This window comes from Schistocerca americana, chromosome 1 (genome assembly GCF_021461395.2).
Source record: "Schistocerca americana isolate TAMUIC-IGC-003095 chromosome 1, iqSchAmer2.1, whole genome shotgun sequence".
NCBI lineage: Eukaryota > Metazoa > Arthropoda > Insecta > Orthoptera > Acrididae > Schistocerca > Schistocerca americana.
In genome coordinates this window covers 1,148,894,065-1,148,966,153 of record NC_060119.1, presented here as the reverse complement: position 1 = coordinate 1,148,966,153, position 72,089 = coordinate 1,148,894,065, and the positions used below count along the sequence as shown (strand labels likewise).

Genomic DNA, 72,089 nt, shown 5'->3' with positions numbered 1-72,089 from the left:
AAGATATTCTAGCATTTGTAACGTTCAAAGCGTCTTTTCTACGCAGCTTTGACTTCCGGATCCTTAGCACACTTGGTATTGAACTCCAATCCCCCAGTTGAAGTTATTTTAAACTTGTGATTAATACAAAATGAAAATGAGCGTAATTTTTATCTTTTTACTTGTTAAAACTTTTCTCGGAGTCGATTTAGAAAAGTGCATGCTCATTTCGACCGCTTACTTTGACAGAAAACTGCAAAGACAGACTATACTTTCCGGTTTTTCTTGTATATTTGGATTCGATAGATGCTTGTTTAAAAGTACCAGCTGTGTCTATTCAAAAGTTGCACAAGTTTCAGACTGTAGCAGCAGCAGAATAGCGATTAATATTTCATTATTAAAGTAGAAACTAAAACATACCACAAACACACAGCATGAGAGTGCGGCTCACAAGTTAAAATAGTGTTATTACCGTGGCAGACGCTGTTCTTTAGTGACGTCACGGCGTCAATCATTAACAGCACATGACGCTGACCTGTATTACCCATCCTAATTTTTCTACGGGCCTTGAACCTATTTAGCCACTGCAAATAAGACGCGATTCTGACTTCTATACATGCCAGTAAAGTTGGGAATAATATCTAAAAGAGAAACCAAAAACTAAACATTTAACCACACGAGGAAGTCTGATAAAGTAACTACGTATAAACAGGATCAGTATGAAAAGGGACGAATAATTTCAAGCAGTTTTGAGTATTGTCGAAAATGAGTGTTATGTTACATCAGAACGCACTTCTATCTCATAGGATTGAGGTTACAATGAAACAGCTTTTCTCAGAGCCATGGAATTAACGTAACAACACCTATGTGTCGTCTGTTGCATTAGTCTGTGTTGTTTGTTGATGATTACGTGTTATAGGCTTTTCACTGTCGCGAAGGCGTTTTCACGGAAACAAATGCAGGTGCCAAAACTCATAATTACATTACGCTACTACCCTGTAACAAACTAGCAGAGACTACGAGTCCCTTGTACCAAAATACTCATAAAGGAAACTCCCCGTCGCAACTCTCTCAGATTTACCGGTAAAATGGCTCAGCTGATAACCAGTCAAAAACTGAACACAGATCAACCATAAAAACAAGAATAAGGTGTATCGAACTGTGGAAAAAGAAGCAAACTAGAAACAGTCAACGCACCAAGTTTAACATGTGCAACATCGAGTGTATTTCAAAAAGTACAGGAGCGTGGTTGTGTGCTCAAGGTGTTGGACACGCAAGCGGGAGATCTTTGTTCAAAACTGCCTCGTGCTCCATTTTTTTTCCACAAATTTATGAATTGTCCGTCCGGTCTTTGGCGTGTCTGTTCTTCTGTTGTCTTGGTAACTGTCATAGTATAAGCTGGTTACAGAACATGAATCATGAGGTAAGAAAATACTATCGTCGTAAGTAAATGTGATGAATAGTGAGCGCAGGCGAGATGCCGTATAGACGTCTCACATAAATGAACTGTTTTACAACAAAGGAATTCAAGAGCCAAAACTTCCAAAACGGAACGCAAGAGTCATACCCTGTAGTACTTGTGTAGAACAAGTAGGAGATACTTACGTCTGGAAGTCCTTTCGCTACACCTCGCCATTGCAAACGGACGTTACACCCCGACACAGACACAAATTTAAATACAGCGAACAGACACGTCAATGATCGGACGGCCAGTTCATAATTCTGTGAAAAAATAGGGGAGCCAGGAAGTTTTGAACATGAATCTCTCCTTTGACAGTCCAACACTGTAACCATATAACCAGACGCCGTGGCTAGCCAGATTCGGACAATGTTGCACATTTTCAGCATGGACCATTCACTTTTTCTATTTTTCTTCTTTTTTCGTACTTCAGTACACCTTCTTTCTGTTTTCATGCTTGATCTGTGTTCGGTTTTTGTCGGGCTATCAACTGCGCCATCTTTGCCACCAAATCTGAAGGAGATGCGATGGGCAGTTTCCGTTGTCAGTACGTATTCCCGAACAACCGCCGAGATTTGACGGTGGACTTCGCGTTGACTCTGTATTTATGCATGGGTCCAATTGTCACCATACAGCGCAGAGAAGCAGTCCGTTCAGTGCTCTTGTGAACGGAGCTCATGTACTTTCTGTCCATAAAGTCTCCAATATGTGTTGCAACATCAGAAAACTAAGTTTCACAAGCATGGGTACAGCGACCATCAGATAAGACGCACTATCCGGCGTTGCCCGCGGCTGCATACAGATGAATCAACATACAGTCGTACGAGACGGCATTCCTACCGTGCGCTGGTTCTACATACAGAAGAACTGACCACATTTTAGAAAGGAAGTATGTCAGTTGTACCTACCACCTCAACAAAAACACAAGCGATCCTCGGCATAGTTAAAGGCAGTCCAAAATACCGAGAACCAAGTGTACATTACATACTTTACGACAGTGAAAACCAACACACCAGACAGGCTATTAGAACCGTAATAATACTGTACCAACAGCCGTTATTTTGATACTGTTTTATTAGGCAACCAGTCTGACATCCGGTCACGTCTCTTCAGACCTGTCGCATGAATGACACCAAGTACCACCGTGCATGTACATGAAAAGGCACCAATATTTGTATCTCAAAATATCCACGGGTGTGCTGCCGGTCAATAGTGTTCAACGGGCACAATATTTCGGCGATCATACATGTCGCCATCATCAGGTGCCCGTTGGACACTATTGACCGGCAGCACACCCGTGGATATTTGTATCTGGTTCCGTAGATATCTGGATTTCATAAGCTGTCCTCTTCACACGTGTGACGGTATGAGTTGCTGTCACATTTGTGAAGAGTACACATGCTCATGAACTTCGTATATTATGGACCCAGATACAACAAATATTGATACCTGGTCTTATACATACATGAGTGGTACTTGATGTCATTCATGCGACAGGCGCGAAGATGATGTGACTAGAACGTCGAAACTGATTGCCTAATGAAACAATACCTAAATAACAGCTATTAGTACATTATTACTCTGCTGGCCATTAAAATTGCTACACCACGAAGATGACGTGCTACAGGTGCGAAATTTAACCGACAGGAAGAAGATGCCGTGGCAAGCAAATGATAAGCTTTTCAAAGCATTCACACAAGGTTGGCGCAGGTGGCGACACCTACAACGTGCTGGCATGAGGAAAGTTTCCAACCGATTTCTCATACACAAACAGCAGTTGACCGGCATTGTCTGGTGAAACGTTGTTGTGATGCCTCGTGTAAGGAGGAGAAATGCGTACCATCACGTTTCCAACTTTGATAAAGGTCGGATTGTAGCCTATCGTGATTGCGGTTTAAGGTATCGCGACATTGCTGCTCGCGTTGGTCGAGATCCAATGACTGTTAGCAGAATATGGAATCGGTGGGTTCAGGAAGGTAATACGGAACGCCGTGCTGGATCCCGACGGCCTCGTATCATCACTAGCAGTCGAGATGACAGGCATCTTATCCACACGGCTGTAACGGCTCGTGCAGCCACGTCTCGATCCCCGAGTCAGCAGATGGGGACGTTTGCAAGACAACAACCATCTGCACGAACAGTTCGACGACGTTTGCAGCAGCATGCACTATCGGCTCGGAGACCATGGCTGCGGTTACCCTTAATGCTGCATCACAAACGGGATCGCCTGCGATGGTGTACTCAACGACGAACCTGGGTCCACGATTGGCAAAACGTCATTTTTTCGGATGAATCCAGGCTCTGTTTACAGCATCATGATGGTCGCATCCGTATTTGGCGACATCGCGGTGAACGCACATTGGAAGCGTGTATTCGTCATCCCCATACTGGCATATCACCCAGCGTGATGGTATGGGGTGCCATTGGTTACACGTCTCAGTCACCTCTTGTTCGCATTGACGCCAATTTGAACAGTGGACGTTACATTTCAGATGTGTTACGACCCGTGGCTCTACCCTTCATTCGATCCCTGCGAAACCCTACATTTCAGCAGGATAATGCACGACCGCATGTAGCAGGTCCTGTAAGGGCCTTTCTGGCTACAGAAAATGTTCGACTGCTGCCCTGTCCGGCACATTCTCCAGATCTCTCACCAATTGAAAACGTCTGGTCAATGGTGGCCGAGCAACTGGCTCGTCACAATACGCCAGTCGCTACTCTTGATGAACTGTGGTATCGTGTTAAAGCTGCATGGGCAGCTGTACCTGTACACACCATCCAAGCTCTGTTTGACTCAATGCCCAGGCGTATCAAGGCCGTTATTATGGACAGAGGTGGTTGTTCTGGGTACTGACTTCTCAGGATTTATGCACCCAAATTGCGTGAAAATGTAATCACATGTCAGTTCTAGTATATTTGTCCAATGAATACCCGTTTATCATCTGCATTTCTTCTTGGTGTAGCAATTTTAATGTCCAGTAGTGTATTACATTTCATCGACCAGCCACTAATCCACGCTCCTGAGTTAGCACACTGGACTTGCATTCGGAAGGATGACGATTCAATCCCGCGTCCGCCCATCCTGAATTAGGTTTTCCGTTATCTCCCTAAAATCGCTCCAGGCAAATGCTGGGATGGTTCCTTTGAAAGGGCACGGCCGACTTCCTTCCCCATCCTTCCCTAATCCAATGAGACCGATGACCTCGCTGTCTGGTCTCCTCCCACAAACAATCCAACCACGCTCCTGAGCCCAACGAGGAATTACATTCACTGACTATAAGAACGATGGAGGAGAGACTGGATGAACAGTGAACACATGTGCCACACGAATCCGCTCCAGCTCAGGAAACCAACCATCGCTGAACACATACTCGCTTGTAAACACGGTGTACAGTATGAATAAACAAAAAAATAGTTCACAGGGCTCCTCGTATTGGGACAGCGTCTTCAACCAGACCTCGGTAATAGGTGAAGTGTGAGATTCTGCATAGCTGTCGTCATTCACTTTGCACCTGCGTCCTTCCTCCAGCTGGACACCGACAGATGCGGGGAATGTACATATCTTTGGACACACGCAGGCATGCGTGGGAGGGGGGGCACCATCGCCCATGACGTGTACCAGGAATGTAGGTACTAGAAACATAGGAGAGGTAGTCATAAGGTTTTAATTACCCCTACGAAAACCCAAAGTTGCGATCATCAAGTTTGGTGCTTTATTTATTTATTGCCCGTGGATTCTAAGTGGCAATTCTCAGCAGAGAGTGCAGAGTGCGTCATAGAATTTTATATGTACAATAAACATACAGGAGAAAGAAAACCGGCCTACAATTTACAGGCACATATGACGTTATTACATATTTTCTGTATAACAGATGATTTCATACTCGCTCATAGGAACGCTAATCGAATGGTAGTAGAGAATTTTCTAAATCCTATTAAGGAACAAGAGTTGTAGTATGTTTATAGTGCTGATAACATGGACGACAAATATAATGCTTTCCTTTACACATTTCTCACGCTCTTTGAAAGCTGCTTTCCATTAGAATGTTCTAAACAGGTCAGTAGCAGTAAAAGGCAGCCTGGGTGGCTGACTAGTGAGATAAGGGCATCATGTAGAAGAAAGTAGGGATTATATCAAGATGTTATAAATAGTCATAATCGAGCTACAGCAGCCCATTACAAACAGTAATGCAAGGTAGTTGAAAACGTTATGAGGAAGGCAAAGAGTATGAGATAAGCAAATAGAATAGCTAATTCACAGGATAAAATTAAAACCATAAGGTCAGTCATGAAAGAAGTGTTTTGCCAGCAGCACAGGGTCGAGGATATAAAGTCAGTGCATAGTAAAAACGTTTCTGTTACTGATAACTCATATATTTATGCAGTATTTAACAGTCACTTTCTGAATATAGCTGGTGAATTAAATTAAAACTTAGTTTCTATAGGGAATCCATATAACTCTTTTGGAAAATGCCTTTCCGAGGCTGATATCAGAAATACTTCTCTGTGATACTGACAAGGCGGAGATTGAGTCAGTAATTAAATCACTGAAGACTAACGATTCTCACTGATCTCATGGAGTATGTAGCAAAACACTAAAGTACACTGTTGCACATGTTAGCTCTGCACTTATGCATATTTTTAATTTTTCCTTAGGAATGGTATGTTTCCTGAACGATTAAAGTACTCAGTAGTAAAACCGATTTATAAAAATGGAGAAAAGGATAATGTAGACAATTTTAGACCTGTTTGTATGCTATCAGTGTTTGCAAAAGTTATTGAAAAGACTGTGTACATAAATATAATTGATCATTTAATTTCACATAATTTGCTGTCAAATGTACAGTTTGGTTCTAGAAGTGGTTTAATAACTGAAAATGCTATATTCGCTATTCTCTGTGGGGTATTAGGTGGATTAGCAAAAGGTTTCGAACACTAGGCAGCTTTTTTTATTTAATTAAGGCATTTGATTGTGTTGATCATCAAATATTGCTCCAGAAGTTGGGCCATTATGTAATATCAAGAGTAGCTCACTGTTGGTTCACCTCTTATTGTAAGAACAACCAGCAAAAGGTCATTCTCCACAGTATTGAGCATGGCTATAATGTGGGATCTGAGCAGGCCACAGTGAGATGGGAGAGTGCCCCAGGAATTAGTGCTGGGTCACTCCTGTTCCTTGTTATATAAATGATATGCCTTCCAGTATTACAGGTGATTCTAAAATAGTTCTGTTTGCTGATGACAATAGCTTGGTAGTAAAGGTTGTTGTGTGCACCATTGGCACTGTCTCAAATAGTGCTGTTCAAGACATAAGTTAATAGCTTGCAGAAAATAAATTAACACTAAATCACTGTAAGATTCAGTTCTGCAGTTTCTAACACACAATTCAACAAAACCTGAAGTTTTAATTAAACAGAAATGGGAATATGATTAGTGAGACTGAACAGCTCAAATTTCTAGGTGTTCAGATAGATAGTAAACTGTCACGGAAAGACCATATTCAGGATCTTGTTCAAGGATTTAATGCTGCCATTTTAACTATTAAACCGCAACTGAAGTAAGCGATAGTTCGACATCGACTTTACCCATTTTCATTTGCTTATGACTATGATTTTATATTTTTGGGTAACTCTTTGCATTCTCAAAGAGTATTTTTGGCTCAGAGATGGGCGGTTTAGATAATAAGTGGTGTAAGTTGGCTTCTCAATATATATATATATTCTGTACTGTCGTTCGTTATTAACAGTATCAGCTTATTCCCTAGAATTAGCAGGTTTCACTTACTTAATACTAGAGAGAAATCCAGTCTGCATAGCCGGAATTCCTCGAAAAATTAAGCTGATTTCTGTGTTGTATTGCTGACTGCTTACATAAACTTATAGCTTGACGTCCTTTTAGGATTATAAACATGTTATTTTATCTCTCGTAACGTTTCTGTCGTAATTTCATGTATCGACAGCCGCGCTGCGCGATGTGGCCGTGTGGTTCGAGGCGCCATGTCACGTATTGCACAACTCCTCCCGCAGAAGATTCGAGTCCACCTTCTGGCATGGGTGTATGTGTTGTTCCTAGCATAAGTTGATTTAAATAGTGTATAAGTCTAGGGACTGATCACCTCAGCAGTTCGGTCCCTTAGGATTTCACAAACGATTGAACATGTACTGACACGTTCCATGACCATGGAGATTTGCTCCTCAATTCGGTCCTAGGGAAACTATACATGTAAAATAAAAAAAATACTATATGCACATTTCTCTGTAAGATACACTTTTAATGGATTTTTAATTAAATTTAATTCCTTAATTGATTTTGATAGATCGCTGAAATACCTTTTGGCTGCTTCAGTAGGAACACTCGTCGTCAATTTGACATTTCACTCTCTTGTGTAATAACTTTCCTTTCCTATTGTTGCATGGTCATGTATGTCTTTATTTAGGAGGTGTTAATCACTTACCCTCATTGCCATAATATTAGAATATATGAACAGTGAGTATACTTCCATAATATTTTGGTGTAAAAAAGCTTGTATACAAGTTAGTCCGATGAAGTTTTTGCTATACACCTCACTGCTATTTTCGGAATTTTGAATATTGTTTTTAAGTAAGTATCTTGTGCACTTGCCCTTATACACAGTCCAGACACATTAATGTGATCGCCCGAGTGACCTGATTTTGCAGTGCGGATGTGCACGAAGAGAGTCAATGAGGTCCTGGAAGTATCAGTAAGCATATGGAGCCATGCCGACTGTGCTACGTTTCTCAGTTGAGGATCAATGGTGTGAACAGCCTCACCAAGGTGGTCCCATAGATTAGTCATGGGTCAGCACACCTCATTCTGCATGATGTGCTCCAGTTTCACAAAGTGTCTGCAAGATAAGTGCCACGGCAGCTAACTCCTGCAATGAGAGAACGACGTGTTGATGCTTGTGAAGAACTTTTTCGGCGCTTTGAATGAGGAGGTGATGACTTCCTTGCAAGAATCATTACTGGGGACTAAACCTGGGTTCACTTCCACCAACCAGAAATGAAGAGAGCGATCAAGGAATGGTGTCATTCCTCATCACCAAAACCAAAGTAGTTTCGAACAGAACCATCAGCAGGGAAGGTTATGCCGACTCTCTTTTGGGATGAAAAAGGCGTCATTTTGGAGCATTACGTGCCTAGAGGGACCACTGTTACCAATGCATCATACACAGATCTCCTAAAAAAACATCTGCGGCCTGCAATCAAATCAAAGCGGCATGGATTGCTGTCAGCAGGTGTTTTTTTGCAACATGACAATGCAGGGCCCCACAAAGCCCGTAGAACAGTTGCAACAATCACAGACCTGCATTTGGAGTGTCTTCCTCATCCACCATACTCACCAGACCTTGCCACCAGTGATTTCCATATGTTTGGACCACTGAAAGACGCATGAGTGGTTGTGCGGACTACCAAAAGAATTTTTTTCTAAAGGAATTTATGCACTTTGTAAGCGCTGGAGAACTAGCATTGAGCATGGGGTAGATTATGTTGAAAAGTCATGCAGCTTTGTACCACTTCTGCACAATAAAAAATATTTAAGGTTTTCATTTGACTCACCCTCGTATTTTATTCACAAAGTGCAACACATCATGTCTACATCATATCATGATTCAGAACACACTGTTGTCTTTGATTCAGCCACAAATATTCCTCTGTTCTCTGGGCAATGACGCTTGTCACTATCGGTATCACAACAACCCCCACCCCCTCATAGTGTGGAGCACTGAAGGGGAGATATGAACAGCATTGTCATCAAGTGACTGAATCGTTGTGCACATGAGCAGCTGTGTTGTGGCTGGCTGCAATGCAGAACACAGCTGGAACATTGCTCGTAGTCATGTTGTGTGTAGTGCTGGTGTTGTACAGGTGGTGCGAAAGGCACCTGGTGTGACTGCACTGGAGCCCTGGCAGTGTGTCTGGGGATGACGGGGGTGGTGGCAATGGGGTTGCCTCTGCAGGAGGATATACCTCAACTTTTGGCTGGGTGTAGATCACGATCATGGTAGGATTCTTGGGTAGGTGACAGTGAGGATGCCATCTGTTGAAAAGCGGGATGATATGGAGGCATAGTTGATTTCGTTGGGAAATGTGTAATGTGGTCAAGCCTTCGGGTGCATGCAGCATTCCGAATCAGTGTGTCGCCATTGTGGCTGACAAGGCACAGGTCATTACCGATGAGTTTGATGGTAATGTAGTCTGGGTTGAAGTTTCAAGCCTAATGATAACAGGGTGTGCTGTATTGGCATCAGCTGCATATGCACTAGGTAGTGGCCAGTCGTAGCCATTCTTGTTCATGCCATTAGGGTTGACGTTCTCCCACAAAACCCAAGCTGATTTGAAAGAATAATTGAAACAGTCTTTGATTTATCATTAACTGGAATGTCAAACTTGTAAGTGTGTTAAGAACTTTGAAAACTCCTGCTAAGTGAGCTGCAGCTTGTAGTATGATGTGTTTGCATAGTGAGACATCAAGTAGTACCCACGGTAATGCTTCAGTTCACAACCCTTGATGACTCATAAGGGCAGCTTTGAGAGTCCTATGACACCACTCAACTAGCTCATTACTCTGGGGGTGAAAGGCACTAACACAGTTACGTCTAATACCACAGAGGTTACTCCGTACGCCAAGCATGTCCAACTCAAACTGGCAGCCTCGGTCTGTAGTCATCATTTCTGGCATGCCAAAATGCACTATCCATGTTTATGCAAAGGCGTGGGTAGTGGGCTCTGCTGTGATATGCTTGAGGAGAGCCACTTGCACCCTCTCAGATGCTCTGTCTATTATTAACTTGAATCCCTCTCACTCCATGAGAGGGCCAATGAGATGGAAATGAGCTTTTAAATTTCAAAACGACCTAATTGTGGTTGTGTGTGTCTTCTGACTTGTGTCAGCTCGGTGTGTATGCCTGTGCACAGCTGTAGCAGTCCCTCTTGTCAATGGGACACACAAAGCATTCTGTAACAAGGCAGACTGTGGGTCTGATTCCCATGTGCGACAGGCTCTGGAGTTAGCGAAAATTGTGCAACACATTGTTTGTGATGCCAGAGACCAGATCCTATTAAGACAAACATCACTGAGGATTGGCTTTTCAGTCCCCAGAAAATTGTGTTCCTCTATTCGTAAGCTGGTAGTGTCATTGCGCATCAATTGTGTGATGCTAACATTGTTCCACTGTTCGGTGGCTAGCTTCTCATAATCAAATTGGATGGAGATGGCACTGACTTCCGATAACCAGTCGGCAATGAGACTGTCAGCCCTATGTAGGTGGCGGATATCCATAGTCCACTGGGTGATAAGATCAAGGTGTTGGTAGTATCAGGGGCTGACTCCTTTCAGATGCTGTATGGCGCACTGACAAGTGCTTTATGGTCTGTAAGCCCTATAACATGTCGTCCTTCGATATCGTCACGGAAGTATTTCACTGAGAAGTATTCAGTCAAAGGCCGATCATTTGGACTGAGAGGAGTTTTCACAAGAAGAATCGAAGGGTCTGTGCCACCCTGGCCTCTAGCTATTGCAATATGGCACCAATCGTGGTGTTAGTTGTGTCAGCGGTGACTGAGTTGCCCAACGGGAATGGGGTGGGCCAACGTGATTTCATTTATTCCCTTTATATTAATATGAAGTAAACTATTGTTATTAATAATAATATTGGCCAGAGATAATCCAATACACGGTTAACTTTCGTGATACTTTGTTCGAAATCGTGGGACACTATAATTTTTCCTTAACTCGGTTTTTATTAACAAAGTCTCTTTGATATGATTCACTACTATGAATGCTCACACTGAAGCCCGTTAACAAATGTCCAGACGTTAGTAACTTCGGCGACAACCGAAGTTCTGAAATTGGAATTAATGATATCAATATTTTATCGATTGAGATGTTCGCTGGATTCTAGCGTTATCTCAGTTTTCGTATTTTTGACAACAAAGTGAACGAACAGAAATTAACGACTCGTGCATTCGGCTTATATAGTAGTTGTGAAACAAAGGGGACAGTCATTAGAAACTCTTTGAATGAAGCCCCTTGATACTTTGCATATAAGTACTCTAGTCCATTGGCTCTTATTATTCTTTTATTTAATTTTCTCTGCTTTAAAATGGGAATTCGTGATTCTATATGAAATATGGGAATTGTTCATCGCCAGTTCGAACAAATTTTAGTTAAAATGGCTTCAACTGCTGCAATGTTCTGTGGAATCACAACTCGTTGTGCCTGACCTGGACAAGGAGCATCTTCCACTGAAGTCACACCATTTGCAAACTTCTACTCCATTCGTAGAATTGCTGCTGTGACAAACAAGCGTCACCATACTGACTCTTCATTCATCGATGAATTTCAATAGTTTCACAACTTCACTACTCAAAAAACTAATAAGAGAACACTGTTATTCCATGGTGCAAGTCGCAAGTGGGGTGGCCATCTTTATACTGATACTGCGATGGTATGTGTGCATCTGCACTATGCTGCCACCTACAGGCCATTCTGCATGCTGTTTGTAGCACGCTTACCAACTTACAAGACAACGGCGTGAAATTTCAATTTGTTATTACAAATTTAAGGTTTCATTTGACTCACCCTCATATATTCCCTATGAGGCATCTCAGTTCAGTCATTGGAACAGTCCCTGCCCCTGCAAGGAAATACTTCTATCACCTGAATTATGACAGGCTGGTTTCGAGCACCAGAGCTTCTACTTCTCTTGTGATTCCCGGTTCTTCACAGGCCACTCATTCTTCATCATTCAGAGTTGTCTGATCACTCTGGAACCACCTTTATCACCTGCCACTGTGTCATGTAATGGTGCAGTGTTCCCACACACTTCCACCAGCTTAGCATTGATTGATCTAGTGTTGCTTCCCTACTAATACAGAAAACAAATTACCACACAATAGTCCACTATATCAATCGGCTGTGCCTTTTTTTGGCTCTTCTGGTGGTATGTTACAGTACTGTGCCACAGAGATTTGTAAGTGCATCAGGGCTACAAACAAACCAAAATTAATTATGTAACTTTATTTTTTTGGAAGGTTCTTAAAACTTTATGACTACTGTTCATAAGGAGTGGAAAACATGATATCACCTAAGTACATCAGTTCACCTTGGTATGAGGTCAAAATACACTGCCCAACAAGCTAGAAGATATGACTGGATGCCAATGTAACTCAGTACACGTACACACCATTGGTGGGTATGTAAATGATTAGAGTTACAATTCTTTGACACAGGTAGAATGGTCACCAGATTGTTGCTTGTGTTACCAAGCCTGAAGGGTAATAAAGGGTGTGAACAGCAACAGATGTTGTGTGACATGTGAAGGACACTGAATTGCCCCTACTCATGTGAGAAAGTGTTATCAGCACCTGACAGAGTTTGAAAAGGGCCTCATTGTGTGTCTACATTTGGCAGGCTGGTCAAATCATGTAATATACAAATTTGTGTGGCATTCAGATGCCACGGAGACCTAGTGGTTGATTGCGTGAGAATGTGAGGCAGGCATACTCATTGTCAAGGTTCTTGTCAACCATGAGAAATGATCACTGTATTGTGCACCAAGAACATTGTAATCCCTTCACATATGTGCACTGAGAACAAGTAATGCACTCCATGAGACATTACTCTTGGCACCTTTGGGTATGACTTCATACCATGACTGACAGTGACTGAGGGAATTCTGATGGCACAGTGGTAGATTATGGACATCCTTAGCCCTTATGTGTTACCCCTCATATAACAGTACCATGGTGCATTTTCTAAATAGGGTTAAGCTGGTCCATCCATGATATGTATCTCTATGAATTGCCTGTGGGACATTGAATCATTCGCATTGCCAGCAAAATGTCTAGATTTGTCCCTGATAGTATACGTATGGAACCAGCTTCAATGTCAACTCCATCCCCGTGCCAATATCTAGGTTATAAAGGACCACTCACAATGGTTGTGAGCCAACATGCCTTAGAAAAGTATACAAGAGCTCTATGACACCCTTCCCAACAAAATCCATGCATGTATCCAGGCCACAGAAGGTCCAATGTCGTACTGGTAAGTGGACTCATACTGCCACGGCCTTTGTAAATTTGAGTCAATTTTGTAATCACAGCAATGGTCCCACACATTTTCTGTCAGGGACAGTTTTGGATAGAGTGCGGACCAAAGGGCTATCTCAACATCACACAGTCATCTCATAGAGACTAGTGTCATATGTGGACAAGCAGTGCTGATATAATTGCTAACAGTGGTCATCCAGGATAGAGCAGACCAAAGTTTATTGCTGAACACTGGAAGAATGGGACCTCTCCATAGGATGCTGATATACTTGCTGACAGTGCTCATCCAGGATAGTGCACTCCACAATTCATTGCTGAACACAATACGCCACTATTCGTCAGCAGTCCATGAGTCCATGCTTCCCAGTTACAGTACCACTCCGAACGCAGCTTTTTGTGTTGTGGTGTTAATGACAGCCTACGGATGGCAATGTAATTCCCTAGTCTGGCTGCTGCTAATCTCTGGATAACACGTAAGTGATGACATAGAATGCTGCATGGAGCCCATTACATAAAGAGAAAGTTTGTGAGCAGATACTTAGGCATCTTCTTGGATGAACAACAGACTTATAGTGCACACATTGAAGAAATGAGCAAGAGATCCAGAGAAGTGACGAACAAAATTATTAGTCTCTCCAGTTACAATTATAAGCTGCCTATGCAAACAATGAGAATGGACCATAACGCTATCTTAATTGTGATTATGGGATATGATGTGAGTGCTTGGGTAAACAGACATCTGCTCATAACAGCAGCACGGATAGTTAACGTGAAATATTTCTTCGACTGGTGGGAGCTTTTGGCACTGTGTCAGTCAATGGGTTGCAAATAATACTTTGAATATGCCCACTCAATCTCTGCATCTACATACACACTCCAGAAGCCACTGAACATTGTGTGGCAGAGGGTGCTTTGTGCCACTACTGCTCATTTCCCTTCCTGTTCCACTCGCAAATAGGGTGGGCAAAAAACAACTGTCTATATGCCTCCACACGAGCCCTAATTTCTCTTATCTGTCTTTGTGGTCCTTATGTGAAATGTAGGGGTAATGCAGGAGTAGGTTTAATAATGAATAAAAAAAAATAGGAGTGCGGGTAAGCTACTACAAACAGCATAGTGAACGCATTATTGTGGCCGAGATAGACACGAAGTCCACGCCTAGTACAGCCTTAAAAGCACTGGATAATAAGGAAATCACTACTGGTATCTTTTTAGATTTATCCAAAGCCTTTGATGTAATTGATCATACCATACTCCTTAAGAAGTTAGCAAATAAAGGTATAAGAGGAATTGCAAACAAATGGTTAGAATCTTACCTGTCAAACAGATTCCAAAAAGTTGAAATTAATTTTGAAAAAAAAGAATACAACCACCCATCAATCTACTGTCCACTCCTCTGACGCAATGCCTATTAGATATGGTGTGCCACAAGGCTCAATCCCGGGACCCATACTGTTTCTGCTATACATTGATGATATAAGCACAAAGCTTGCTACAGGACATACCACACTATTTGCCAATGACACAAGTATACTAATAACGGGTACTGATACAGAGGACCACAACCAAAAAATTAAACCACTTATGTCGTCACTCAGCAAATGGTTCAACAAGAACAAACTGATAATAAACATACAGAAAACAACGTACATCAATTTCAGATTCTCATCCCAAAAACGAGAAATACCTGGTGTGATTCTAAATAACCAAGAGCTTATGAGTGTGGACTCTGTCAAGTTTCTTGGCATATGGCTTGAAGAAAATCTTAAGTGGGAGACTCACACAAATTATATCTCAAAAAAGCTCACCTGTGTGTTACATTTTAAGGATACTCAAAAAATCAGCCACAAAGTCTGTTCTCATACATGTATATTATGCTTACTTCCATTCTACATTACAGTATGGAATCATATTTTGGGGGAACTCATCTGGAGGTAGATATATTTTCAAAATGCAAAAAAAGGCAATACGCATAATATGTAATCTAAGACATAACGAATCATGCAGACAACATTTCAAAACAAACGGCATTATGACACTGCCCTCTGCTTACATTTATAATATTGTCTCATTTGTCAAGTCATACCTGTTAAACAATGACTGCAGATATTCATAACTATGCAAAAAGGCAGCAATCTGACCTACATATGATTCAGTCCAGAACTACCTGCTACCAAAAAAGTGTTTTAAATGTTGGGATACAAATGTATTGTAATTTACCCAATGAAATCAAAGCAACAAAGAACCCAAGAGCCTTCACACATCAGTTAAAAAAATATCTCTTGGACCATTGCTTTTATGCAGTTGATAATTTTTTTGAAAGGGGTTAAAAATGTAAACAATATGATAAATGTTCAATTAGGTCTGAAAATTATATACTGTGCATATCGATGAAATATACTGGATTATTATATACTGTGCATGTCTATGAAATACACTGGACTACTTTACTATTACATTTGTATTGGCTGTTTGTATTTTATCATACAACATTTGTATTTACTGTTTTGTTAATAATAGCTAACTTCCTCATTGCAAAATAATGTAAAATCAATTTATTAAAAATTACTTGCAAATATGTTCTCTTGACCTGTCCAATATCGCATGTACAACCTTACAATTCTATGATTCGTATTAACTGTTTTGTTTAAGATAGATAATTTTCGTGCTACAAAATAATGTAAAAATCAATTTGTAAAAATTACTTGTAAATAGCTCTCTTGACCTGTCCAATATCATATGTACAGCTGTACAATACTATGATTGCCTGGATCAATAAAAACACAATACAATAGTACAAGTTTATATGCCAAGTAGCTCTGCAGGTGACGAAGAAATTGAAGAAATGTATGATGAGATAAAAGAAATTATTTAGATAGTGAAGAGAGATGAAAATTTAATAGTCATGGGTGACTGGAATTCAGTAGTAGGAAAAGGGAGAGAAGGAAACGTAGTAGGTGAATATGGACTGGGGGGAAGAAATGAAAGAGGAAGCCGCCTGGTGGAATTCTGCACAGAGCACAACTTAATCATAGCTAACACTTGGTTCAAGAATCATAAAAGAAGGTTGTATACATGGAAGAAGCCTGGAGATACTGACAGGTTTCAGACAGATTATATAGAGGTAAGACAGAGATTTAGGAACCAGGTTTTAAATTGTAAGACATTTACAGGGGCACATGTGGACTCTGACCACAATCTATTGGTTATTAACTGTAGATTAAAACTGAAGAAACTGCAAAAAGGTGCCAATTTAAGGAGATAGGACCTGGATAAACTGACTAAACCAGAGGTTGTACAGAGTTTCAGGGAGAGCATAAGGGAGCAATTGACAGGAATGGGGGAAAGAAATACAGTAGAAGAAGAATGGATAGCTTTGCGGGATGAAGTAGTGAAGGCAGCAGAGGATATAGTAGGTAAAAAGACGAGGGCTACTAGAAATCCTTGGGTAACAGAAGAAATATTGAACTTAATTGATGAAAGGAGAAAATATAAAAATGCAGTAAATGAAGCAGGCAAAAAGGAATACGAACGTCTCAAAAAATGAGATCTACAGGAAGTGCAAAATGGCTAAGCAGGGATCGCTAGAGGACAAATGTAAAGATGTAGAGACACATCTCACCAAGGGTAAGATAGATACTGACTACAGGAAAATTAAAGAGACCTTTGGAGAAAAGAGAACCACTTGTATGAATATCAAGAGCTCAGATGGAAACCCAGTTCTAAGCAAAGAAGGGAAAGCAGAGAGGTGGAAGGAGTATATAGAGGGTCTATACAAGGGCGATGTACTTGAGGGCAATATTATGGAAGTGGAAGAGGATGTAGATGAAATTGGAGATATGATACTGCGTGAAGAGTTTGACAGAGCACTGAAAGACCTGAGTCAAAACAAGGTCCCGGGAGTAGACAACATTCCATTAGAACTACTGACAGCCATGGGAGAGCCAGTCTGACAGAACTTTACCATCTGGTGAGCAAAATGTATGAGACAGGCGAAATACCCTCAGACTTCAAGAAGAATGTAATAATTCCAATCCCAAAGAAAGCAGGTATTGACAGAACTGCAAAATACTGACATGAATTCTTTACAGACGAATGGAAACACTGGTAGAAGCTGACCTCGGGGAAGATCAGTTTGGATTCCATAGAAATATTGGAACACGTGAGGCAATACTGACCCTACGACTTATCTTAGAAGCTAGATTAAGGAAAGGCAAACCTATGTTTCTAGCATTTGTAGACATAGAGAAAGCTTTTGACAACATTGACTGGCATACTCTCTTTCAAATTCTGAAGGTGGCAGGGGTAAAATACAGGGAGCGAAAGGCTATTTACAATTTGTACAGAAACCAGATGGCAGTTATAAGAGTCGAGGGACACGAAAGGGAAGCAGTGGTTGGGAAGGGAGTGAGACAGGGTTGTAGCCTCTCCTCGATGTTATTCAATCTGTATATTGAGCAAGCAGTGAAGGAAACAAAAGAAAAATTTGGAGTAGGTATTAAAATCCATGGAGAAGAAATAAAAACTTTGAGGTTCGCCAATGACATTGTAATTCTGTCAGAGACAGCAAAGGACTTGGAAGAGCAGTTGAACGGAATGGATAGTGTCTTGAAAGGAGGATATAAGATGAACATCAACAAAAGCAAAACAAGGATAGTGGAATGTAGTCGAATTAAGTAGGGTGATGCTGAGGGAATTAGATTAGGAAATGAGACACTTAAAATAGTAAAGGAGCTTTGCTATTTGGGGAGCAAAATAACTGATGATGGTCGAAGTAGAGAGGATATAAAATGTAGACTGGCAATGGCAAGGAAAGCGTTTCTGAAGAAGAGAAATTTGTTAACGTTGAGTATAGACTTAAGTGTCAGGAAGTCGTTTCTGAAAGTATTTGTATGGAGTGTAGCCATGTATGGAAGTGAAACATGGACGATAAATAGTTTAGACAAGAAGAGAATAGAAGCTTTCGAAATGTGGTGCTACAGACGAATGCTGAAGATTAGATGGGTAGATCACATAACTAATGATGAGGTACTGAATAGAATTGGAGAGAAGAGAAATTTGTGGCACAACTTGACTAGAAGAAGGGATTGGTTGGTAGGACATGTTCTGAAGCATCAAGGGATCACCAATTTAGTATTGGAGGGCAGCATGGATGGTAATAATCGTAGAGGGAGACCAAGAGATGAATACACTAAGCAGATTCAGAAGGATGTAGGTTGCAGTAGTTACTGGGAGATGAAGAAGCTTGCACAGGATAGAGTAGCATGGAGAGCTGCATCAAACCAGTCTTAGGACTGAAGACCACAACAACAACAACAATGTGAAATGTACATTGGCAGCAGTAGGATCATTCTGCAGTCTATTTCTATGCTGGTTCTCTAAATTTTCTCAATAGCATCCTTTGAAAAGAACATTGTCTTCCCTCCAGGGATTTCCATTTAATTCCTGCAGCATTTCTGTAAAACTTGCAGGTTGTTCAAACCTACCGGTAACAAATCTAGCAGCCCATCGCTGAATTGCTTCAATTTCTTCCTTTAATCTGATCAGGTTGGGGTCCTAAACACTTGAACAATACTCATGAATGGGTCACACTAGTAGTCTATATGCAGTCTCCTTTACAGAAGAAGCACAGTTTCTTAAAACTCTCCCAGTACACAGAAGTCAATCATTCACCTTCGCTACTACAATCCTTGTTCCATTTCATATTACTCTGCAATGTTACACCTGGATATTTAATCAACCCAACTACGTCAAGTAGCACAATACGAATTCTGTATTTGAACATTATGGGATCATTTTTCCTACTCATCTGTATTACATTTTTCTACATTTACAGCAAGCTGCCATTCATCACACCAACTAGAAATTTTGCTTAAGTCACTCAATGATGACACCTTCATGTACACTGCAGCACCATCAGCAAATGGCTGCAGATTCCTGCTTACCCTGTCTATTAGATCATTTATCTACACAGAGAATAAAAGTGGTCCTATCACACTTCCCTGGTACACTCCTGACAATCTTCAGATATGGAAAAAGTGGCAATGTACTGGCTGAAGAAAGATCAGCATCATGAAGTGCTGAATTTAACAGGAATACGGGCCACAAGGAAGCGGCAAATTCACAATCAGATTCTCGACTTATGGCAGAAATTATGTGATGATGCCCACACAGCAAGGCACACCTATGGTTTTCTGCCAAATGTAAAACAGAGACCAGGATCGAAGCACCTGAGTCCCTCAAGAGGTTTAACACAATTTTTGACTGACTGACACTGAATTGGTGAGGGTGTCTGTGGTGAAGAAGGTATGCCCGAACATACTATCTGGGTGTATCTGCTGTACGACGGTGTTCCTGATACTCATCAGCACCAACTGAACTGGCACAGAAGACTCCGTGTAATTACAGTACTGCATTGCAAGACAGAAAAGCAGATCTGGGCCAACAATGACAACCAGTGTGGTTTCAGTTGTCTGAGACTGCAGACGTGTGTGCAAGTTGCACTTGCGTGAGTTTGTGTGTGTCTACTGCTGACAAAGGCCTTAATGGCTGAAAGCTATAATTGTGTGAATCTTTTAGTTGTGCCTATCGTGACTCAGCATCTCCGCTATATGGTGAGAAGAAATTCTTTTTATTTGTTTTTAAATGTTAGTTGGCTATCTGTCAGACTTTTGATGCTATTTGGTAAATGACCAAAGACTTTTGGGGCAGCATAATTCACCTGTTTCTGTGTCAAAGTCAGCTTCAACCCAGCATAACAAAGATCCCCCTTTCTTCTAGTGTTGTAGCTATGCACTTTGCTATTATATTTGAATTGAGGTGGGTTATTAATAATAAATTTCATAAGTGAATATACGTATTGTGGAGGTACTGTGAATATCCCTACTTCCTTACACAAATGTCTGCAAGATGATCTTCAGTGTACTATCATTTTGATTATTACTATTATTATTATTCTGTGCTATTATTCAGGTTATACACTTTTGTGCAATGAATACTTTTTCTCTTAATGATGAATTACCCCAAAATATGATGCCATATGAAATCAGTGAACGAAAATACCCGAAGTAGGTTAATTTACTGATATGTGTATCAGGAAAATTTGCAATCACCCTAATAGCGTAAGTAGCTGAACAACATTTCAGCATGTCATCAATGTGTTTCTTCCAATTCATTTTCTGATCAATGCACACACCCAGATATTTGTAATATTCTGCCTTAACAACAGACTTCTGTTCAAAGTCTATATTTATGAATGGTGTTATGCTATTTATTATTCAGAACTGTATATACTATGTTTTCTCAAAATTTATTGAGAGTCTATTTGCAGAGAACCACTTAATAATTATTTGAAAAACATTATATACAATTCCCTCAGCTAATTCTTGTTTGTTGGGAGTGATTACTATAGACCCGCTAGGTTAGCCGAGAGTGCTAATGCGCTGCTTCCTTGACTCGGGTAGGCATGCCAGCCCCAGATCGAATCCACTTGGTGGATTAACGATGAGGGTTGGTGTGCCGGCCAGCTTGGATGTGGTTTTTAGGCGGTTTTCCATAACCCACTAGGTGAATACCAGGCTGGTCCCCACATCCCGCCTCTTTTACATGACTCGCAGATATTTGAAACACATTCAACCTATTCCACGATTTCCACTAGACAGCTGGGGTATACTCATTCGGTTCTGGGGGGGGGGTTATGGGTAGTGGCAGGAAGGGCATCCGTCCAGCCCTTAAAATTAAACATGCCAAATCTGTACTTAACCCTGCTGACCCTGCGACGATGCGGGACAAAGGCAGTAGCAAATGCAAGGGTGTGATTACTATACTTGTAACATCATCAAGAAGAACTAGCTTTGATCTTCATGAATACAGGGTGGCAAATAATTAATATATATTAAGAACAATAAGGGACACAAGACTGAATGCTACGTGACACCATCCTTGACGCCTCCCCAGTTAGAGGACTCTTTTGATTTTTGGAGACTATCTGTTCTATTAATTTCATCCTTCTGCATTCTTCCACTTAAATATGAATTTTACCACAATACTTAAGCTTATCTAGAAGAATTTCATGATTCACACATCAGAAGCCTTTGAAAGATCACAGATATGCCAATGAGTGATGTTTGGTTATTCAGAGTATTTAATATTTGATCATTGAAAGATTACATACCACTTTCTGTTAAAAAGCCGTTCTGAAAACCAAAAGGATGCTTTGTTAGTATTTCATTTTTACAAATACATGAAGCTACTCTTGAATACATTAATTTTTCAAGAGTTTTGGTTAAAGCTGTCAGGTGAGAATGGGTGGCAGTTGCTAGTATCAGACCTATCCCCTTTTTGTACAATGGTTTAACAATAGCATATTTCAGTCTATCCAGAAAAATGCCCAGTTTCAGTAGAATAGAGTAGACTTTATCCAGTTGTTAGATGTTCCTCTAATCCCCATGTTGTCAAGCTTGGGCAATAGTTTTGTGTGATCTATATCAAAAGCCTTAGTAAGATCTAAGACATATTCCAATGACATTTTCACCATTATCTAGTCTCTGAAGTACTTCACTTAATAGTTCAAAAATTGCTGTAGCAGTTGATTGGCCTTTCCTGAGCTACTACATACTTGGCTGAGAATCTTACTTCTCTGTCGAGCAGCTGTGTACACACGTAATCTTCCCCTTTGAATAGTGGATGTTCAAACAAACCAACAGCATAGCCAAGTATCCTCATGTGTCACCTTTGTATTTTTAACATTTCATGGGTCATTTAGAGCTATTCTTCATAACCAGAATCCTTAACTCCTTTCCTGGAGATGATTCACTGATGACATATTTATGATATGGGCTCAGAGCCAAGACATATCATCCTCATTTCAGAATTTTGTTCTCCATTTCATTTTATTGTGTCCTCCTGTGCATAATAAGTCACCTCTATGAACACTAATCTCTACTTCTCTCTGTAAAAACCTCTGAACATAAATAGTGTGCTTCCAGGTGTTCTACTGAGATTTTGTTCCATTTTATGCACAAATTTGATGACCAACCCAGGTCTCTTCTTCAGATGTTGCAAGCTTTTCTGTTGTGTGTATTCCCTGTCTTGACTCCAACCAAAACATGAGATAATGTTGGGAGCAAAACATGAGAAATCACACCTCTCAACATATTAAAATTAATGGTACCTTCACTTTGATAGCTGATGCTCTATTCATAGTTAGATTTACTGCATAAATTGTTGATTAATGATGTTGTTGGAGCATTTGCAAATGTTTCACGACAATCAGATACAGTTTTTAATTAAGTAAATGACTGGCTGTAAAATGATAATGACACCTGCTATAGTATTATTTCCAACTACAAAATTATAGCCATTTGTTCATCTGCAGACAATGGTGAAGAAATTGTGACACTTACAGAGCTCAGAACACACTTGACAAAATCATGGTGTATTTGGAATGCCAGGTGGGAACTGTTTCAGTCAAACTAATGCTGACATACTGACTCATTTATTTTTTTTGAATACTTGGACAAAATTTATGAGAAAATGATGTATAATTGGTTTGTTAGTGTGAAAATAAACACGTGTGTTTTTATGATCTTTAACCCATGCCATTCTAATTTATTTGTGAATATCCAGATTATCTATATTTCTCATAGTCTGGATGACCCACAGTCCCACCATGTCCAGATGAATGAGGTCACACTGAGCTCTGAAAAGAAAAATTTGCACATTAAAAGCCTACCTACACCTCCCAAAAACCTACAAAATATCTTTTCCTGTACTTATGTCATACTTTCTGCCAAACATGGTCTATGTAGAAATCATAGGGGGAGGATGATGCTGTGCAGAGAAATATTACAGGTGATTATGCACAGTACTCCAAGAGCAAAAGTAAAAGATATAATTACAGTGCAGTGTCAGTGAAGCCTATAGCTGAAACAGAGGAGAAATTACCTTCAATAGCCATGGATTCAACAGAATCAACTACACAAATAGATCTTCTAGCAACTAGGTCTCTGTCAGCAACAGAGCCTCCACCATCACAAGCAACAGTATTGTGGCCACACACAGATGAATCAACAACATTGCAGTTGTGTTATGTTCTGCTTATAACTATACACTGGAAATTGTCTATGGCTAGAACAATGAATAACTAAATTCTTGTCCAAAAATTATGAAATCTTCAAGACCACTTACAATAATAATAATAATAAATAAACATAATACAAAAAGTATGTTATTATAACACCATTCTGACTAAATTGCAGTGGGACGATATGGAAAAATGCAACATACATGGCATGCTTAATGAACCTGTTACTGCCCATATGAACACAGGTCTTGTCTACAGTGTTTTTGTATGCTGTGTGCAATTGGCACATGTCCAACATTTCTCCCCCGAGCATGGAACTGCTGGTGGAGGCATCTCAGTAATCTTGAAATCGCCATTACAGGTGGCATAGCGATCGAGTCACATGCTCAATCACACGTGCATTGCCTCTACATAAGAATAAAGCAGAAGCAATCAGTGAGATATTTATGTTTTGAGGAGACACATACGTAAATACGGGTGACAAAGCAGCAAGTAAAGTGGCAATAATTTTTGGTCTTGCCCATGGCAATACAGTGTGTGAAGCTGCGATATTTGTTGAAGCTTAGTGGCAGACTGTTCAATGCATCTACAAGCAGTGGTGTAACGTGGCTATGGAAACATGTCACAACTGTGGTTGGAAAAAGATGTTTACAGAGACCAGACACACATTTCATGGCTTGCGAATCAAAATTGCTTCCAAACCAGACAAAAATTGATGCAGGCAGTTAATGAAGAGCCATTCCAACCTGGTATCGAGGGAAGATTGTGATGGGAACTGCTTGCAGTGAACGTTCGGAGGCAGTCACCTCGCAAAAGGTCATTGCTCACATATGCACGTAAAAACAGCAGCAATAGTTCGTCAGGCTAGGAGAATGTGAGACCGTTTTCTGAACACTCCTCTCCACCCTATTGCATCTCAACTGGCCAGCAAAATCACCTGACTTCAGCCCCGTATTATATCTGCGGGACATTTTGGAATAGCAAGTAACATGCTGGCATCAGCATCAATGCAATTTGATTGAATTGTGAAACCAAAACTTCAACAAGTAGCTTAACCTGGACGTGACACACCTGCACAACTTTGTGAACTCACTTCTAACCAGATTCACGCGGTTACCCAATCCAGGACTGGAATTGCACGGTATTAAACATTTCTCTTGGGGGGATGGGGGGTGACTAATTTTTTGTCCAGTGTGCTTACTTGTGGAGTTCCTTCCATGCAGGAAACTTCATCTGGGAACTAAATATACAGGTGCTATTGGCCACATGTCCAACATTTCTCCCCCTGCATGGAACTGCTGGTGGGGGCATCTCAACAATCTTGAAAACGCACGTGTCTCTCAAATGACTGCAAACAAGACTAATAACAAGTACATATTGTTCAGAGAACACTTAAAAAATAGCCAGAACAAATAAGGCTTCTGAAATACTATTGTGTTACCATGTAGTTACAATTAAACTGATGAAATGGTTCCACTACATTCTGATGCTTACACAATCATTTTCACATGGTGGTAGAAAGTGGAACTAATTTTCTTCAGCACATTCCACAAGCACACCAGTTAATGAACATACCTGCAATATTTCAGCATCAAACAGTCCACATTGCAGCAGTCAGAATACACTTTAATTATAATCAACCAATATAAACTGTACTGTAAAATTTTAAGAAAATATTGTAAAAATCAGATATATCTAGTAGTATAGTTGTGCTTGTTTACTCTTTGTGTTATCAACGAGTTGTTTCTGACCTTTATTATAATTTTTATTTACAATTTGAATAAAATCTGATGTGTGGATGATCTTGTTAAGTTTGAGATGACTCTTCTTTCACATGGCATAACATCATAAATTAACAGTGACAATTGTAAGTATCTGCTGCACTGATTTCATGGTTGATGAAATGCTTGGAAGTGTTGGCAGCACTAAGCTAGTGTCCATGTTTATGTAAGCTAAAATGAATTTGATAGTCCATGTTTATGTAAGCTACAATGAATTTGATAATTTAGTGGTAAAAAAATGATAGAAAGTTCCTAATTCTTAAACATATACACTGACTATACGGCCTAAGACAGTTTGGTTCAGCTATTTTTTGCCATGAGTAACTGCTAACGGGATATAAAAATCAGCAAACATTTGTCAGATTTCATTCACGTGTGTCCCACAGCATAATATTCCTGTCCTCAATTTTTCGAAGCGTTCATAGCACAAAAACAAAGTAATAAGAATTAAATGCAATGGCATTTTACAATCGTATGCAGAATGGCAACTTATCCAAAAAGGAGGGTATAAGATGAACATCAACAAAAGCAAAACGGGGATAATGGAATTTAGTCTAATTAAATCAGGTGATGCTGCGGAAATTAGATTAGGAAATGAGACGCTTGAAGGAGTAAATTTTGCTATTTGCGGAGCAAAATAGCTGATGATGGTCGAAGTAGTAGTTATTGTGGTCTTCAGTCCTGAGGAAGGTCAAAGTAGAGAGGATATAAAATGTAGACTGGCAATGGCAAGGAAAGCGTTTCTGAAGAGAAACTTGTTAACATCGAGTATAGAGTTAAGTGTCAGGAAGTCTTTTCTGAAAATATTTGTATGGAGTGTAGTGATGTCTGGAAGTGAAATGTGGACGATAAATAGTTTGGACAAGAGAATCAAAAGCTTTCAAAATGTGGTGCTACAGAAGAATGCTGAAGATCAGATGGGTAGATCACATAACTAATGAGATATTGAACAGAACTGGAGAGAAGAGAAATTTGTGGCACAACTTGACTAGAAGGGATCAGTTGGTAGGCCATATTCTGAGGCATCAAGGGATCACCAATTTAGTATTTGAGGGCAGCGTGGAGGCTAAAAATCATAGACCAAGAGATGAATACACTAAACAGAAACTTCCTGGCAGATTAAAACTGTGTGCCGGGCCGAGACTTGAACTCAGGACCTTTGCGTTTCGCGGGCAAGTGCTCTAACAGCTACCCAAGCGCGACTCACGCCCCGTCCTCACAGCTTTACTTCTGCCAGTACCTCGTCTCCTACCTTCCAAACTTTACAGAAGCTCTCATTCTGGAAACATCCCCCAGGCTGTGGCAAAGCCATGTCCCCGCAATGTCCTTTCTTTTGGGAGTGCTAGTTCTTCAAGTTTCGCAGGAGAGCTTCTGTAAAGTTTGGAAGGTAGGAGACGAGGTACTGGCAAAGTAAAGCTACCAGGACGGGGCGTGAGTCGTGCTTGGGTAGCTCAGTTGGTAGAGCACTTGCCTGCGAAAGGCAAAAGTTCCGAGTTAGAGTCTCGGTCCGGCACACAGTTTTAATCCGCCAGGAAGTTTCATATCAGCGCACACTCCGCTGCAGATTGAAAATCTCATTCTGGAAACACTTAACAGATTCAGAAGGATGTAGGTACTGTGAGATGATGATGCTTGCACAGGATAGAGTAGCATGGAGAGCTGCATCAAACCAATCTCTGGACTAAAGACGACAACAACAACAACAACAACCCAAAAACTTCCACTAGACTTTAAATGTTTTCCCAGTTAAAATTCCAAATTTCTATGAATCAATAAAGGCAGCATTTGTAAGCTAATTTTACTTTACATTTGATACCCACAAACTATTTGGTTGCCACATAACTGTTTAGTGATTTTGAATGCTCAGAAGAATGTAATATCAAGAGCTTTGACTGCAAGGATCCATTACGGTTAAAACCTGACCTCTTCACACTACAGTCATTGTTGGTGTGAAGTAAAACACTCCACTGAAATTAGTAAAAAAAAAAATCAACAGATGGCTTAATATTCATTGCTGATCATGCAAGTGTTCAAATGTGAAATAGTATTATTTTTTAAAATTAAAAATTCACCATCACTTTTGTGTCAAAGAAACAGATAGGGCCCAAGAACCCACAGAAAATTAACGATCTCCTCCCCCCGAGTTCTGCGAAAACAAAGTCACAATTGGGAAACAAACATTGCAAAATTCTGTACCCTTGTGCTTTCCATACAAACCCAACAATCTATTATTTCTGAAGCAGAACCTCAGCATTTCAAATGAAAATCTCTCTTTCTGCAAATCAAAACTTTCACAAGTGCTTGAGACTTTCATGCCCCGAGAATTACAAATTTTTCGGGAAAAGTCAAATCTGCTGATATGTTTAAGCAATTTGGAATATCCATCACAGGTTCACCATACATTTATTCCGTGGACAATATTTATTGGCAACAACCCACAGCAGTCTGCGAGCAATGAATACAAATAAAATACTACAAATGTCAGAAGTATTTCCAAACGTAGATTAAAATTGTTTCTCCTGAACTTCTATAGGATATAAGTAAATAGTCAAAAACCCAAATCTAAATGGCCAATATGAATTTATAGTAGCTTGTCTCTCAACAGACAATGAACTAATGCTTATTGGCCCCATCAGACAGGTCTGCAGTAATACACCTACTTGTCCAGTCATTGGCAGATACGGTCTTGCAGGTATACAAATGACTGTCAGATACATGGTTGCAATAGGCACATTGTTTTGCAGAGTATTGTCAACTGAGCTTGATGTGATGACTGGTTTGTGGCACACTCAACTGTGTGGTCATCAGCATCCATACAAAGTCCCAATTGTTACACAGTTCACTCTAGCCACTGTCACAAATGATAAAGAAATGAAAACACGAACACACAGTCCCCAGGAAGAGACAATCCCCGACTCGGCCAGAAATCTAACCTGGGGCCCGTGATCCATAGGCAGCAACGATAGAACTTGACGTGACAACAGCAAAACAAAAGGACGGTGGGATAAGAAATAGTGTGCCCTTTTGAAAGAATCATGCCACCCTTTGCTTAGCTGATTTAGCCAAAATCCGGAGAGCCCTCTGAGGGATGTAAACTGCCATAATCCACAAATATTTGTCCAGCATCTTACCACTGCTTCATCTCACTCGGTCCAAGGCAACCCCACAACTTATAGCTGCGAGTTCAAGCAACTACCAAACACTTACGTGGATATAACCAAATTCATTCAAGAGGAGCTGGGAGGGAACACTGGTTCTAATCCCAGATTTTCCTCATAGTTCTGTGGTGTCCAATATTAAGAGGCAATATTGAGTTCAAGGTAATGCTAAATGTGTAATCTATGATATATCTTTTGATTAAATAATTTCACAATTCAAAAAACTGCTCTCTCTCACGCACACTCTTCATAACAAAACTGCAATACTTAATAAAGCTATGGTGGCAGCAACTTAAAACACCATTTTGTGACCCATTGCAAGCACAATTAATATGAAGGACATCGATCTGTCCTGGCAATCAAAATACATAGCACATACTCTAACCTTTCACTGGTTATGCGAAACCGACATGCTGTAATTTACACACCTCAAGAGAAAAAAATTCACTGGCTTGCAGCACTTATTTTAGACTGCCTGGCCATCACAAATTGTTTCGTTACTGAAGAGTGTCGTCTTCATATTAAGCGTTACTTACAGTCTGCTTTGATTTCTGTAAATGTGTGTAGCCCAAATGACAACAGGTAAATATCCCATCTAGTTCTTGTTTCATCATTAGGGTTAAGGTTCTAACATCAACTCAATTTAAATCAAAGTGTTTTTAGATATTGAAATTTGAGAATTTTAAAGAGCCAAGCGACTTGTACAATACCTCTTATACGACTTACAATTAATTTGTTGCAACTATAATTGGGTTCACATCCTGTAGCGTATCAAATCAATTTAATACTTAAACCTATAACACCAATTTGATAAAAATTTACCAAACATGTAAGTCCATATTTGTTGGTGACTGTTTTTCAACTTCAATGTTTAAGAGCCAATTTTGTACAAGAATTCTTTGTAACCGTGGCTAGTAGTTTGGTCATTTATTTTTCTCAAAAAGCCACAATTTACAACAGAACCGAAAGAAAATTAAGAAAATGCATCATTTCTTGGCAGCTGCAGTTGCTGCATCATCTTCACGCTGGTACGATTGTAGCAGCTCCTGCTTCTTTTTGCTGATTCTCTCCTCACGACGCTTACGTGCCTCTTTCACCTTTTGCCTTCTGGCCTCAGCTTGATCCCTGTAAGAATAACGCATAATTATATATACTGTACAGAAAACACAGCCAATAATTACTAAAGGATCTGATCTATGAAACCAAGGTCGATGCAATCTGACTTTGTTCCAATTAGCACTACCTAATGTTACTGAAGCATGATATACCAGCTCCTGAACCTTTAGTAGTATCACCAACAATGTCAAACTACACTGGAGGCCCCATGTTATTCTAGGGGGCACAGGGACACAATCTTTCACTGAACTTCATTGTCATTTAAGACTTGTACTCACTTCAACATCTTTGTCCTAGCCTTCTCCGCCTTCTTCTTGTGGATGAACTCCATCAGCACACGCTTGTTCTTGAAAACATTACCTATGAAACCATTTTAGTCCAAAGTTAGTCTTGTAAAATGTAAATTAGTTACAGCAATTCAGATTTACCTGTCTGTACCATGTACAAAATGAGACATTTCAAGAACTGTGGTAAATTACACACACACACACACACACACACACACACACACACACACACACACACACTATCCATTACCCGTGTGTGCTTTTTATCACTTACAAAATATCCACAATTACAAAGTATCAAAACTTACTGTAGTCTTAATTAAAAGGAATATATGAACTACAGAGAGACTGGGTGGGTGGGAGCGCACACCAAAAGAACCAAGAACAGAGCGACCCGAAAGTTCATTAACGTTTGAAAATTCAATAGTTCATGGAATGTCTGTAGATAGGTAAAAATTGACACACATGCTTGAAATGCGATGGGGTTTAACTCAAGCAACAAGTGCACAAAAGATTGACCAACAGGTGCTTCATATGATACCAAAGCAATAATTAAAAAACACAACAATTACTGATAATATAAACAAGCGTAAGTCTTTCCGCTCCCGGGATAGGAATGACTCCTTACCCACATCCTTTCATCTTTCCCTCTCCTTCCCTCTTTCCTGATGAAGCAACCATTGGTTGCGAAAGCTAGAATTTTGTGTGTATGTATGTGTGTGTTTCTATCGACCTGCCAGCGCTTTCATATGGTAAGTCACATCATCTTTGTTTTATAATATAAACAGATACATAAGAAAATCTACTCACTGAGCAGCGGCAGGGGAAAGTGCGCACGCACGCACGCACGCACGCACACACGCACGCACGCACGCACACAAAAGAATAACTTCTACAAGCTTCCAGAGCCAGTGGCCCCTCCTGACAGAAGAGTTGAAGGGGTAGGAAGAAGGCTAGGAGGGGTTTAGGGAAAGGGTACAGTTCAGAAAAGTAACCCACATCCCCGGGTAGGGGGAGACTTACTGGACAGGATGAGAAGGAGAGACATTGTTGGGGACTGCACCAGATGAGATTTGAAAACCTGAAAGCTTAAAGGTGGTCTTCCGCCTTCTGCCAGAAGGAGCCACTGGCTCCAGAAGCTTGCAAAAGTGAAATCTTTTTTTATGTGTGCTCCCCTGCCACCACGCAGTGAGTATGAGTTTCATTCAAATGAAACATGGTCAGTGAGTCTACCTTTGCCTTACATGTAAGGTGGCACAACATAACTGCAGGTATGGTGGTGTCATCTATTGGTAGACAGACTGACATGTGCGCACCATTCAATGTTGCATAACACCAGTGTGGTTTCATGCCGAAGAGAAGGTGGTCACACAAATTATCATCCACCACCGAACATGCGGGTGAGCAAGCAGGAACAACAAGGAGCAATTCAATTTTTGGCAGTGGAGTGAGTTGGAGGCCGTGAAACGTAAACAAATGAAGGCCGTGTACAGTGAGGATAGTCAGAGTCGTTCAAGTGTTGTGGAATGGCAACGATACCTTGACAGGCGTGACTCACTGGAAGACAATGCTCGTCCTGGACAGGCCCATCATCATGACGTCACACTGGAAATGGTTGTGGAAACGAATGCTTTAGTCTTGGACAACCACAGAACCACCATGGACGAGATCCATCAATTAATGTGTATCAGTGTGGGCACCGACCGCACCATAATGCATCAACACTTGAACTTTCAAAAAATGCGTGCGCAGTGGGTTCCCACCAACTGACCGTGAAACAGCACAGTACCTGAATGGCGCTGTCAGTCTTCTGTAAAATTACCATGAGGACGAATACGGCTTTCTGTTGCGTACTATCACAGGTGCCGATTCGCAACAAACAACGAAGTGTGCGACTGGGTCCAGTCCTGGGTCAGACGGCAGCCTACTAGCTTCTTGAAGGATAGAATCAACCGGCTAGTGTAGCAATAGGACAAATGTGCCAACAGTTTTGGCAACTATTTTTGAGTATGTGTACTGCATGTAACTACATTTTTGAGTTAGTAAAATTGTTACCATTACTTTACTAAGTGACCGGGTTTCATTTGAATGACCCTTATACATTTTTTATCTATCCATTTATATCATCAATAATTAGAAAACAAGTGATTTTTAGCAAAGATTATGTACTTTATAACATGCTCAATATGTCTGCTGTAAAGTGAATGTTGTGACATCACTGTACAGTATATCACTATGTATGTTCGGAAACTGCTATCAGATGATGTCTGAACATCCCTGATGACACCAGGAGCAGGAAACTTTACGCTACAGGTGACACCGCAACCAATAATCACAAGGACTGAGGTCTAGGGACCTGGGAGGCCAAGCATTATAGAAGTATTGGCTCAGCAAGCGATCATCAATGTGCAGAAGAGATTTCCACATATGTAGTAATATTGGGTGGATGGCCGCCTGACATAGAAGTCATACCATACAGCAGGTGCTTTATCAGTCAGGCAAGGAATGTTGTGATTCTGTAACATATCTGCATGCCTCGCACCAGTGAATTTGAAAAGCAGCACCCTGCATTTCCTCGAAGAAAAAAGGTTCAATCAAGATTGATGCAAATGCACACCACACCGCAATTCATCATGGAATGGAGTTTCCAGAGCAGTTCCAAAATTTTCATTAGTAAATGATTCTCATGCAGTGTCACTAATATGTTGCCGTTCATGACCACATGTTTGCTGGTGTCTGCACTCAACTATTGGTTTCAATAAAAGGCTACATTATCTCTGGCGTGTGTGTCAAGTTTTACTTCTCTATACACATTCCAAAATCAGTATTTTTTTCAAATGTTAATGGCCATCTGACTCACCCTGTACATTCCCGACTAATGGTGAATGGACCCACCACCTTCACAAAAAAATTGCGCGCGCACCCACCCAGAGGTTCTTGACACATTCTGTAATAATTGATACCAATCAGAAGTACACATCACTGTAGCAGAAGGTAATAACTGCACTGGCAATGCCTGAAATAATCCGCGAAACATTTTTGGTGCACAAAAAACTGTTTAATGTGAAAACTACACCAAAATATTTTTTTGAAGAACAGAGTTAGCTATATGAGTGCATACTGCCTTCATCTTAGCAATATCTATAGACTTCTTTGCCTTAACAGTGATGCTCTAAAAATATTTTTAATGATACTTTTTCTAAACAACTGAACAGACATTTGAAATCAATATGGTTCAAAAACATGATGCTTCAGCAGCACCTTATCCCTACTACCCACTACTGGGCGTTCCCACTTTCATGGTGGGTGGTAAGGGTTTTTAAAAACTTCATGAAGTATTCATGCAATTCTGACAAAATATTTGGTATGTAAGAATAATTACTATTATACGTTTTAACTTGTTATTTCTCCACTTTACAAATTTTTCAAAGTCACTTCCTTACTTTATAACCACTACTGTGGAACCAGTAGGTGGTTAGCAAATTTTACTATTGACAGATATTTAAGTCTGTGGTAGGTAAAAGGTTTACCTTCCCTGAGCTAGAGATGCATTTGCACCAAAATCCACACTTTCATCCATCTGGATGTATTTATTTCAGCCACTTAATGAGCATATAAGTGTTTTATATCTTTTATGGTAAATATTTAGGATAAATTGAGCTAGTGTTTCGACAAATGTGAGGGCATATCTGCTCAAAAACTGCCACTGACATGTTTCGTACAAATGATGCAAGTCCAATAATTTGCAAGTAAGTTACTCACATAGCACATTTAGCATTTATTTCAACGATCAACAAGATTGTGCAATATACTGAAACATCACACACATATGAGGATCTTTACTTTATAATTATTTTTTAGTAATTTTTTATCACTGATTACTTATCAAGTTGTTTCTCACCTTTTGCCTTCATGTACAGCTGGTGGTAAAGGTGCCTATCAATTTTCTTTGCTTCCCTGTACTTTTTCAAGAGTCGCCTTAGAACTCTCATCCGCTGGATCCACAAGGTCTGCAAAATAAAATAACTTAACACTGGATCCTTAACGAAGTAGATCAATCCATATAATAGGTTTTCCCTTGTTACACACCTATGAAAGATTCAGCACCTGAATTATCCTGTCTTTTTACCTTCCCTTACAAAGTAAAGCTTTTTTAAAAAAATTACAGTATGTTTTTACATTCTGTGTGTCATAATTAGTGACACACTAGCTGAACATTCCACTATTGTACTATGAAACAAACATCATACAGTTATGAGTTAAACTGTCAAATCTATGACAAGCCATCAGTACTTTTTTAAAATGACACCAAGTAGTATAAATGAAATGTTTTGTGTAAACAACTATAGATTTCAGGCTTTTAAATGCTGAAACAGACTGCTACAAAATGAACATTATTACATACTACAGGCAGAGCCCTGAAAGCAGCACTGGAATTATAGCATCTTTTATCCAATTTCAGTTATAAAGTATGTTTTTATTGAATTTTTAGGTGCCAGCAGACAAAGTACAAAGCTGAGTTGGTGAGCACCTTCACAGACTGCACTGTAGAGCACAACCTTTTACTCAATGTGAACACCGCAAGAAATCAAATACTAATTAAAATGCACGGGACTAGTTTCCTGGACAGAAATTAGTACAATCTGAATGGTACAGAGCATCTGCTCAATTGTCTGACCGGATTCCCCATAAACTATTGCCTTTTAGAATAGGCTTGAACATATAACTGATCTCTCCAATCACCAGTCATTCTCCAAGTATGTTATGTGCAGCCTGCCTTCATATAGTTATGTACCTTATAAATCAAAGTGAAACATACATGCAATAGGTCAAGGGGTATCATGAGCTCTAAACTACACAGAAGCTGTCTTCTGTTACCTTAAATATACTAACACTCCAATAGGTAGGGTGGGGTGGGGGAGGGGGGGGAGGGGGAGGAGGGAGACGTCAACTGGATGTTTGACAAAACAAAACACGATTGAAAGGAACAACCTGAGCCAAGCATTCCCGTGAAGCAACTAAAAATACATAGAAACTTTCATTTGGCCAGCCAAAAATATGTTAAGATACTGAGCCATTGAGCAAAAGCAGCAACTGAGCTACATTAATTCTCTGCATCAATTTCATTGTAAAACTTCAAAACAAGTATTAATGAAAGAGGTCAAGTACAACAGGTGAAAGAATGACCTGGAAAAAAAGAAACTGACTGCATTCTACAAAACTCTTCATTAATATAAAAGAAACTACCTGCTATGTACAACAGAAATTGCAAAATAAACCTGAGCAGGTAATGGACAAGTCAACTTACAGCATGATAAAATTTACAAAATCAAAATTATTTTTGCAACAAAAAATACATTCAACAGAGTTATGCACCACAAACCTTCTGTGGCATACGAGCATTAGCTGTTCCTTTCCTTTTTCCAAATCCACAGTGACGTCCTTTCCTCCTGGCTTCTGTATTCTTGCGAACACGTGCACGTGAGTGAACAGCAACAGGCTTCTTTATGATTAAACCATCTTTAATCAACTTCCTTATATTTTGCCCTACAAACAAAGTACAAATTAAAGGTGCTACAGAGTTAAAAAAAAAAAAAAAAAACTTTACACTATAACACAACTGCAACAATATTTACACAAACTGTAAAAACATTTTACTATTTTACATTTGTCAACAATTTTGTCACAGTTCCCAAAATTCCAATGCAAAACCTATAACTTACTGGAATTGGTATTTGCAATTTCGTTGATTTCATTAGGATCCAACCACACCTTTTTTTTACCACATCGCATCACAGAGGCAGCAAGCCTCTTCTGGAGTTTTAGGGAACTGAAAAAATAAAATTCAGAAATGTACATAATCGCCAAAGCTGTCTTAAATAATCAAATCTAACATGGTGACAAAAGTTGAGAACGTTATACCACAGGAAAACTTCGATACGAATACCACTTTCATTAATAACTTAACAGACTATCAGTCTTGCATAAAAAACTGAATGTAAGAAACTTTAGACTGTCAGCAAACAAAATGAAGGTTACCACTGCCAGTTGCGAACTCTAAGTACACGACCAGATACGCTTTCGTGTATATTTACCATACAAGTCTTACTTATATTCCACGATATACGGTTGCCTGAAGTAACTACTCTAGTAACACCATCATATTGTCTGCAACCGCATCAGTTGGAAGATGTATGCACGAAATCATTTTCTGCTTACATATTTGACTACATCCAGCCTGACAAAGTCTTAACAAAATTTCTAAAGCAAATTACTACAACTCTTTTTTACTACTGATGCAAGTCTGGGTAAACAAATGGGCATTGTTATTAAAACATAACCTTGCTTCTGCTGCTGAATTACTTTACGTGGCGCAATACCCATCTTGTCAGACGAATCAACAGTTTCTGCAAACTTTGATATAAATCATTTTATGCACCATGCCGCCTTTAATTAATTTATAGGCTGCAATGACGCCGCTTCATGGAAATTGTTTAAGGAGATGTAATAGATCAGTGGATAAGAACCGTCCATGTGGCAAAAGACATCTTTGAAAAATAACTTATGAATGTGTTAAACTCTAACAGTTCGAAAAACATTTATAGACACACAGGTATGTGCAAAACGTATATAACAAATTAGCAGCCAAAGCAAATATGTCGTTTCTATTCTTCGAAAACTTATCCAACATCAATTACCTCATGGTCACCGAGTTCCTACCACCATCAAACAGAGATCAAAACCTGCACAATATGGCGTAGACCAGAGACATGCCACAAAGGTTCCGGACAACAGTGCAGCCAAACTACACATAACAGAAATACCTCACAAACGAGTGACTGTGGTAAATTGGTAATATCAAGACTTTTAGCACAAAATTTACCGTATTCTATAAAATAATATAATTAACTTAGACTGTAGTTGATCAGATATAAGATACTGAAATTGAAGTAAGGTAATTACTAGGTACCACAGAATACAGAATACATCAGCGTGTGGCACGTGGCAGACAGCTAATTTGAAATTCCATATAGCTGCTTTAACACGTAGCCCTCTTGTGTGACTGTAATAGTTTTTTGAGATGAAATCTCAGTTTTCTTCAAGCAATCTACATGTAAATTTATATTTTCATGTACGACTTCCATAGTTTTTTCTTTAAAATTCAAAAAATTACAATTCGTATTAGAAACTTGAGGCATTTTCGCCATTCACTACGCAATTTGCAACACTATTCGCTGAGAAGGGAAAAAGACCCTCAGCACCTCACTGAGGCAAAAAAAATTCTTAAGTCCATTTTCTGACTAGCCTGATGTTTCTTTTAATTATTAAATGTACTGTACTATGTGTGTGCCATAGTCTATTACTGCAATGGCCTAATGAAAATAAAATTATTATTACTATTGTTATTACTACTATTATTATTCATTAGGTAGATAAAAATCAGATTCAACTAACTGGTTTAAAAATAAACAAAATAGGTTAGTCTCAAATTATCTATAATGATCTGTGTACATGATTGACAACTCAAAGTCATTTCATCATTGTACCTCTCAGAAATAACTTGACCTGATTTATTCACAACATCCACTACAGGTTATTGAAATGATTCTTCTAAGATATTTTCATCATGTTCATACTGTATACCAGCAAGGAAAGTTCCAAACTTTTCTTAGGAAGTTTAACTACAAACAATATAAACTACAAAATAGTTAAAATATCACTATGTCATTTGTAAAATAATAAGTGATACATAATCAGTGATAGTAATTCAATTTCCCTTCTTATTCAGTCATGATAAGCCTCCAGCAATACATAAATTTACCGAGTGAAGTAGTGTAGTGGTAAGTAACTGGACTCGTATTCAGAAGGACTGTGGTTAAAAACATTGCCTGCCCACTCCAATTTAAGTTTTCTATACTTTCTGTAAGTTGTTTAAGGTAAATGTTTGGGTGGGTTCTTAGAAAAAGGAAATGGCTGGTGTGTGCGAGTGTTTGACACAATGATCTCGTGAGATCACTGGTTTGACTCGTGTGTCGTGCCACAAGCGTTTGATTTCGCGCCGTCAATTCAGTTCCCGCGCCGACCGCCAGGAGCGCTGTGTTGAGCCATAGCTGATATGCTCAGATCACTGGATGTGCTTGTTTGTTCTATGTGTGTTGCAATGTATGCAGTGATCTCTGTCTTTGTTCTACCCGGGTATTGAACTTCAGTTGTCTTATCGTGCCAGCCACGGATGCTCATGTTTCGTTTCTTGACAAACTACATTGTGGCTGCTAGGAAATGTCACTAGAACTCTCCTACATCAATCAGTTACATCACATGTTGACATAAAGTTCTGCAATTTTTTGTCGCGTACAAGCCGATGGAAATTTGTTTGCCAAACTCCAACATGGCGGACGATGCAAAGAATATGAATCTACAGACATGCTGCAGTTCTATACTCAGAAAACTTATCCAACATCAATTACCTCATGGTCACCGAGTTCCTACCACCATCAAACAGAGATCAAAACCTGCACAATATGGCGTAGACCAGAGACATGCCACAAAGGTTCCGGACAACAGTGCAGCCAAACTACACATAACAGAAATACCTCACAAACGAGTGACTGTGGTAAATTGGTAATATCAAGACTTTTAGCACAAAATTTACCGTATTCTATAAAATAATATAATTAACTTAGACTGTAGTTGATCAGATGTAAGATACTGAAATTGAAGTAAGCTAATTACTAGGTACCACAGAATACAGAATACATCAGCGTGTGGCACGTGGCAGACAGCTAATTTGAAATTCCATATAGCTGCTTTAACACGTAGCCCTCTTGTGTGACTGTAATAGTTTTTTGAGATGAAATCTCAGTTTTCTTCAAGCAATCTACATGTAAATTTATATTTTCATGTACGACTTCCATAGTTTTTTCTTTAAAATTCAAAAAATTACAATTCGTATTAGAAACTTGAGGCATTTTCGCCATTCACTACGCAATTTGCAACACTATTCGCTGAGAAGGGAAAAAGACCCTCAGCACCTCACTGAGGCAAAAAAAATTCTTAAGTCCATTTTCTGACTAGCCTGATGTTTCTTTTAATTATTAAATGTACTGTACTATGTGTGTGCCATAGTCTATTACTGCAATGGCCTAATGAAAATAAAATTATTATTACTATTGTTATTACTACTATTATTATTCATTAGGTAGATAAAAATCAGATTCAACTAACTGGTTTAAAAATAAACAAAATAGGTTAGTCTCAAATTATCTATAATGATCTGTGTACATGATTGACAACTCAAAGCCATTTCATCATTGTACCTCTCAGAAATAACTTGACCTGATTTATTCACAACATCCACTACAGGTTATTGAAATGATTCTTCTAAGATATTTTCATCATGTTCATACTGTATACCAGCAAGGAAAGTTCCAAACTTTTCTTAGGAAGTTTAACTACAAACAATATAAACTACAAAATAGTTAAAATATCACTATGTCATTTGTAAAATAATAAGTGATACATAATCAGTGATAGTAATTCAATTTCCCTTCTTATTCAGTCATGATAAGCCTCCAGCAATACATAAATTTACCGAGTGAAGTAGTGTAGTGGTAAGTAACTGGACTCGTATTCAGAAGGACTGTGGTTAAAAACATTGCCTGCCCACTCCAATTTAAGTTTTCTATACTTTCTGTAAGTTGTTTAAGGTAAATGTTTGGGTGGGTTCTTAGAAAAAGGAAATGGCTGGTGTGTGCGAGTGTTTGACACAATGATCTCGTGAGATCACTGGTTTGACTCGTGTGTCGTGCCACAAGCGTTTGATTTCGCGCCGTCAATTCAGTTCCCGCGCCGACCGCCAGGAGCGCTGTGTTGAGCCATAGCTGATATGCTCAGATCACTGGATGTGCTTGTTTGTTCTATGTGTGTTGCAATGTATGCAGTGATCTCTGTCTTTGTTCTACCCGGGTATTGAACTTCAGTTGTCTTATCGTGCCAGCCACGGATGCTCATGTTTCGTTTCTTGACAAACTACATTGTGGCTGCTAGGAAATGTCACTAGAACTCTCCTACATCAATCAGTTACATCACATGTTGACATAAAGTTCTGCAATTTTTTGTCTCTTTGGCTCATTATGCTTTCACTACATTTAATGACGTACTGTAGTAGCTTGTCGACTCTGAGAATAAAGTTCCTATCAGTCTCTGTAACCTACATCAACTGTGTGCATTATTTATTCTAATCTGACCAGGGAGGCTAACTGTTTGGATGGGCCAAACTCAGCACCATGGCAAAAGTGATGTCCCCGATATGATTATTGCCTACATTACGTAAGATTTTATTAAACATAGTAAGAGATGACAGAAAACCACCTGCCTATCAACCCTGCCATGTTCACGCTCGCTGTATGATTACCGCCTTTCTCTCCTCACAACCCTGCACTCTGTTCACCCAGGTCGAAGCAAATTTCTTCTATTTTGGAGTAGCTACCGACGCCACAAAGCTCAAGCTGGCTGTGAGCGAACTTGCCCATCAGTACGTGACTGCAGTGCAAGGTCTGGTAACTTTGACACCAGAGAGAGGTTCGAACGAGCATCTCAAAGCAGAGCTAACCTCTTGTGTATCCACTTTGCAATGAGAATGTATCTGCCATATCCTGACGCAGGAAGACACCAGGGATCACAAACCATACCAGTACCTGCGGTAATTGTGAAGCAAAACCGATGGTGACACAGTACTGGACAGTCTGTTCTACCGATGTCGAAGTGAAGTGCAATAGTGAAGTTATCTGGTTGCGTATAACAGGTGTAGATGCAACCAAGTTAATTGTTGGATGTTTTTACCAGGCACTTGATTCCACTGTGACATTTGTAGAGGCATTCAAATAAAGTCTATGGTCAATAGTGCGTAAATATTCAGCTCAAGCAATACTAGTTGGAGGCGACTTCAATCTACCAAGAACAGACTGGGATGTCTGGATTCACTGCGAGGGGCGAGGGGCGGGGGGGTTCAGACAGTCAGTCGTGTGAAATACTTCTGAACACGTTTTCTGAAACTGCCTTGAGCAGCCAGCTCGGCAGCTCACATGCAATGGAAATATCTTAGATACTGTAGCTAGAAACAGGCCAGATCTTATCGACAATTTAGTATACAAATGGGGATTGGCGATCATGATGTCATTGTAGCAACTACGGTTAAGAAAGTCAATAAATCAGTCAACCAAGCTAGGAGAGCGTCTGCTAGACAGGGCAGAAAAGCAGATGTTAGCATATCAGTTACAGAGAGAAATGATTTCACTTAGTTCCAGTAAGGTGAACGTAGAGGGATTATGGGCAAAGTTTAAGCAGATTGTAAATCTTGATCTCGAGAGTTATTTCCATAGTAAGTGGATGAAGATGAAGACGATCACAGTTGTGTTGCCTTTGTCAGCTGGTAAGACCATGATACCTGGATCTTCTTGTAGCTCCCAAGTGGCCGCCCATTTCTTGATAGAGATTCTCGCTTTTACAGGTTTAGTATGCATGAGACAACGACCGGTTTCACGACGCAATTCTTCAGCTGCTTCAGTTGGAAACGGCTACACAGAGAAGCAAATTCGGAGAGCTCTATGTCCCACAACGACTGTACAACAGAGGAAAAAGAAGAGGAAACTAAGCAGGACGAGGGAAGTATTAGGACAAAGCAGCCACGAGCCCACTCTGCATTGTTGTCAGATGCATCCAAGATGACGGCCATGAAGTCAGCCAATATCGCGGCTTTTGGCGGGGAGTTTGAATTTTGGTGGGAGAGTGCCAACCCCCTCCCCCAGAAAAAAGACAGGAAGTTCAAATTCCAACAGGATAATGCGTGATACCACAGTTATCTCTGCTAAGCTAAGAAAATCGTGGGAAGATAGGTCACTTGGGCTAACCTTAGTCACTTGATGGCGCGAGAGAAAGAACACTTGAACTAACCTCAGTCACCCGACTGCCACCTCCTCCCAAGGATACATGGAAAAAGGACCTGGACATAAGTCTTTATTTAAACAATTTCAAGCAGTACAGCCATCCAGTTTGTTCACCATGAGGTCCAAATGGCTAAGTACACAGCGCCACCAAGATGGTGGTCATGACATCAGGTGATGACGCAAGTTATCCAAGATGGCGGCAAACGGTGTGTTCACCATGAGAGCTGGACCTAGTACACAGTACCGGCACCAGCAGGCGTTAGCGTGACATCAGGTGATGACGTTCTGGGATGGGGGAAATGGCGGGAACTAATAGGAAACCTTAATCCAGTCACATGTTCGACTTCAGCCAGTAGGATGCAAGTATCTGGCGACTTCATCGTAGGAGATAAAGGTGAGGCTCAGCAGCTCTGGGGCCTCAGTCTTGTTCAGTCACTCAGCAGAAGAAGAAGAAGAACCATGAAGCGCCAACGGCAGTCGCACTGCAGCACAGTCATGCAGAACAGGATTAAACGGAAAAGTAAGTATCCCATATCACATCATTCTCTCTGGTTAGCCTTATTACTATTATTATTCAAAGTTTTCACATCTTGGTCTGTATCTAATACTTCCTCGTCTTTGTTCAATAGGGTCGAGTGCCAACACGCCTAGCTCTGCTGACACATCCCGACCTGTAGCAACCTCGCCTGCCATCTCATCGAGACCTACAGCAACAGTCTCTAGCGCGTTTGAACCAGTAGCGGTCACGTGGGATCCGGTAGCACACATAGCCCACTTGTTGGAGCAGGAGAAGGAGTTGCTGTTGTCCATCCCACTAATCGATTTATGTGACGAGGACACGCGATGTGGCATTCGCTGTGTTATTCAGTGGTTTGGTATTTAACTAATTTGTAAATGAAAATGACAATCTTATTTTATTACATTGAGTAATCGCTAAATAATTTTTCTCCTGGCTAAAGATTTGGTCAAGTTGCTAAAGAACTCCAAGTTAACGTTGTGTTAAAGTGTTGTCTGTAAGTTGTGTAAGTGTCACTAAATCGCAGTTCATACGATAGATTCTATACAACTATTGATTATGATGGAAAGTTATCTTCAGCAAAATGATCATTAAAACCACCGAATATCAGCCGAGCACAACACTGACGTATGTTACCTGAAACAATATTCTTCACAACTCGTGCTTAATTAATTTCGGCTCCATACATCAGCTAGAAAAGTTTGTTATAACGATCATGCTATGAGCACTGTTTTTAAAGAACCAATCTGATTTGAATTATTTTCATTAAAATGAGTTCAGAACCCCCGTGCACATTTATTTTTACACATTTGTATTACCTTGGGCATTTATGTCTGCAGAGTTGCATAATTTGAATTTGCTGCTGAGATATTTGTTAAGATGGCGGCAGACAATTGATAGAGACTTTCTATTGTTAGAGCAAATACGTTAGGCATTTGAAATGCTTATTAAACTTTACTTTCGTATTGTGCACTATTTAGACTTCATCAAGCAAACATTTGATTTTTTTCTAAGGAAAACACAGACAAAGACGCGATACAAGTCGCTATCATCAATGGCTGCGCTCCTTGCAGCGGAAAGAAATAATGCTTACTGATAGAGGAATTAAAGTTACAAATAATTATTCACTCATATTTATAATAATAATGTACTCTATTATCAAGTAATAATTAACAAATAATTACAATTTATTCACAAACCTCAGTTTCATGTGTGTCTGCAACCTACAAAAGCCATCCAACAAAAGGTAAAAACAAAGGAAGACAAACGCAGATCCTTCGACCATAAATATAACACACTGGCCCTGACGTCATTTTCGTGGCTCCAACATCTCTGGGCTAAAGTCACGTGAATGTTGGCAAAACACGGTCGTTTCGTGTTGCGCTTATGGCTGTACTCAGTGTTTTGTTGGGGGAAATGGCATTACATTCCACTGTTTCTATGATAGTGCAGATGCGTTTATTGAAATCTGCTGAAGTGACTTTTATACGTTTTTTACACATGAGTATCACGTAAATTAAAGTGTTGAAAGTGATGCCTGTAAAGTCAGACTCATATTACAGTTTGGAAAGTATCTGTGATAATTCGGTTACAGAAGTAAGTATAATTGTTTCTCGTTCCTACTCATAGGTTCCCTAAGGATGAAAACCGAAGGCAGCTTTGGATACAGGCCCTGAAACGGGAAAACTTTAAGCCATCTGCACATACGCGCCTTTGCTCGAAGCACTTTGCGGAAAAGTCTTTTGATAGGTTAGTTATTATTTACAATGTATATTTATAATTTACATTTACAGTGTCTGTCATTTTTAAACCTAGGCTCCAAAATTATTTTCTGAAACTTCAAAGTCTCACCGTTCATCTAATATGTCATTTTTCTTAAACTGATAGTTTAAACTTTTGTAAAAATAGTGGGAACTGAACCTTTGAAGTGCACCTAAAATTGATACTCTAAAATGGACCTGCTCCTAAAGTCGACAATTTTGGCACCTATAGTTGACATAATTCCCATATCCCATTTTCTTTTAAAAATGACTAGAGCTCAAAACGCGGTGAATCCAATGTTTAAAGTTTTGACACGAGCCCACTCTTACTGTTTAAAAGAACTTTAACGACATTTTACTTTAATTGATAGTTTATAGTAATTTCGTCCCACTGCCCACCAGAGTGGCGTTCGATGTGTTTGTTAGATTTTATAAATGGTACTGTGAACAAATCCAGGTCAAATGTAGTACCGGCATAATTTTTCGCAAATAAAAAAGTAATTTTTGTTGGAAGCGTTTGGCAGTCAATTGAGAAATGTGGGGAAATTACGATACAAACATAGGATGGTAGACCGCTGATTTGAAATCCCGCCACGTTTTGCCAACAGTCACGTGGTTTATGTTGGAGCCACACCAGCCCTACAGCTTGTGCACAGCAAGGCCAGTCTACTAGTATCTATGGTCGAAGCGCAGATCGTAAAAGGAATTTACAATTATCATTGTCTTTGTATGATACACATCGATATGTCCAATTACATCATAAAATATTATACAAATAATTAGTATTTATCATCGTTTTCACTGCTTTTTCATATGTCGAATAGATAATGTTTATAACTGTTAGAGGCATAATTTCCTCTCGTCGCACTGTATCTAAAATTTATCTCGTGGATGTTACAATGCCCCTTGGGCTGAGAAAAAAAATTAGCTTATCTATTGTATATTTTTTTTATCAGTCCATGTAATCCACGTAGATTTGCTACTCTCTAGATGCAAATGTTTAGTTTCAATGTTGATTTAGACATGATAAAATTATAGTTGAATCGAGTACTTTAAATGACTTCAGTGACTGCATTATCTCGGAAATTGCTGCGGATACATCCCGGATTAACTTATCCCCCCCCCCCCCATTTGGGTTCACTGGACTCGGAAAACCGGGAATAAAACCGTCCAAGGGGCTTCAAGAAAATACAGATACCTACTTTTAACAGTCAGGCTTGACAGGAATGTAATAAAATATGCTGGAAAATGCAAATTTATGACTTTGTTGTAAGCATCTGAGATAATGAATGTTTTTTCATGGTGGTATATCATAAAATTTCCAAAGTCAGTCATTTATCGAATGTCATAAGGTTACGTGATCACAGTTTTTATCACTGTTCATCATTATTCACAATAAAAATCACAGTTCTTTACGCGTTCACTAGTTCCTGCGAAACACGTTTCACTGTTCTGATTGCTGTCAGTAGTTTTCCACGGTACTTAATAGACAATCTATATGCAAATTACACTTTTCAAGTAATGAGGTCTGGTACACTTGCACATAACTTCATATTACCATGACTGAATAACAAAATTTAAAATTTTACGCTGTCACATAAACATGAGACAATATAAAACTTTCAGAATCTGCTACATTATCTTGACCATGAGATCATTATTGAACTGTCCAGATAACAGTAGATTTCCATTTTTATTACAGATACATATATTTATACATTTCTATTTTTTATTGGGATTGTTATTTACCATGTTTTTGGGACAGATGTCCATGTTTGGTTTATCTAACCGGAATGTTGCTCATAAGAGCATTTTAAATGAGTTTGTAATGAAACCGTGTACATAAATCAGTACACATTCAGATTTTGCTTCACTAGTGGTGAAAGCAGTTTATTTTATTTATTTTCAGTCACACAGCTCACAACACTTGCTACGTGTAGGGACTACATGACTTAATCTTATGAAAATATTTTTGTTATATCCATTCTTACACACGAACAAATATATTATTTAAGCATCTTAATCATTTCTATGCTACGTATAGAAAGGTAAAATTCCTCTCATTTACTGCAATAACACTCAAGTGTTTATCAGGTTACTTATTATGGGGATTCTCTACTCCTTGTTCAAATAATTCAAGAACATTACAGTGTAATACTTGACATAAAAGCTTATAAACTAATACATACATAATATTATCACATTATTACTGCTAATTATTTTACCATAAACGTTATATTTACAGGTATGGGGTAGTGCACTTGCACTTCTGATTGGTCCTTTGTATATTCCAACATTAAATTGGTTTTCCTACTGCAAATATTTGTATGTCTTTATGGCAATACAGTCTTCTCCTCTTTCCTGTATAGACATCCTCTAGTATATAGCACCCCTCATGTGGGATATTAGCTATTTTATATGGTCCTTCATACAGTAATCGCCATTTATTATTTTTTCCTTGATTATCGATGCCTTGGGATGCGTCCTCAACAGTACTAACTCATCGATACAATATTGTTGTGTCTTAGTAAGTTTTTTGTCAAACTTCGCCTTGCGGAGCTCTGCTTGGCGATTTGTATTCTGAAGAGCTGTGTCTAGTTTCCTCTGATAAGTTAATTGTTCCTCTTCGATCTTCGGTATTGGATTAACCCATTCGTCCATTTCGTTTTTCTGTTCATCCATTAGTTCATTGGGCGTGAAACCAGTTGTCATATGTGGTAAATTATTGTACGTTTCCATGAAACTATTTATGTATTCTACCCACTTAGTGTGCCTGATGTGGGCGTATGTTCGGATGAACCGGTTGAGTTCCCTGAAAGTTCTTTCACCCGGGTTACTGCTCGGTGAAAACCTTGAAATTAGAACATGTTTTGTGTTATATTCATCCATAAGGTTCTTCCACCTCTCTCCAGTAAAGCACGTGGCATTATCTGTTATGACAATCGATGGGCACCCGACAGATTTGAGGTAATTGTTTGTCAATCTTTTTGCAATACTACTGGCAGTCAATGCCCTAAGTGGGTACATTTTCACGTATTTTGAAAATATATCATACACTGCAAGCACATATTTCACTCCTCCTCTGGCAGTTGGTAGGGGTCCTGCAATGTCGATGGCTGCAATCTGCTGTGGACATTTTGCAATAATAGGGTGTAGTTCCATATCTCTGTAAATATTGCTCAGTTTGACCTTTTGGCATATTTTACAGGTTCTGATAAGTTCTTGAACTCTTCTTTTTAAGTTTGGGTAATAACAATACTGACTTATCTTCATAGTACACTTAATAATGCCGAGGTGCCCCCATGCCCGATGTGTTAACCAAATTAAATTATCAAGCAGGTCTGATGGAATGCACACTCGCCATCTACTATTAGGATTGTCAGATTTGTAAAATAAAAAGTCATTGTTCAACTGGTAATATTGATGGAAAGCACTATCATCTTGCTGACACAATGCGTCCCTGATGTTCTTCCATACCAGATCCTTTTCTTGACATTGTTTCACCCTTTTCCACAATGCTAAATATTTTTGTCTTTTGTAGTTTGCTCATGTCTTTACACATATTTCTGTAATATGGTTGAAATGTGCCATAATGCATCAGAAAAACTCTAAAATCGGAAGTCTGTTCGATCAATTCATTGAACTCGCTCAAACCTTGTGGCAAGCGCGATAATGCGTCGGCAATTACATTCTGTTCACCCTTGATATAAACTATCTCGAAATCAAATTCCTGGAGGAATAAACACCAACGTGCAATCCGTTTGTGCAACAATTTGAATGTGAGTAAAAACGATAGTGCTTGATGGTCACAAAACACTCGTGTATGCCTTCCCCAGAGATAGTACTGGAACTTGCGGAAAGCCCACACTACAGCTAATGCTTCAAGTTCAGTTGCCGAATAGGCTCTTTCACATTCCGTTAACGTTCTACTGACAAAACTAATTATGTTTACTTTCTGTTTTCCATTATCATCTACTAATTGGAACAGACAAGAGCCTAATCCCTGACATGTGGCGTCGGTGCTCAAACAAAAGTTGTAGTTCATGTTAGGATGCTTCAGAATGGGTGCGTTTATGAGTGCCTGTTTGATTCTTACGAAATCTTCCTCACATTTTTCTGTCCACAACCATGTGTGGTTTTTCCTTAAAAGGTTGAGTAGGGAATCACTATTCAGTAACTGTTTGGGTACGAATTTTCGAAAAAATGACGTGAGCCCCAGAAAAGCTTTCAATTGTTTACGTGTTTGTGGTGAGGGGAAATATTTTATGGCATCAAGCTTTTTTGGATCTGGTAAAATTCCGCCTGGTGAAATAATGTGGCCTAAAAATTTTATTCGATCCCTTCCGAATTCGGACTTCTTAAAATTTGCTGTGACGTCATATTCTCGGAACTTTTGGAGCACTTTGTGTACCAATTCTGCATGCTCTTGCCAGGTCTCCGTGGCTATCAAGAGATCGTCTACATACAACGTCACTTTGCTAATCAGTTCTGGACCCAATACTCTGTCTAAAGCCTCCATAAACACCCCAGCACTCACGTTGAGTCCAAATGGCAGTACTTGGAATTGATAGCTTCTGCCAGCATGAATGAATGCAGTACATTTTCTGCTATCACTACGTAGGGCTATTTGCCAATACGAAGCCTTCATGTCAACGGATGTTAAATACTTCACTCCATGAAATTTAAGCAATTGCTCATCTAAGTTCTCCGGCCTAGTGCGTATTGGTACGATGATCTTATTAATTTCCCGCGCATCAAGTACTAATCTGACTGATCCGTCAGGTTTGCTGACAGCTAGGATGGGACTGCAGTACGGTTCTATCACCTTCCACAGAACCATTCTATCCATTTCTTTGCGAACCGCTTCCTCCTTTGCCCATGGTATCGCATATGATTTATGGCAGTACGTTTTATGTGGGTAGACTTCCATTTTGTATTCATACTTTTTGATTATTGTCGGCTGTTTTCTAAAAATGTCTCGGTATTCATAAATAAGATCTGCTAGTTCATTTTGATGAGTTTCTGAAAGACAAGTGGATTTTCCTACCTTCTCGTGGGCGGCCTGTTCGTTAATTATTTCCGTGTCTAATTGTTCGGGGAAAGGAATATCTATCAATAAAACTTGTGGGTAAACTAATTTTACTTCAGCTTGTTTCTGTAATTGGCCATTTCGATCTATTGTTGACTTTACAAGATTGACCTTCACACTACGACTGCCCACTCGGAAATAGCAAAGTCCACTGCCTAAGTCGATGTTCACTTTATACTGCCGGAAAACTTCCATGCCTAAAATACAATTGACGATTAACTTGTCAACGATTAAGAATGTACAGTTTATCGTGACATCGCTAATGGTAACAGGTATTTGCGTCTGCCACTTAATACTTTTTGACTTGTTACCTATAGCTGTCAAGATTTTACAATTTTCCATTGGCAACAATGGTACTTTTAATACTTTCGAAACTTCTTTAAATAAACTGTTAGAAATAATATTCGTAGATGCGCCTGTATCTAAAATTACGTTGGTAATTATAGTTCCTATCTTTGCTGTTATTACAGCCTGCACGAGGTCACTTACCTTGTCGGGTGCTTTCATCTCTTCTTCACATAGATCATCTTCTACGGTCGCATCCTGATCATATCTTAAAAATAATTGTCTAAGATGTAATGTGTGCTTGTTTGTGCCCCCTGTTGTCAAATCGGTCGGCCAGTGGGGGCTCATTACGACCGATTGTTGTTTACCGGGGGATACAACGGCGTTGCTTCAGTACTGTCCGTTACCTCTACAAAGTGTACTGAGTGGTTATTCTGTCGCCAATTAGTTTCCGGACCGCTGCGCGCAACATTTTCTTGCGACCGGCCGTCGCTATTCCTCCTTGGTCTGTCATTCCTATTACTGTAACTATTGTAATTTTCATTTGTGTGCCGCCTTTCATCACGCGGGCCTGACCAATAATTCACGTGATTTCTATCATTTCTATACCGGCGTGGACCGTAATCTGTACTATACCTTCGGTCTTCACGTCTCTGTGGCGCCGAATTCCTCCGATTTCCTTAATTCCAGGTTCCATTATTTGGCCTTGTCGCATACGGATGCCAACTGTGTGTGTTTTGTCCACTGCCATTAAAATGATATCCGTTACCGTTGTTTTGATTGGTTCCGGAATATTCATTCCCATTACTTGTGCTCGGCTCTTCTTCGTATATTAGATCAACTGAGTCAAGCACGGAAAGAAAGTATTCAAGGTCGTTCTCCGGTATGGTTACCAATTTTTCGCGTAAGTTCGCGGGTAGTCTGTTTTTCAGAATTTTGAGAACATCTACGTGCGGTATTGGATTGTTCCAATAGCGCGTCTTATTCAAGTACTTTTCGAAATACTTTCTCAACCTGCCGTTTTTGAGGTTGAACGGTTGTGGGTTGAATACCTCACGTCGCAGTCTTTCTTGGACCCCAGCAGACCAATATTTCTCCAAGAAAGCCTGTTCAAATTGTTCGTAGGTGACGCACTGTTCAGCCATGTCCGTGGCCCACAAAAGTGCGTCGCCTTGTGTGAAGCCTACTACATATCTAATCTTCTGTGCCTCAGTCCAGTTTCTTGGTAAGACATTTTTAAATGCTCTTACAAATACGACTGGATGAGTTTTTCTGGATTCTGTGGAGAAAACTGGAAACTGTCTATGTTTCAACAGGCTCTCATCGACTAGAATCGTCGAGATGCAAGGCGACACGCCTACTGCCTGTTGCAGCGCCGCGTTTGGCGAATAGCCATTGTTTGCCTGTGCCGGTGCGTGCACATACGCCGGACTGGGCGCGTGATGTTCTGTGTTATTGACATCGTAATCTGGCACGGGCGAATAAGTGTCGCGCTGCCTGTTGCTTGACGTTGGCAAGTCATTTGAAACATTCAGTCTACCAGCAATTTCCTTGCGTATTCTGTCCTCGGCTACTTTGATTTCATTACCTAATTTTTCAAAAAGTTTTGTTTCCCGGTCAGTTATTGATTCATTTACATTACCGTTTTCTAAAGTTTCATTTATTTTGATAATGTCCGCGTTGATACGTCGAGTCTCCTGTTTCAGAAAACCGACTTCTTCGTTAACTTTATTAACTTGGTCAGGTATTTCTTCACATGCGGACTGTACTCTTGTTAAATTTAATTGAATAGCCTGTACGTTTTCATGTATTTCTTTTTGTACGGTTTGTGTTTGATTGTGCGTTTCTACTATTTCTGACAGTTCCTGTTCCTGTTTGTTTGTAAGATCTGACAATTTCTTTTCTAAGTCATTTGCCAATACATTGTATACACTATTGACGGTTTTGATGACTTTGTCTTCGATCTTTTGATCGATTTCATTGGTGAGTTTATTTAAGCGTTGATCGAAATGTCTGTGTATGTTTTCGAATTGCGTGTTTACACTTGAAAACTGCTGTTGGAACCCAATTTCCATGTTTGACAATTTTGTGTTTGTCATGTTGTGGCTGACTTCTAGATTCGCCAGTTTTGTGTTCGTTGTGTTGTGGCTGATTTCTAGATTCGCCAGTTTCTCGCTCACGTTTGACATCAGACTATATAATGCCTCAAGCGTAACTGACGAAGCTTGTGTGTTAGTATTTATGCCATTATTTGTTGCCATTGTTTCTCTGCCACGGTCTGATTGAATCGAAACCGGGCTAGGTTCACTGATTTCACGCGAAATATTTTCATCTGATCTGGTAATCGATGCTTCATCGACTGTGCACAAGGTTTCATTTGCAAGTGGTTCGTTATTGTTAATCCCTGTGGAGTGCAATTGAATTGTATTTACTTCTACATTATGTTGTGCTGAAAAACTAATTGCGTCATCATTTACGTCACTATTGTCAGAATCGGTGACGTGTCCATGAACATTTGTCAAATTAAAGTTCTCCGATTCCATTGTGAAGATATTATTTTTATCTGTACTTTACTGTTAATCTAAATCTTTAAATTCTCTCGCAGTTGAATTAATAAAAATATCTCGCGATTGTTATTTGTTGCGCGTCGGAAATTTACAAGATGGCGCACTACGTCTTCTAATTCTGCGATTGTTGAACATAAAAAAGTAATTATCAAAGTGTAATTGTGTGATGCCACAAACACTACCAGGATTTTAATATGGAAAGGAAAAGGTTCTGCTTTAAGTGGAGCTAAGCCAAGGTGCAGCCGCTGCATGCGTTTGCGCTTTCCTACCTTAATTCCGGCTCAGCTGCGTCACTCACGATTACGTTAGTTTTGTAAATCCTTGTCCTTGTTCCTTCTGGTTATTGTGCCATCCGTTTATACAGTTAATATTGTTTCACCTTATTCGTCATTTTCCATGTGCGTCATGTAACAGAGAAACAGTAATGAGTACAAGTACATTTGTAGCACAACAATGAAGTACTTACTCTTTGTTCCACCAGCACTGTCCTGTCATGGTCGCCAGTGTGGCGAAATAAATAAAAAAAAACATTTCGTTTTTATTGTGTTTTTTAACTTTAGAATTTTTGAAAGGCTTTTTTACGGATTGTATTGACCGGCTTGAATGCGGACAAATACAGTGCTGTGTGAAATATGCCTGTAATATAATTTACCATTCCAATTAATTACATTTTGAATTCTACGTCATTGTTGATTTCAAATGGTTCAAATGGCTCTGAGCACTATGGGACTCAACTGCTGAGGTCATTAGTCCCCTAGAACTTAGAACTAGTTAAACCTAACTAACCTAAGGACATCACAAACATCCATGCCCGAGGCAGGATTCGAACCTGCGACTGTAGCGGTCTTGCGGTTCCAGACTGCAGCGCCTTTAACCGCACGGCCACTTCGGCCGGCTCATTGTTGATTTAATCAGAGTTCTCACCTTAGACGTAGAATTAGTCCTTCTGCCACAATATTAATTCGCCAGTCGCCATCGAAGCTCTTCTCTTTGTTGACCGTGTGTATCTTCCTAAGTCAGCATCGGTTCACTTCACGAAGATGGTGGAAACCAAGGAATACAATGCTACGTTGCTTTAAATAATTTTCGTAACACTTCGATACTTCTCACTATTTTTTTATTCACAAGACAATAAAACTTGCTCAGCTCGTCGCACAAACCATAATTACTAACAATATGGCTGCCTTTCCGCAGACACCAAAAATTACGTCCATCCTCCACGAGGCAACAATCGAAAGTGTCCCTTAGCTCCTTCTTGGAGTATGAAACAAAAGAGAATCCAATGTGAACATTACAAAGATTATAACCTACAAGCCTCTCAATTTAATCTTTGGCACAGCCTTTAAGGTATTGTATGTCTCTGCGTCGGAATGTGTCATTACATCTATTAGCTTTGTCCTTTATAAGAAGAATTTTATATTCTGTAGAACTTTCTACTAGAGCTGCAAACGCAGGTAATCCTCGTGGTAACCTAGATAATGTGTTGGCAATTACATTATCTGGTCCATGGACATGTCTAATTTCGAAGTCATACTCTTGCAAGGCGAGAGTCCATCGAGCTAAGCGCCCATGCTGTAATTTGCATGTTAACATGAAACTCAGAGCTTGGTGGTCACATAAAACATTGACATGTTTCCCGTAAACATAGTATATAAATTTTTTAAAGGCAAATACTACGGCAAGTGCCTCAAGTTCGGTCACGGTGTAGGATCGTTCACATTTGGTTAGGATCCTACTTGCAAATCCAATCATCTTGACTTCTAGCTTGTTGTTGATATTTTCTATTTGAAACAAGCATGCTCTGATCCCATAATTTGATGTATCTCTTGCAATAAAGAAATCCTTTGACATATCCGGCTGATGTAAAATTGGTGCCTTGATAAGTGCCTCTTTGATACTGTCAAAGTCTTCTTTGTATTTCGATGTCCAGCACCATTGTGCGTTTTTCTTTAGCAAACTCAATAATACTTCACTGTTAAGCTGTTGAGCTGTTAAAAATCTTCTGAAGAAAGATGCTAAGCCAATGAAACTTTTAAGTTGTTTCTTCGTGCATGGGTACAGAAAATTTGCAATTGCCTCCATTTTGCTAGGGTCTGGTTTTATACCTTGTGGCGATATTACATGACCAAGGAATTTTATTTCCTCCCTAGCAAACTTGGATTTTTTCAAATTTATTGTTACTTCTCTTGCTAGAATCTTGTCTAGCACATTTTGTATTAAATCAAGGTGTTCTTCCCAGGTATCTGTTGCTAGCAATAGGTCATCAACATATGCTGTGTCTCGATCTAATAACTGGGGCCCTACTACATGGTCCAACGCTGCTATGGACACACCGGCACTAATATTTAATCCAAAGGGAACAACACGAATTTGATAGCTTCGGCCTCCAAACACAAAGGCGGTATATTGCCCGGATTCTTCTGATACGAGGATTTGCCAAAATGAAGAACGCAAATCGAGTGAGGTTAGATATTTCTTGCCAAAAAACTTCTGGATTTGTTCGTCTAAATTTTCAGGTCTCGTTCGCACTGGCACTATAATCTTATTGATGTCTCGTGCGTCGAGAACTAAGCGTATACTTTTATCTGCTTTGGTTATTGCTAATAGGGGACTGCTGTATGGCGAATTAGATGTTTCAATAATTTCGGATTTCTTTCATCACTTCGGTTTCCTTAGTCCAGGGGACCGAGTAAGATACTCTGCAATAGGTCTTGTGCGGACATACTTTCATATTATACTGGTAATCTTTTTATGATTTCAGGGCGTTCAGTGAATACTTTGAGGTATCCGGATAATAATTCTGTTAATTGTCAAGTCTCTGAAGCTTAATGCAAGTTGCCTCCTGTACTCTCTCTTCTATTGCTGTGACGATGTCACTCACGTTGCTGGGTGCATCGTTATTTCGATTTTTGTAACACATCTGTGGGTGCTTATGATCCAGCACTAACAACTTTTGTTTGCTGACAGAAAGATTCATTCTTCTCATTAGCGGAAGGTTCGCACCGAACTCCCGATTCAACATTGATGTTATGGGTCGCTGATGGTACTTAAGTGCGCATGTCCCACGGGCGAGATCAATTACAGCTTCCCTTTCCTGAAGGAACTCAAGACCCAGAAGCATCAGTACTGATAAGTTATCCATTAGTAGGAACGTGCATAATAAGCGATCATTTCCCAAGGAAACTTCCACCTGTGTCTGGTATTTTATACTCTGTTCCTTTTTTCCCAATGCCCCTATAACCTTACAATTTGCAACTGGCAAAATCGGCAATCTTCTTATCTCCGATACCTTCTTGAAAAACTGCGTGTTCATAACTGATACATTCGCACCTGTGTCCAGCGGAATAATAGTTGTTACACCATTGACAGCTCCGGTGACGCTTGCTTGGATATGTTCCCTTTGTGGCTTATCAGAGACAGCAGGTTCCTGATATAGCTCATCTTCGATCCTGTTGCCATCCTGATACCGTATCATGTTTATTTTTTGTTCTGGCGACCTATTGCCTTCATTGTTGGCCTCGGTCACCTGGCAAAGGCCTACAGGGACCGAAATTAGTTTGTTGGCTTCTGAATGTTTTGTTTTGCTTCTGAAGGTACCTCCATTATTCTAACATTTTGTGAGTTTTCAATCGGAGGAGGCCTGCTTGGATCCCACCACGCCACCGTGATAGAATTTTGCTGCGGCTGCCAATGACTTGGCCCTGACTGTCACCAATATTCACTGTCACCCCGCATATATTTAGGCTTGTCTTTATCAGGACTGTCTGACCTATTGTCATTTCGTCTCTGTCGGTTGCTATTGTTATTGTTTGGGTTTTCATTGTGGTACTGCCTCTGATTACCATTTGGTTGTTGGTGTTCCTCGGCCTTTTGATAATTACTGTTATTATTATTGGGATAACCAAAATTTTGGTTGTATGGATTCCTACTACTATTACTATTATTGTATTTTCCGTTACTATAAGCTTTATTTTTATTTTTATTTGGACTACCTTCGCCCCTATTTCCATTATTTCCATTCCATGAATTTTTTCTATTAGGACTATTATATTTGCTGATCATGTCAGAATTTTTTCTGGTGTCTTCCTGCACCAGATCCAGAGAATCAATTACAGACAGAAATTCTTTCAGATCGGTGTCTGTGTCTGTAACATTAAATAATTTTTCTCTAATATGTATGGGTAAGCTAGCTTTTAACACTCACAGTAAGTCTCTGGTGGTTACTGGCTCATCCCAGTACTGGGTCATGTTAATATATTTTTCAAAGTACTGACAATGTACATTTCTGCATTGTAAACAATTTTACAGAGTCGCTCTTGCGTAGATGCTGGCCAGAACTGATCAAGGAACGCCTTCTCAAAGTCGTGGAAAGTCTTGCAAGTTTCTGCTGCATTTAATGCCCAGAGCGACGCATCACCAGAAATATGTGAAACCACAAACTGTATTTTCTGTTCATCCGACCAAGATTTTGATAGAACACTTTTGAAGTTTCGAATGAAAACTACTGGATGTATGTTTTTCTTGTTTTCTTTGTTAAATATTTGAAACTGTCTATGTTTCAACAGGCTTTCTTCATGCATCAAAGTAGTTAAGTGCATGGAATTGCTATCATTCGCAGGTGGTGTGGTTACTTTATTACAAGTACATTGTATTCCACTATTATTGTTCCTTGGTGTCACATATTGCTCTGGTAATATCGGTTGATTACCAAAAATTTGGTCTTCCTTGTGGTGCATTAAAATTCGCTGTTAGATTATCTGTGATCTTTTGCCTGTCAGTACCAGTGTTGTCCTTACTGCATACTGTCAGGTTTTCAAAGTTTTGATTTTCAGATCTAAGCACCCTGGCTACTTCTGTTCGGACTTGCTTTCGGATTTCCGAGGAAATGTCCTCCTGCATTGTTTCCACAGTGGTAGCCAAAGCTTTGAATTGGTTCTGTAGCCTATCTACTTCAGTTTGAAGGCTATTGACCTGAACTGGAATGTTTGTTAACGGTTCAATAGTGGTTTTTACTGCATCGATCTCCTGCTTAAAATGGGTAGTAATAGCATTATCACAATTGACCAACACTTGATTTATCCTACGGACAATTTCCTTATCTCTTTCCAGAAAAATATTGTTTATATTTTCCATAAATTTCTTTTCCTTTTCTTGGTCCCTGAGCTCCTGTTGCTGTTTTTCTATAAGTTTTTCCTGTCTATGTTTTTTCTTTTCCTGCTGACGTTGTCTATCACGCTCCTGCTCTTTAAGATCGCGTTGTTTTTCATGCTCCTGCTCTTTAAGCTCGCGTTGTTTTTCACGCTCCTGTTCGTTACTAGTATACTTTTCAAATAATGCTGTTAGCATATCCTGTATGGACATAGCTTGAGCATTGCTAACTTCTGCCCCTTGCCCAGAAGAAATATTGTCATTAATTCCTAACTGGTTGAATGCAGGAGTGTCAGTTTGTTTTGGCAACTCCTCGGTTTTACTATCACTCGGAACATCAGTTACTAAATTATCATTCATAATTAACTTCTCTAATAATTCGACAGAAATATGGGTAGATTGCTCTACCTGAGACTCTGATGTCATCTCTGCATCAGTATGCTCATTTGCTTTAATCGGTTTCTTTTGTTTAACCATTCTATCATCAATATAGCACAACAAATATATAAATCACTGACAAGCACCAATTGACACAAAATAATCTTATAACTAACACATATACCCAAACAACACTTAAAATATTATTCTCACAGCCAGAATATTCAATTATTACTACTTATGGCTGGAGGTACTGATTTTAATTTAAAATTGCACACACAGTGATTGTTGATTGTGTGCTGCTATGTAATTACTGAACGTGAACATCAGGTCCTACCTGAGTTGATTGAGACTTGTGGACTGCACTGTTTAGATGAAGTTACTCGTGTGTCTCGTACTAGCTCAGATACAGATTCGTACAGCAGTTCGGTTTTAATAGTTTGTTTTGGTACCCCGTACCTGTAATAGATCACAATTTCAATTATTAAAATGAATAAATGTGCATTGGTGGCCCCACGTTGGGCGCCAGTGTGGCGTTCGCTGTGTTATTCAGTGGTTTGGCATTTAACTAATTTGTAAATGAAAATGATAATCTTATTTTATTACATTGAGTAATTACTAAATAATTTTTCTCCCGGCTAAAGATTTGGTCAAGTTGCTAAAGAGCTCCAAGTTAACGTTGTGTTGAAGTGTTGTCTGTAAGTTGTGTAAGTGTCACTAAATCACAGTTCATACAACAGATTCTATACAACATTGATTATCATGGAAAGTTATCTTCAGCAAAATGATCATTAAAACCACCGAACATCAGCCGCGCACAACACTGACGTTTGTTACCTGAAACAATATTCTTCACAACTCGTGCTTAATTAATTTCGGCTCCATACATCAGCTAGAAAAGTTTGTTATAATGATCATGCTATGATTACTGTCTTTAAAGAACCAATCTGATTCGAATTATTTTTATTAAAATGAGTTTGGAACCACCGGTGCACATTTGTTTTTACACATTTGTATTACCTTAGGCATTTATGTCTGCAGAGTTGCGTAATTTGAATTTGCCGCTGAGATATTTGTTAAGATGGCGGCAGTCAATTGATAGAGACTTTCTATTGTTAGAGCAAATAAGTTAAGTATTTGAAATGCTTATTAAACTTTACTTTCGTATTCTGCACTATTTAGACCTCGTCAAACATTTGATTTTTTTCTAAGGAAAACACGGACAAAAACGCGATATAAATCGTTATCATTAAAGGCTGCACTCCTTGCAGCGAAAGAAATAATTAACACAGATAATGCTTACTGATAGAGGAATTAAAGTTACAAATAATTATTCACTCATATTTATAATAATAATGAACTCTATTCTCAAGTAATAATTAACAAATAATTACAATTTATTAACAGACCTCAGTTTGATATGTGTCTGCAACCTACAAAAGCCATCCAACAAAAGATAAAAACAAAGGAAGACAAACGCAGATCATAAAAGGAATTTACAATTATCATTGTCTTTGTATGATACATATCGATATGTCCAATTACATCATAAAATATTATATAAATAATTAATATTTATCATCGTTTTCACTGTTTTTTCATATGTCGGATAGATAATGTTTATAACTGTTAGAGGCATAATTTCCTCTCGTCACACTGTAGCTAAAATTTATCTCGCGGATGTTACAGCGATCTGCCCCCGACGCATCGAATGCTGTCGCTGGCGGTGTTAAACAGCTCGATGGAGGTCAGTACTGGTCACCAACATATGACCCATCACAGCAGAACATCCCTGTAATAGCGCACCCACGGAGTGCAGATATTGTGGATAATTATGTGTCGAGTGCACCTACGCCTTTCACCTCCACATACAATGTAACTCCCAGTCGATCGAAACGTGTGAACACTGCTATAGAAGTGCATGATGTCTGGGGGTTGCATGTGAGGATGGAGATTGAAAATGTATCCGAAGGTGATAAAAGTGCCATTCCCGAGTTCGACAGGGATGAAATATGTTGTGCAGAGCGCTACATCAATCAGCAGATGACTACAGAGTATTATGCAACGCATTCTCCTCCAGACATTTGCCTCACTGGCATGACACTTTCTATTACAATATTTTATGATGAGTGTGCATTATGTGTGAAATCGGATGACAACTGTGTTTATCTAAGACATGCCCTAGTTATGAAGTTATACAATCTGGACACTGCCATACGTCTTGCACTGGACGGACTGGATCTATGGTTGCCTAACATAGACTCTGCGTACAGTGATGTTGTAAACTCCCTACATGTGCATGTATACATGTTGATGATCTTAAAGCAACATCTTTGTCAACACATGAACGCTAAACCTAAAGAGAAATTGATTAAATGTGTGTGTGAAAAACCTGAGTACTGTGAGTCTTCTATTGGCTTGAGTGAGATACGTGCTGAATTTATTGCTTATCAAAAAGCTTTATTTGGTAAATACTGTACAGGTGCGAAGAAGACAATACATACAGATTTTAACGATATTCCTGAAAAATTTTAAATAAATAATTATTTATTTATAATCTAAAACCGTGTTTGTGTTTTATATCATACCTCTGTCATTATAATCAAAGTATTATAATTATTAACTTTTTCAATGATATGCAAGTTACTGAGATGATCATTGATCAAGTTACTCTTCATGGGTAAAATATATAACTGTTTTCTCTGCGTAGTCAATATAGCCCAGTCAGTTAAGTGATGGAACTATAGTGGCTACACATACTATTATTATACTTTTAAGTCTGTTTTTCTATAAATGTCAACTACTTGTCTGTTCTGACGCATTTAGTATCATGGTGGGCTGGTTGAAGCACCCTCGCCGCAAAGACTTTGTTGTCGGTGACTGGTCCTATGAAGATTCAAATGAAGACCTGAAGAAGAACAAGAAGAACGCAATTCTCGTTCCTGATAATATACGAGCAATTATTGTAGGTCCATCCAATTGTGGGAAGACCAATGTCCTCAAGACTCTGCTAAAACATGTAGATGGGGTCCGATCTGAACATATTTGTGTATTCTCAAAAACACTATTTCAACTCAAGTATCAGCTATTGCAGGAGATATCGCGCGGTGTGGAATCCCCAAACAGTTGGTTAGGGATAACGCAACTTCATTATAGCCTTCAAACACGACAACCTGAATTTAAAACACATTTACCAGGCACATGTCAGAACGGACATGTCGTTCAATGATATTGTAAAGATATGTGCAGGTTGCTGGAATCATTCACAGTATTGGTTTCTCGTTATTGATAAAACAAGAAAGCTGAGTGATGGTAAGTACAGGCGAAACTTTCAAGAGTTTTTGCATATACAGCATGGTAAGAGAGGTTAGTACATCAGTCTACACTTCACCATGGACAAATTCGAGCGTATGTCTACCTTTCAACCTGAGAGGATAGGTGTACACAGACAGAACACTCGCCTGTACATGGATGTGAAACTTCAGGCTATGCCGCATAAAGTTGCAGGTATGCGCAGGGAACTAGAGGCATATTACTAGACTTCAGAGAATGGTGAATGTATTAAATGAGCTAGTTAATCAAGTCAGTAAGAAATTAACCGACTTAACTGTAAAGGTGGGTGCTATTCAGGGGAAAATAGATGTAGACTTCCTTGTTGTTGGCCAGCCCGGGTGGCCGAGCGGTTCTAGGCACTACAGTCTGAAACCCCGCGACCGCTACGGTCGCAGGTTTTTATTTATTTCATTTATTTATTTATTGTTCCGTGGGACCAAATTAAGGAGAAGTCTCCATGGTCATGGAACAAGTCAATACATGAAATTATAACACGATATTAGAAACAGATAAAATGAAATATAAAAAACATATTCAGGTGACAAGTAAGTTTAAATAAAGAAAATCAACAATGTAACACTGGAATCTGCTTAATTTTTTAGATCTTCCAGGAGCTCCTCGACAGAATAGAAGGAGTGAGCCATGAGGAAACTCTTCAGTTTGGACTTAAAAGAGTTTGGGCTACTGCTAAGATTTTTGAGTTCTTGTGGTAGCTTATTGAAAATGGATGCAGCAGAATACTGCACTCCTTTCTGCACAAGAGTCAAGGAAGTGCATTCCACATGCAGATTTGATTTCTGCCTAGTATTAACTGAGTGAAAGCTGCTAACTCTTGGGAATAAGCTAATGTTGCAAACAACAAACGACATTAAAGAAAATATATACTATGAGGGCAATGTCAGAATTCCCAGACTATTGAATAGGGGTCGACAAGACGTTCTCGAACTTACACCACATATAGCTCGAACAGCCCGTTTTTGAGCCAAAAATACCCTTTTTGAATCAGAAGCATTACCCCAAAAAATAATACCATACGACATAAGCGTATGGAAATATGCGAAGTAGACTACTTTTCGTGTTGAAGTGTCTCTTATTTCAGATACTGTTCTAATGGTAAATAAAGCAGCATTTAGTTTCTGAACAAGATCCTGGACATGGGCTTTCCACAACAGCTTACTATCTATCCGAACACCTAGGAACTTGAACTGTTCCATCTCGCTTAGAATATGCCCATTCTGTCCAATCAAAATATCGGTTCTTGTTGAACTGTGAGTTAGAAACTGTAAAAACTGAGTCTTACTGTGATTCAACATCAAATTATTTTCCACAAGCCATAAAATTATTTCATGAACTACATTATTTGATACTGTTTCAGTATTACACACAAGATCGTTCACTACCAAGCTGGTGTCATCAGCAAACAGAAATATTTTTGAATCAACTGTAATACTAGAAGGCATATCATTCATATAAATAAGTAACAGCAGTGGCCCCAGCACCGAGCCTTGGGGAACACCCCACTTAACAGTGCCCCATTGGGACTGAACATCACTACCACTCTTAATATTCCGGAGAATTACCTTCTGCTTTCTGTTCTTAAAGTAAGAGGCGAACCAATTGTAAGCTACTCCCATTACTCCATAATGGTCCAACTTCTGCAGTAATATTTTGTGGTCAACACAGTCAAAAGCCTTCGTTAAATCAAAGAAAACACCTAGCGTTCGCAACCTTTTATTTAATCCTTCCAAAACCTCCCAGAGAAAAGAGAATATAGAATTTTCAGTTGTTAAACCATTTCTAAAACCAAACTGAACATTTGACAGCAAATTATGTGAATTTAAATGCTCCAGTAACCTTGTATATACAACCTTCTCGATAACTTCAGCAAACACTGATGGCATAGAAATAGGTCTATAATTGTCAATATTATCCCTGTCTCCCTTTTTATAAAGTGGCTTCACTACCGAGTACTTTAATCGGTCAGGAAACCGACCACTCCTAAAGGAAAAGTTACAGATATGGCTAAGTACTGGGCTAACGTACATAGAACAATACTTCAGTATTCTGCTAGATACCCCGTCATATCCATGAGAGTTCTTGGTCTTTAGTGATTTAATTATTAACTCAATCTCCCTCTTGTCGTATCATGGAGGAGCATTTCAGGTAACAGTCTCGGAACACTTTTTTCTAAAAGCGCTATATGATTCCCTGTTGGGATAGGTTTCTATTTAGTTCACCTGCTATATTCAGAAAGTGATTATTAAAGGCCTGGCCAGACAGAATCCGGCCTGCCGCTGCGACGGACGGAGCAGCGGCAGGCCGGGCCCGTCAGTGGCCAGGAACGCCACACAGGCAACGGCCGGCCGGCTTGCCGGCCGCAGCGACTGTTGCTGCGTCAGCTGTTACACCGCGGAAGGGCCGAACCCCATTATTGAGCTTGCATGCGTAGCGCTATTGTCTGGGAGTTAGACGATTTGGAAGCTTCACGCGGGGCACGTTTTTTTTGTGCGAGTTCATTTTTTAAGTGCAGAAATGAGTAGCTCGGACGAGGAAGAACTACTCCTCGCATTAGCGATACGAAATGGCACCAAGAAGAGGAGATGTTGCGTGCACGACATTAATAGCAAGAGAGAAAGCTTAGGAGAATACCATCGTCTATGTATTGAACTTGAGTCTGACGAAGATAGGTTCTTCAAATATTTTCGTATGTCGCGAGAATGTTTCGAGGAACTGCATCTCCTGATAAAAGGGAGCACCGAGAAGTGCACAACCAATTGGAGAAAGCCAATTGATACAAGGCAAAGACTAGCCATTTGTTTGAGGTAAGTTTACCTTTTGTGGCCTCTTTGTGCTTCATACATAAGTCATATAAATTATACCATTTCGGCTTTGCTGTATCATATGAAAGGTTCGGCGGAAAAAAATGCTATCCCACAATGTAGTTACGAGTGGAGTGATAAACTTATCTGCTGTGTTTACGAATAAAGCAAACGAAAGTTAACATCTAGTTCCGTATGTCCCACTAGACTGAACTTTCTACTAAATAGATTGTTTTGTTTCATTGTATTCATAACATTGTCACTGAATTTAAACAAACATATCTTTGGTCGTTAACTTATCTACTCGTTCTACCAGCATAATTTATTTTAACCTTTTCCAGATACTTGGGTACAGGCGACAGTCACCAGACCATAGCTTTCTCTTTTCGGTTAGGACGTTCAACAGTCTCAGAAACTGTGAAAGAAGTGTGCCAGGCAATATGGACTGTTCTACAGCCCAAGTATTTGCCTACTCCTTCAACAGAGATGTGGAAGAAATCTGAAGAAGGATTTCTAGAACTTTGGGGGTTTCCGGACTGCCTTGGAAGCATAGACGGAAAGCATATCAGGTTAAAATGCCCTAATGATAGTGGATCCCAGTACTTCTGTTATAAATGATTCTTTTCGCTAGCTCTCCTGGCGATCGTTGATCCATACTACAAGTTTACAGTAGTTGACATTGGAAGTTATGGGCGTCACAGTGACAACACTATTTTTGAGAATTCAGCTTTCTATCAAGAGTATATCGAGGGCAAAAGTATTCTACCTCCAAAGCCACTACCGGGTACAGACATCCCTGTTCCTTGTGTTTTTGTTGGTGATGAAGGTTTTGCACTTCAGACGTATTTGCTGAGACCATATCCAAAACCTGCAATAATCAACAATGCAAAGAAGAAGCAATTCAATGCTTGGCTCAGCCGATCACGTCGTGTAGTGGAAAATGCCTTTGGTATGTTGGCAATGAAATGGCGCGTATTTTTAAGAGCCATAGAAACCGATGTTGAAACTGCAGAACATATTGTTAAAGCGGCTTGCTGTTTACACAATTACGTTATATCAAGTAATAACAAAGAATACCTACCTTCTGAAAGTGAAGAAGAGTGCAAGCATATACGTGCATTCGTAGATATTGGATCAACTAATCGAAGGTCACCTATTGCTGCAATTCAAGTTCGTGAACATTTTGCTGATTATTTCAACAGAAGATAAACATATTGTTGTGCGATTACTTTTGAATACCTACCAAGTGTTTCGACAAGTTTGTCAATAGAACGCATTTGTGTCAAAAGCAATGAAGTTATGATAAACTGCGAAAGGGCTAATATGTGAGAACAGAAAGACTAACAGATTCTTTAGAAAAGTTCAGTGTTTTGTGTACACCATTTGCTACAGCAATTGGTTTACGAAATATTAATATTATTTCTATACAAGTATAAATTACATAAGTACAAAACTTTTACATGTGAAAAATCTGATGTGTTCAAAGTTGTGTGAGAGTGATCTTATCACGATTCATGTCCTGACCTACATCGTCAGTTAATGTGCCAGTATTTGAACCACCAAATGCAGCTCGTTCACGGAAATCAACGTGGGCCGAGTCTACTGAAAGACTTTGAGAGACATGTGTTGGCTGTTGCACATCTATTTCCGCGAGCTCAGCCTCCGCAAATAACTGTGCCAGTTGCACTTTAAGCTTAGCTTGTGATCTAACTGTAAGACGTTTGTATGTTTTTGCATAGCTTAAAAATAAATGATCAACTTCGTCATGCTTATCCTTATACTGATGTTTCTTTTGCAAGTAACTAATTATACACTCAACATCAGCACTTGGTCCCAGCTTACTCATTTTTTTAGCGGTTGGCTTCTTTCGTGCTGAAGATGGTTCCAAAACCTCTGTGCACTGCTCCTCAGATTCTCCTTCATACTCATGTGTTAGCAACTCTGACTGAGGAAAAATTGTGGAGTCTGATGAGTGTTCACCTGACTGTGTGAGGTCTTTCGCTGTCACTTGTGGCTGCCTCTCTTGAGCAGGGAATATTTGATTTTGGTCGTGCTTCCAGAGTACAGTCTATGAACCTCATGTGTTCACTCCACGACCATGATCTGTACCGTTTCAAGCTCTAGCCAGTGGTGCCTTTTACCATCTTCTTGTGTTTGACGTAGGCATCTCTCAAGTTCCTCCACTTCGTTTTCAAGGTCTCGGCTGCAAATGAACAAATGTACCGGTAATGTATTCTTGTAGAACGTATAAAGAAAATAATGACTGTGGCAGATGTCTGAAATGGAAACAATCACATTCAAAGAGATCTCTAATGTTAATATGATATGAAATTACCTCTTATGATATGCCACTATTCCCACTCAAATATGAAATTCTCTTTCCGTGTCTGTTCCTCTAGTATTGAGTATTCGTCCTGTCACAGTTTTCAGTTAGTCTAGCCAGTAATTATTTTCTTTGTCATCAAAGATTTTTTTTCACATACTTGGCAAGTTGACAAAACCAGAACGGTAGAATTTCCACCTGAAGTAGAACATTCTACCATTTCATGGCAGTAAAACAAATGGGTATTAAAATGTCGAACTATATAAGCATTTGCATGATCCATGTGAACTCTTAACAAGCTGAGCCTGTCATAACCATGGATACTGTAGTATCTCATAACGCAATTAACTGCAGAGCAAGACATGTCGCAATTTCACTAAAGGGCAGTTACGTTGTTACTACAATATCACATTTGGGTAAAAAAATAGTTCAAATGGCTCTGAGCACTATGGGACATAACATCTGAGGTCATCAGTCCCCTAGAACTTAGAACTACTTAAACATAACTGACCTAAAGACATCACACACATCTATGCCCGAGGCAGGATTCGAACCTGCGACCATAGCGGTCGCGCGGTTCCAGACTGTAGCGCCTAGAACCACCACATTTGGGTAACAAAATACATTTTAAGGAAAGATAACCAAGATACCTCTGTGAAGCTACAAACAATATCCTATTTCTGTGTTATTTAGTCGGTAAATTCTTAAGTGACTGTAAATGTTAAGCAAACAACAATGTTTCGGATCATTGGCGAAACTATGTGAAATATATTTCTCATAATATCGGAAATATTACTTTGATTTGTATTGCGTGGAATAGCATCTTCTGTTGTTAGCGTTAAAAACAAGCATGGGAATAACACACGACCTCAAAATATATGACGTGGGGAGAGACAATGAATTTTCGTTTAAATGGAACACTGTTATCATACATCAAGACCGATTTTAACAAAGGTGACGGTTCTTTTCTCTTTCCACATTCTATGTGTAGTTTTCCATTATGATGGCATTGTTGCTTACATACTTTCAGCTCCTTTAAGTTATAATATACATTAGATAAATTCCAGTACTTAATAATATAGTTTAATACATTTTTGCTTTTGTGGAACTTAAAATTTTGCAAAAAATGTTTACCATTTTGATCCAGTTTAGCAGCTATATCCCTCCAAGCTTCAGCCTTCTTCAGAATGTTCTTGTAATCAGGATTGCGTGTATCATACAAAAGTTGTATTCTCTCACCTCCCCTATAAGTCTTTCTGTGTCCATGATGCGTGCACTACGAGCTGCAAGACAAAAACTGCCTCATGCCGCCGCTTCCAGTCTGACAACAGAGCGGTCGAATGCGCCAACAGAGCACCCGCTCCGGCTTGCGGCGAATCTGTAATCTGTGACAACCCGGCGGCGGCCGGTGCGGCAGGCCGGTTGCCGGTGCGTCAGAGCCGCACTCCGTGTGACCGCCGCCCTACAGTAACGAGCGATTCAACAGTGCGGCCTGCCGGCTGCAGTTCAAGGCCACAGGCCGGACGGCCAGGCCGCACTCTGTCTGGGCAGGCCTTAAATACTGTACATATATGCGACTTATCAGTAACACGGACATTCCCACTACGCACTGATTCTATATCCTCGACCTGTCTCTGCAGACCAGCCACTTCCTTTACGACTGACCATATGGTTTTAATTTTATCCTCAGACTTAGCTATTCTATCTGCATACCACATACTTTTTGCCTTCCTAATAACATTTTTAAGCACCTTACAATACTGTTTGTAATGGGCTGCTGCATTTAGATTCTGACTGTTTCTAACGTATTGATATAATTGCCACTTTGTTCTACAAGATATTCTTATCCCTCTAGTCAGCCACCCAGGCTGCCTGTTTGTGCTAGTACCCTGTTTTGAACGTTCTAACGGAAAGCAACTTTCAAAGAGCACGAGAAAAGTCTTGAGAAAAGCATTATATTTATCGTCTACTGTATCAGCGCTATAAACATCTTGCCACTCTTGTTCCTTGATAAGGTTTACAAAGGTCTCTACAGCAACTGGATCACCTTTCCTAACCAGCTGATGACTATATTTAACACGTGATGCAGCACAAAAATCCTTTAGAGTTAAAATTTGTGCATCATGATCTGAAAGGCCATTCACCTTTTTGCTAACAGAATGCCCTTCTAGTAATGAGGAATGAACAAAAATGTTGTCTATGGTTGTTCTACTGTTCCCTTGCACTCTCGTTGGAAAGAATATGGTTTGCATAACATTATATGAATTAAGGAGGTCTACCAGAATCCTCTTCCATGCACAATCACTTATACAAATAATATTGAAGTCACCACATATAACGACTTTTTGTATTTCCTATAAAGTGAACCAAGAACTTCCTCTAGCTTTAGCAAAAATGTTGTGAAATCAGAGTCTGGGGATCTATAAATAACAACAGTTAGAAGTTTAGCTCCATTAAATTTAACCACACCTGCACAACATTCAAACACCTTTTCAGTGCAGTACTTTGAAACATCAATTGACTCATTATGGGATTCCGTTTTTCACATGCATGGCTACTCCCCCACACCGCAAAGAGCTCCTCGAAAAGCTGCCAGCCAACCTGCATCCTGGTAAAGGAAGCCTCTGAATTATCTCCTTATTTAAGAAGTGTTCAGATACACCAATAATTGCAGAGTCAACATCTATAAGCAATTCACTAACTTTATCTCTAATACCTTGTATATTTTGATGAAATATACTAATTCCCTCATTACTCGGATACCTAAGCTTTGTCAAAAGTGGTTCCTTTGTTAGAGAGACTTCCCTTAAGCAGTAATACCTATCAGCTGACTTCAATCTAAAAAAGGTGCAGCTCTAACACCCACTACTGCATGAATTTTCCCATGAGTGATCCCACCAACTCCACCTATGCTGTCACCTATAAGCTTTGCTAACCTTCCCTCCCCATACCTGTTGAGGTGCAGGCCATGTCTAGTGAAATCCGTCCTGCCTCGGGCATGGATGTGTGTGATGTCCTTAGGTTAGTTAGGTTTAAGTAGTTCTAAGTTCTAGGGGACTGATGACCTCAGAAGTTAAGTCCCATAGTGCTCAGAGCCATTTGAACCATTTTTGAACTTTGTTGTTGAGAAGGGCGATCAGGATCATAGTAAGAGGAGGAAGAAAATCACTGGATATATAAAGCCTCATGTTGCGGAGTTGTCTGATTATACACACTGAGATGTCAACGAAGCAGAAAGTGATTCGGGCGCGTAAAGCAGTTCGTGAGACATTGCAGCTGCTGAGGTTAGGGCATATGGATCGACAGCAAACACTAAGAGAGACCTTTAAGCCAGTTACTGAATCTCTCCGATAGCTCTCAAGAAAAACAAAAACACACGATAACGAGGGTGCTGCCATTAATGAATTCATTATTCGTCACACTCCGGTCAGATAGATAGAACATTCGCCGTCAGCAGGGTAAGGTCTTACATGTTGAGTATGCATCCTATAACTAATAACTATAACTGAAGACACAATAGGGTGAAATACTGCGCATGACTGGTGTACACAAGATCACGAAAAGATTCAGCAACAAGAAATATAAAACCATTATAAAACCAATACTTGATGAAGGCGGAAACAACAACAGCAGCAGCAGTGATGGTATTGACATTGAGCATGAAGCAGTGAACAATCGAATCCTTCAGTATTTATATTATGACGACCCCAACGAACTAATAGATCGACTACGGTTGCTCATGGCATCAGCTGCTGCAGGTAATGCAGCTCATTCGAATGAAGTTGTTTCAATAATCTCATAGGTTAGAGAGAGAGAGAGGGGTATCATCGAATAAGTGTGGAGACAGTAATTCGAGAACTGCACAAACCAGCACGCAAAACATACCCCCACAGGCGTGTTATAATTAAAGGGTTGAATGACTTCTGGCAAGCTGATCTTGTAGATACTAGGGATTATTCACATGAGAATAATGGATACAAATATATTTTAATGCTTATTGATACAGATTCCAAATTTGCCTGGGCATTACTTGTCAAAACAAAAACGGGTCGCAATGTCGCCACTGTTGTTGAGTGTTTGCTACAGATAGGAACGAATCGATGCCCAGAGAACCTCCAAACCAATCACGGTGGGGAGTTCTACAATAGGTATTTCAAGACAGTGATGCAGCACTACGAAATACATGACTACTCAACATTCACTCACCTGAAGGCAAGTACAGTGGAGTGTCTGAACAGAACAATAAAAGGTCGAACGTGGGTGCGTTTTAACCTTTGCGGCTCATACAAATGGACGGATATCCTCCCAGAAATAATTGCTCAGTATAATCGAACCAAACATAGCACAATAAAAATGAGACCATTCGATGTTCGTGATAATGGATTCATGGAAAAGGTGTTCTATCGCATTAAAATACTGGATCCACACAAATAGAAATTTAATGTAGATGATTTGGTACATATCTCAAAACACAAGACGGCATTTGAAAAATCATACCTACCGAACTGGTCAACTGAGATATTTACAGTTTCAAAGGTGCAACGAACGAATCCTAGAACTTATATATTGAAGGATAGTAAAGGTGAAGAAATTGCAGGCTGCTGCTACACTGGCGAGATGCAGAAAAGCTCAGAACCGGATGTTTTTCTCGTGGAGAGAGTCATAAGACGTCGGGGAAATAAGGGTTAGTCAAATGGCTTGGTTTTCCTGCTACAAAAAACAGTTGGATTGATGCCGGCGATTTGCTATATTATGGGCGCGCATTGTCCACAACCGCCACAGTAGCATAACATGCGTGCTAGGAGATGCATTAGAGGACGTGTTGGTATTCTGGACAAACTGCCAGTGGAATTACACATCCCTAGGTATAACTTCTGTGGACCTGGAACAAAGCTTAAGAAACGCTTGGCCTGAGGTGATATGGGAGTTAATCTACTCGACGAAGCGTGTATGGAACACGACATTGCATATGCTGCAAATAAAGATCTATCAAGTCGTCACTTTGCAGATAGGATTTTATCTGAAAAGGTTAAGGCGATACGGAGAAGAAAGGATATTGGTATAGGTCAACGCATTGCAGCATTTGCAGTTGATAAAACCATGTGTGGAAAAATCAAGTTGTGTTTAGGAGTAATGAATTCAAGCGAGTTATGAATGTTGCACATTGTGCAGTAAACAAGAAGAAGAACAAGAAGAGCTGTTTGAATAACTGTATACCTGACAGCGATGTATGCAGCTAAAAACGCACTCAAGCAGGAAGATGCGGGAATGAGAAGAAGAAGAAGAGGATCTGTTAAAGCATCTCGATTTCAACCAATATCCAAGACATCTGGCGGTTTACCCCATTTCTCATCCTGGCCCTCTCCACACTCTCGGTGGTAGGTTCCCTCGCTGGTGGTGCTGCAGCTATTGCTTGAACGGTCAAGAACGCACAAAACTCCCAAGCACAGTTAGTAGAGGCAAGAAGATGTAGGCGACTTGCCTACAACAAATAGTCGCATAGCCGTCCGGTATAATGAGTTAACGAAAAAATATTTATTCGCAAAAACTCACAATGAGAAGAAACTAAAAAAAACAACAGAGAAGTAACAAAAACTAGGAGACTCTATAGTCTTCTGGCAAAGATAAAAAACAACACATAACCAGAAAAAAACTCTCGCGGACTTTTGATATCACTTTGCACCAGACACGAAAAATATCAGTGGCACACAGCCCCCCCCCCCCCCCCTTAAAGTGCGGAGCCCCAGAGATATCTTGATACTTGAATTTTATTCGACGACCAGCTCTGGTGTGCGCCGGGTGTCTCGGGGGCGGTGACGTTGTTGTGATTCACCTGTCTCGGACGATGTACTGAGCGGTGTTTCGGTATGCTCTGCGTCCATCATGAGTTGATGCACAGGCGTGGTGTCAGAGGTCGGAGAGGGTAAAACCCATGCTGGCTTGACACGTTCAATCGATACCTTTGTCGGAACACCATTGTACATTAC

General features: G+C 39.7%; 2 protein-coding genes across 3 annotated transcripts; both read right to left on the bottom strand.

Moving 5' to 3' along the window:
* Positions 1-29,447: 29,447 nt before the first annotated feature.
* On the bottom strand, positions 29,448-38,456 carry LOC124619384 (60S ribosomal protein L19). 2 transcript variants are annotated; one of them, XM_047145740.1, is made up of 6 exons: positions 38,407-38,456; positions 35,662-35,768; positions 35,322-35,485; positions 33,840-33,948; positions 29,930-30,011; positions 29,448-29,660 (listed from the first exon to the last, which is right to left on the bottom strand). In XM_047145740.1, exons 1-6 carry the CDS (start codon positions 38,409-38,411, stop codon positions 29,522-29,524), a joined length of 606 nt encoding a protein of 201 aa, XP_047001696.1. In that variant the 5' UTR covers positions 38,412-38,456; the 3' UTR covers positions 29,448-29,521. The 2 variants fall into 2 exon arrangements, with proteins under 2 accessions (XP_047001696.1, XP_047001688.1); XM_047145732.1 differs by lacking the exon at positions 38,407-38,456 and adding an exon at positions 36,637-36,728.
* Positions 38,457-56,805: 18,349 nt separating this feature from the next.
* LOC124597406 (histone-lysine N-methyltransferase, H3 lysine-79 specific-like) lies at positions 56,806-57,609 on the bottom strand. Its single transcript, XM_047135937.1, has one exon. It carries the CDS (start codon positions 57,607-57,609, stop codon positions 56,806-56,808), a length of 804 nt encoding a protein of 267 aa, XP_046991893.1.
* Positions 57,610-72,089: the final 14,480 nt, after the last annotated feature.

What these genes read in the sequence shown, in the direction of transcription:
- LOC124619384 (XM_047145740.1), bottom strand. An exon ending in GCTGTACATGAAGGCAAAAG is followed by an intron (nt 30,012 to 33,839) that starts GTGAGAAACAAC and finishes ATGGTTTCATAG; the next exon opens with GTAATGTTTTCAAGAACAAG. An exon ending in GCTAGGACAAAGATGTTGAA is followed by an intron (nt 29,661 to 29,929) that starts GTGAGTACAAGT and finishes TTATTCTTACAG; the next exon opens with GGATCAAGCTGAGGCCAGAA.
- LOC124597406 (XM_047135937.1), bottom strand. Translation starts at nt 57,609, where the DNA reads ATGAATGATAATTTAGTAACTGATGTTCCGAGTGATAGTAAAACCGAG.